This window comes from Primulina tabacum, chromosome 9 (assembly GCF_025594145.1).
Source record: "Primulina tabacum isolate GXHZ01 chromosome 9, ASM2559414v2, whole genome shotgun sequence".
NCBI lineage: Eukaryota > Viridiplantae > Streptophyta > Magnoliopsida > Lamiales > Gesneriaceae > Primulina > Primulina tabacum.
In genome coordinates, this window is record NC_134558.1 from 27,537,626 (window position 1) to 27,609,714 (window position 72,089).

The window sequence follows — 72,089 nt, forward strand, 5'->3', positions numbered from 1 at the left end:
CCCCGCTCATTCTCTTCTATCTCAGTTTAAAGGATCTATTGCTCTGATACCACTTGTTGTGGGGACCCGGACACTAATCATCTTTTTAATCATCTTTGGGATTTAATTATCAATTAAGATAAACAGGGTCTAAAAATTTTTCTTTTTAAAATGTAAGTACGGAACGTAATGGAATTTAACTAGTATACATCTCAGTATAAAAGTACAATAATGTACAACAATTAGTCAAACTAGTCTAAGGTTCAACTACTAAATTTCAAGTATTAAACCAAATCTACAATAAGTCCGGAAGCACCACTCTAAACTCGTCTTCTCTCATCATCTTCTTGACCCCGATCTTGTCCCACCTGTTGTCATGCACACATACAAAACAAGACAACAGCCGGATACTCCGGTGAGAATAAATCCCAGTATAAATAATGTATACATGCAGTTAACTGAATTAACATAAAAGCATGAATTATATCTTATCACATGTAGCATAATCAAACAACATGTATCAATACCAGTATGTAAATAAAACATGAATCGTAATCTACGAAACATAAATCAATGCGGATCTGTAAATCATATTCTAGTCTCAATATCTAAGACTCGACTCATCTCTCATTCTAATCTAGGGATCCCGGTGAATAAGAACGTAACAAGTCTCCCACCTACTACTACAAGTCGCGGTGGCGGTACGTTCTTATTTCTGGACTTTGGTCTAGCTGTATCGAATAATCTACAATAAGAACAATGTATGTATCTTAAGCATATCGATACATCAAACGTCCAGTGCCTTGGCGTATCTACCAAGACTAAGCCTAGTCTGACAATGTGCAATGGGTCAGTGACTATACTGTCAAAATCTAACCCCTCTGTCAGTGACTCTCACTCAATAGCTCTCTGCTTTCTACTTCTAATTCAATAGAATAAACATAATCATTAAAACACAAAGGTATAAAAACAATACCATACAAGTATGTGGTTTAGGGAAACTCGAGTAAAATATAACTCAATTCGATCTCCCAATTAACATCAATTTATACCTTTCTCTTCTCGGTCTGATGAAGACGAAGTCTTGTATTTCAATCTGTCCATACCGAGTCGGACAATGACGATCGCATAAATACAATATCAGTATATAACTCAGTTCAAAACCTGTTCTGATCAATACTCAAATCAAACACAATCTGATTAATGTCAATGACATAACAATATAATCTCAATCAATACTGAATCTGATCAATATCAATCAATTGGTGTTTCGACGGCATAATACTACAGTCTTGATAACTCCGTCAATCTCAACATCACAGATATAATATCAGAAGTCATAATCAGTATCAGTACAATTCATAATCTGAATAATAATACAACTCTGATATAGAATCTCAACTAAATCAACTCTGAAATTCATAATAATTGTATAACCAGTCTATTCTTTAATCTGACTTCAATTATACAATGCCTACTGTAGCATGAACATCATATCTGATTCATATTCAATTCTTACAATATCATAATTTCAAATCATGTCTAAACGTAACAAAACTTACGTCCAGTTGTAGCTTGCGTCGATAGGAACTCAGTACCGAAGTCGGATTTAAAATCGGACAGACGAATTTCTCACAAAAGGCGTAGGGATTTTCTTGCACATGTAAAAGGGCAAGTGGCATCCTTTCGCTCTGCATGATTCGCGCATATGCGCGCCCAAGTGCCGCGCATATGCGCCGAGAGCTCTGTCCGCATATTTATCAGCTCGCGCATATGCGCGTCCTCTACTTGCGCATATGCGCAAGACCTACTGTCTCGGCATTTCAATACTCGCGCATATGCGCGCTTCATCTCGTGCATGTGCGCCTAAGTCTCTGGAGGTGTCGCGCATATGCGCGCATTATCTCGCTCATGTGCGCCAATGTTTCTGGACGTGTCGCGCATATGCGCGCATTTCTTCGCGCATGTGCGTCATAGCTTCTGTAATCTTCACGCATGTGCGCCGATACCTGTCGCGCATGTGCGCGGGGGACTCTTCTTGTACTTCATGTCAAATCTTCTTTTGGTTCTCCCGGTCTGATCCGTTCCGTTCATAATCATCTTAATTAATAAATAAATCATTTCAAATTAATCTCAGATTACAGTAATAAAATCTCGGGCCTTACACCCATAGAGTGACCTTTTTAGTTGACAGACTTGTCCAAGTTTTCCTTGACCAAAATCATCCTACAGCTTCATGTAAATGGTTTCTTGGAGTTCACCATTTAAGAAAATAGTCTTAACATTCATTTGGCCCATTTCCATATCTAGTTGCGTAACAATTACCAAAACTATTATTATGGAAGTTTGTTTTACAACAGGTGAAAATGTTTCACCAAAGTCTATCCCTTCCCTTTGAGTGAACCTTTTTGGCAGCAACAGTTATTATACTTAACTTTATTCGAGGTAGAAACGGTTCATATTCATTTTGATTTTGAAAAACGTTCAATGGGCAAATGAAAAGAGTACTATAAAGATGCAAAGAAAAGTTTCTATCGACATAACATGATTTGACATACATTCGAAGCAATTTTTCAAGTTTGTATTTTTTGAAAATTTTCTAAGCACCCTTCACACTCATACCAACAAATGCTAAACGCCCGTCTCTTCAGAAAACATCATTCAAATCATTAAGGCTCAACTAGGGTTTCTGTCAACTATTCAACCATTTTCTGTCTAGACCGTTTCAGGAGTTGCTCGATAACTTGAATCTAATGATTCATTCTTTCAATATATTTTGTATTGTATTGGTTGTGATATTTGTTGTCTCACATTATAGGCAGTGGATAAGTCTTAAGATTGAAGCGAGTTGTTACAAAAATTTGCAAAACCAAAGTTTTCTAGTAAAATCCTTCCTAAGAGAAAGAAGGGTTGACTTAGGAGTTTGAATGTCCGAACATCCATAAAAATTCTTGTGTTTCATTTACTGCACTTATTTATTTTATTGTTTGTTTATATTTGAGTGTAAAAGTATCATAAAAACCCTCAGACCGTTTTCCATACTATTTGTGGTCCAACCGTTTTTAAGAATTAGGAAAATCGGTCTTATTTAAAGTGTTTATTCACTTCCTCTAAACACATCTTCGATCCTGACATAAACTAACAGCTTTTAATCATATCATTACAACAAAATTTGATTATGGCCTAAAAAAATTGATGTTTATAAATTTTTGTTTTAAATAACAAATCCACAAAAAATTAAAGAATTATTTATTGATCTAAATAAACAAAAAAACAAGGCGTGTTTGGCTGCTTTTTCTGTCCATAAAACTAGTCTCCAATTCTGGATCAGTACAAGTCGCTGACAAGGCGTTTGTGGCGGTTGTAATGCTTCTCCATCAACACCCTCGAAGCTCCTTCCACGCTACTATGCCATGTCTGCTCAAAGTAAGTAATTCGGACCCATTTCGAGGCCGGGGTTCAAAGAAATTTAATATATTAGATTCGTCTGGCCTTTGGTCAAAATTGAATTTGAAACAAATGTCAGATGAAAAGAACACGTACAAATTAATAATATGATCAAAAAACCAATTCAGACAACTGATCCGAGAAAAAAGAAAAGACCAATTCAGACAACATCAGACCAATAAAAGTACCAAAGAATATTCAGTTTTCATCACCAGACCAACACCGAAAAATAGAAGAGGTTCTCTTAAGCGCGAGAGTATATATGGATTTAACTCGATACCTTTTCGAGTGCAGCGACTATGGATTTGGTTTTGAGCTCCCTCAACCTCATCTTGCACTTACCCACGGCTCCGAATCGACGAAAGAAGGTCACTGGTTTCCGGGGAGGAAGAAGTGTGTTCCTCTGATCAGCTGGTGCTGAAGCAGTCGTGATGTTCTTTTTCAATCTTATAAGCTCCATCTTTTTACCCGAAACTTTGGGCTTTGGTAACGAACCCACCTCCGCGAACTTGGTGAGAAGTCGGTCCGAGGATGATTTCGGTACATGCTGGACTCTCCCGATGTTGGGATTCACGTTTTCCATACTAGATTGGTCTGGTTTTGGTTGAGAGTTCTGAAATGGTGATCTTTTGGAAAATGAACCGTTGTGTGTTGTTCATATATATTATATGGTTTGAATGAGGGAAGCACTGGAATATAGCCGTTGTTCATGAATACTAATGGGCTGTCTTGCTGTCTGGCCACCTGTTCTTGGAATTTTTTGCTAAATATTGCATTTTAACCCCTGATTTAAAAATATATTATTTTTTGGTTGTTCAACAATTTATGATTAATCACATTCACGGTGTGGTCGGAGTTATCAAGTTGATTCCAACAATCCAACTGGTGGAATCAATTTCCATCTTTAAAAAAATAATCAATGAACCAGTACTCGGTAGCAAGTTCAATGGTGGCTTGTTTATAAAACAAGACGAGTTTTTTCCAAAAAAACTACGAACGTACATTCAACTTAACAAAGCGGAGAGTCATGTTTTCTATGGGAAAATCTGGCATGATTTTTCTAAAAGAAAAATAACCCTAAACCGGTCGTCCATGCTAGCTCAAAAAATTTCATAGAAAAAAAATTGAGTTTATGCTAAACTTGTAGTAATATTCTTTCTATGTTTTAATATAAAATATTCAGTTAATTATCAAATTGTCACATAAATTTTTATTTTAAATTGAGATTATTATCAAAATTGTGTGTTGGTCTGTTGGGACTTTTAAATGAGCATTATCGGGCTCCAAAAGCCCAATTGAAGGATATATCCGGCCCGGCCCTTCCAAATGAAAATTTGCTTTTGTTGCTGAAGAAGATCTCCTACCCACTTTTCCTCCGCCAGCTTTCTGCTGTCAATTTCCACCGAAAACCAATTTAATGCAGTTTGCACGTTCTCACAACCCTAAACTAAAAACGCGTTTTCTGAGTGACCCATTAAAAAAAATTGCAACTTTTCTTTGTTGGCAAAGGTTTACTTTTCCCTATGTTTTCCTGTAGCAATCATATGGTTACTGTTATAAATCCATCGAATTATAAATGTAATAGGTTATCCAAGATTTTTATTATTTATCTTGTTATATTTTATTTAAAATTGTCAAACGGGAAGCTATCAGATTTAAAGATCGTTGAACACAAACTATGTGAAAGATGTGTATTTGGAAAACAAAAAAAAATGTTAGTTTGTCAAAAGACGGTAGAGAACTAAAAACAGCAAAATTGGAGCTGGTTCATATTGATGTATGGGGACAATCTCCTGTAATATCCCTTGGAGGCTCAAGATAATATATCACATTTATCGAAGATTTGAGACAGAAAGTTTGGGTTTATTTTCTGAAAACCAACTCTAATGTTTATAAGATCATTAAAAATGGAAAGTTATGATTGATAATGAGACAAACTTGAAAGTGAAGTACTTACGGTTTGATAATTGTGGATAATATGAAGATGACGAGTTCAAAAAATATTGTGCACAGAACGAGATCAAAATAGAGAAAACCATTCCTGGTACACGTCAACAGAATGATGTAGCTAAAAGGATGAACATGATTCTGAATGAACGTGCTAGTGGCATTAGATTACATTCTGGATTACCGAAATCATTCTGGAATGATGATGTTAACACTGTAGCATATATGATCAACAAAGGACCTTCGGTACCGCTTAAATGCAGAACACCTGAAGAGGTATAGAGCGGCAAAGAAATAAACATTTCTTTCTTGAAAGTGTTTGGTTGTTTATCATATGTTCATATTGATTCACCAAGTATAAAAAAAACTTGATCCAAAATCAAAGAAGTGTTTCTTTATTGATTATGAAGATAATGAGTTTGGTTATCGTTTCTGGGATAAACAAAACCAGAAAATCATGAGGAGCATAGATGTACTCTCCAATAACAAGTTCTTTACAAGGACATGTCAGACATTGGAGCTGGAGATGAATGTCCTGAAATCAAGAAGATTTAGGAAGTGCCATTGACAAATATTCCTTTAAATGAATCAAAAAGCATGCATTAGGAAGAAGAAGAAGATATTGTACAAGATGATGACCCACAAACTCCGGTAATTGAATTTAGATTATCTTCGAGAAAAATTAGAACACTTCAGAGATATTCTCTTGCACTTCACTATATTCTGCTGACAGACAAAAGTGAATGAGATACCTATAAAGAGACAATGAAAAATGATGACTCAACTAAGTGGGAGTTAGCCATGAAAGATGAGATGAATTCACTATCATCCAACCAGACGTGGAAGTTGACAGAACTTCCGCAAGACAAAAAGGAATTACATAACAAGTGGGTGTACCGACTAAAAGAACATGATGATAGCAAGCGGTACAATGCAAGAGTTGTTGTAAAAGGTTATCAACAAAAGGAAGGCATTGATTACATTGAGATTTTCTCTCCATTGATTAAGCTAACCACTATTAGAAAAGAAACTGTACTTGGATTAGTGGCAAAAAAAAATTTACATATGGAATAGTTAGATATAAAGACTGCATTTATTCATGTTGACCTAGATGAAGAAATTTAAATGATGCAGCCACAGGGCTTTGAAGTATGAGGAAAAGAGAAAATGGTGTGCAAACTTCAGAAAAACTCGTATGGTCTCAAACAAGATCCAAGACAATGGTACAAGAAGTTTGATGGATTCATGAGTAATAATAGTTTCCTGATGTGTCAGGCTGATCACTGTTGTTATGTAAAGAACTTTGATGGTTCTTATCATTTTAATGTTATATGTAGATGATATATTGGTAGCTCTGGAGGAGATTGATAACTCAAGAAAAAGTTATCAAAAAAAATTGTTATGAAGGATTTGGGTGCTGCAAAGCATATCATTGGAATGAGGATCTTAAGTGACCGAGTGAATGAAATCTTGAAGTTATCTTAAAAAGAGTACATGAAAAATTTGATTAGCAGATTTAAAATGGATGAAGCTTAACGTGTGAGTACTCTTTCGACTAGTCATTTTAAACTAACCAAAGCACAAATACCATCGTCGGAGCAGGAGCAGGCTTATGTGAACAAAGTTTCTTATGCTTCTGCTGTCGGAAGCCTCATTATGCAATGGTATGCACAACACCAGACATAGCACATGCAGTGGGAGTTGTGAGCAGGTTTATGAGCAATTCGGGAAAACAGCACCGGGAAGAAGTTAAATTTTGTGCTACATGAGACGCGAACAAGCTAGCTACTTCTTTGAACATATCTTCCTTTAGGTTCATTGTTTGGTCAAGAGCCATACTTCATTTTCTTTAATCTGCTTCGCTTTGTGATTCAGATCGTCAGTGATCTACTGGGATTTTTGTTAACTGGCCCTGAATAGCTTATGGCTCATCCACAACCTGCAAATGCAGAAAAAAAGACAGTACAAATTAACAAGACTACAAGAAGACCTCATGTACTGCTTGCCGCCTGTGGGAGGAGCGTGACAGCGGTGAAATTTGCTATTCTTTGCCAACAATTCCGTCTATGGGCAGAGATTAAAGCTGTTGTCACTCAGGCATCACTGTATTTTATGGACATGAAAGCATTTCCCAGGGACGTCCCTCTTTATACTGACGAGCATGAATGGTCCAACTGGAAGAAAAAAGACGATACTGTGCTACACATTGAGCTTCGTGAGTGGGCTGATATCATGGTAATCGCTCCTTTGTCTGCCAATACGCTTGCTAAGGTAAATGAATTTAATAGAACATGTGCTTCTAATTAACATTGATATTTCAAATATTGTTAGTATAGGATGCATAGAGTGACCGATCATATTCTAAAATTTATGTGTCACGGATCATGTGTTCTACCACATAGTTATGAGAAGTTCTCAAGTTGTAAGGTTTTTTTGTAGTGGCGACTTAACATAATAAGGTGCTCGACTTTTCTTTCACTTTGAGCCGATGAGTAACTATGTTCCTTATTGTGCATCGTGTTTCTAATAACATGCGCCAGCAGCATGTATCAGCAACCTGCACATTAAAATAAACATCTTAAAATCTAGTACAACTTATTATGCATTGTGCTACTGCCTTTAATTAGACATAATATGTAATCCACATGTGTAGATTGCTGGGGGATTGTGTGACAACTTGTTGACTAGCATTGTACGTGCGTGGGACTATACTAAGCCCATCTTTGTGGCCCCATCAATGAATGCTTCAATGTGGACACTCAGTATTACAGAGGAACAGCTCAAGTCAATTGATGAACTTGGAATTTCTTGTATCAGAGAGAATAATGGAGTAATGGCTGATATTCATAATATAAACTACACTGTAAGACTCTTTGTAGGAACACCAGAATTCACTAATTAGATAAGGTTCTGAGCAAAAAGCCATTACTCTGAAGAGTGACCCTGCAGCCCAAGTTACTCATCTTCATCTGTGGCTTGAGATTGATTGTTAGAGCTTAATGAGTGGAACTGTCTTAATGCCTGTAAATAGTTCTGGTCACGGTTTCGGACTTCATTTCATTTCAACATAAATAACATTGGCATTTTAAATGACATTTTGAGTGTGTGTGTGTGGATGAAAAGTCCCTTTTTTAAAAAAAAAAAATTAAGATAAACTGCTTAGGAAAAAAGTGTTCTCGAGTTGGGGCAAATCTAGGAATCTTGATGAGACAAGATTACTTTTAAAATGTTTTTGTAAAAGTGATTTTTTTAACCATATATAAAAGATTTTAAAAGTTGTTTTAATAATAAATTTGTTTTTGAAAAACTATTTTATAAAAACTTTTTTATAATTAAAAATAATCTAAAAAATATTTGGATAAGTATTCTATAAAAAAATTTTATCATATTTTTTTCTCTCATTTTTCTTGTTTGCAATTCATTTTACCGTGTTTTATATTTTAAAAACATAAAAAAAATACCTTTTAATTATTCTTTAAAAGAAAAACTTTAAAAAACATTTTCATAAACCTTTTACAAAAATTTTGTCCAAACACATAATTTAAGTTTTTTAATTATAAAATATTAAAATCGTTTGTGTCCACACAATAATGCCTCGTTGACCAATTAATTTTACACGACATAAGACTTTCTTTAATAAACTAAATAAAATTGACCAGATCTGCAACTCAAAATCTTCCCTTAAGAATACGGCTCTATTGTTAACAAAATGGAAATTACCATTTACTGCAACAAACATCGCCCGCTTCAGTTTAAACATTGAAAACACAATAATTATACAAAACAATCATATTTTCCTCTATACTTTTTCTACCAATTATTCGAGTATTTAATTTGCTTTTCCATGTTGCTACCACACTTTTTCTAAATTTTTAGTTCAAAATAAGCCAAACACAAAAATCCCTCCTTGGGGTTCTACTGGGAGGGCAACTTTCCACCGGCTTCAAAGTCCGACGCCATATAAAATACACGGTATGACACTAGCTAGCGCCATTAATTCGCTCTATAGATTGGTTATGCAAAGAAAATTAGCAGCAGTCTTGGCTATCATATGGTCAATCCGAATACAAAGATGCTGAGGAAATGTAAGTATCAGCAGAACTACTTAGAGCACAATCTACAAAATTTACAATATCATGTCAAACCACCAAAATATACCAGACTCTCTCTAACCAAACCCCGGCCTAAAATGTGCGATCAGACAAATAATACCCTTTCACGAAGTATATGTTATCCGCAGTTCAACTACCATAGAATCGTACACAAACATCTCAACCTACTTAATCTTGATTCCTAGTGCACACCTAAAAGCCAAATAATGAATTCTAAGTCTTTCTATAATCGTTACATGAATATGAGAGCTCTTGCTTGATGATTAATACAAGAACAAATCGTCTTCAACATTTGGTAAACTTCAGCAAGTGAATTCACCACCTTGGTAAAACATTAGTAGGTCCAAATAAAGCTCTGCATTGAAAGAGAAATGCAAACATAGTTAAGAACCAGAGAGAGGTAGATTAAGACTACAAATATAGGGTACCCTGTAGTCATGATGCCTAAAATTTTGAACTTCTATCTAGACTAATCCCCGAGTCACAAAATACACTCTAAATGTAGCCAGAGGTACATAGATCGAGATTCACTTTCTACACTATTTAGGCCTATGTACCATATAATATAATCAGATCGAGTAACTAAGTTACTTAAAGGGGCTTATCTAAGTTATATCAGACGAAGGATCTGCAAAAGCAGAAAGTTTCTTCATTGTTAATAGGAAAATGGCAGAATTTCAGGGCAACTGAGTTTCCGTGTGGGTTCAACGATTTAGCAAAGATAGCAGAGCGAATTGAACCACCTCATGTATAAATCAACATAAGAGGCCTTAAGAGCTCTCATTTGATCCCTAAACTGAAGCCCCATATCAGCAATGAATAAGATAAAACACAATGGGAAAATTAATAAAGTGACTCTGTACCTCAGCTAATTACAATAAGGTAAGCAAAGATAGCACAAATTCTCAACTGCAACATCTGATGACAAAACTTAAAGACCATACACCATTTTTCAGCCTGCCGCTTTCACAGCTCCTGTTTCATCTATCTTTAAGCTTTTGTGCTGTAAAATTCAACAGCAAAAATATAAGGCGAACTACAATAGAAATGACTTTTATTCTGCAACATGAGAAAAAACACCCAACAGAAAGGAGATCAGACTATTTGTCCTTTTGTTACCTTACTCTTCTTGTGCTTATGAATGTCATTCTCTTCGTCCCCTTCTTGCTTTCTCTTCTGAAATGAGAACGTGCATTCAGGCAGTAACCAGTTAAAGTCATTCACAAAGAAACAAAAAAAAAGCTTATAGAAAGGCCTGGATCAGCAAACTGCAAAGAATTCAACCAAGGTTTCTGCCACATAACAATAAATAAATTTCACTCCAAAAAATATGCATGTTACAGCCAAGTTTCTAAAGAACATTTTGCCTGAAAATCCAAAGCAGCTAGTCAAGAAAACAGTTTTTCTGACCTTCTCATGGTGTCTTTTTGAGTGATCATTGCCAGAATCATGATGGGCAGTTTTATCTTTTTTCTTCTCCTTGTCTTTATCTTTACTCCGATCTTTATGCCGATGTTTATGCTTCTTGTGCTCTTTATCTTTCTCCTTGTCTTTGTCCTTATGCTTTTTGTGCTTCTTCTCCTTGTCTTTAGGCTCATTTTTAGATTTACCAGGAATTGTAGGAGTACCTTTATCCGACTACAAAACATTACAAACAGACAGATTAGTTTTCCCAATACAAAATGCATATTAACAGAAGGTAAAATAAAAGGGATACAGTTAATGAGCTCAATTTTTTATTCAAGTCGGAAAAGCTAAAGGACCACAATCAAGCAGTCCAATAAAATTTTATAGCTGCAATGCTCATAAGTACTCACAGAAGAAAGATCAACACGAGTTGTGTCCCTTAGCAGAAAGGCTTCCCTAAGAACATCTAAGTCAAAAGGTTGTATTCGTGTCTTAGAATCCTTTGATGAAGATTCATCTTGAATGAGCTGGCCCAATTGCATCCCCTCCCCTTTTCTGATTTCTGTATCTCCAACCACGTTATGGAGGTAGTGACTATCTGAAATTGACACCGGAAGCGGCCTTTTGCAGAAGAAATCATAGTGTGGCAACAACTTGTAATGACTTACAAGATCCACAGCACCTGTGAGTTCTCTAGGCCCTAATTCAATGAATAGGTACACATGTTAATTAAATATATCAAAACATGATGATTTGAAACAATTTCAAATCTAAAATATATTGCTGAAGAATTCAGACTGCTTTCAATAATCCTTTTGTTGAAAAGAATATTAAAGCCATTAGAAAGATGCCACAACATAAGCATCTTTGGCTCAATGACTTTCAAGGAATTAGATATCGGAAAGCACTTGAAACTCTAGAAATAGAAAAAAAAGGCACATTTTCTGATTGTAAACAAGTATCACAGTTACTTCTTTATGATCTTAAAAATGATTCCATGCTGGGAAAGAAAATGAAACAATCATTTCCATCCGCAATACTTGGGTCTTATAAAGTTTAAACCACCCCCCGACCATGACTTTCATATACCGCCTCTCATTCTCAAAAAACAAACTTCCTACAAAAGAACATATTATTTATCACAAGCTCGCTCTACATGAATACCAAAAAGCATGTTGCCATAGATTTCATTCCTCTACAATTTGATAGGATCTCTCTGCAATTGATAGGGATAGGGTCTCAATTTTAAAATAAGAAATGTAAGGATTTTGATAAACTGACATCTAGGAATGACAATAAGATCGTAAACATTAACTTTGAGGCTCATATATTTATCAAATTCAACTAGCATCTATCCAACAAAGACTCCTCTTAATTTCAAATGACCTATGAATGAAAATTCAATTAATCATTTATTTGATATGAATTCCTGTAAACAGGTAATCGAGGAGAATGAACAAGAAAAAGTTCCAAACCAACTCACGTGATATAAGCATGTATATTCTTCAAGTCTTACCTCTTCCAAACTTGTTAAAATCAGGATCCATATATCAGTGTCTTATACGGTAGTAGCACATTACTGCCAGGGATTGTACTGGAAATAATAATAAAAACTGTTAAACCTAAGAACCTACTGCATCTCAATTTCTTTGCAATTGTACAAAGTAATGTCATGAAAGCAAAGAAAATCAAAGAAAAAAACATTAAAACTTAAGACCAATATCGTTAAGTTTCCGTTCCAGGTTAAGTTCCCATACTAACACGGGATTGACAATGACATTGTTTAGAGACATGTTCAGTTAAAGAACTATGACAAGGGAAAAAATGGATACTGTGTCAAAAAAGTGAAAACTAGAAGAATAATTAAAGTTGAAATAATGGATCCCAAAGAATAAAAATGCTAAACACTGGTACAAAATAAGATGGTTGTCAACATATAAAGAAATGGAAAAAGTATTAACCTGGCCATATGGTACAGTCACTAGCCTAGAAAATTTGGTTAGAATCAGTGGGAGTGGAATTAAAGTCAAATGGTTATAAAGCAAAAAAAAAAAAGGTTATAACAAATAGTGTGAAAATAAAAATGGTGGTCAAAGGATTACGTCGAGAAAAAGTGTTACGCACAAGCGCTTTTGTTTCCATATCTATTCTTTCTCATTTAGTTTGAAGAGGTGAGGGTTCCAATAATTATTTAGACAAATACGGTACTACATAAGCGTGTGTACACATGTGACACAAAGAATTATTAACATACCTCAACTCTTAAGGGGTACTTGCAAATTTCGATCTTACTCATGCACCACAACTGAAGAACCACCAACCACCTTGAGATATAAGAGATGAAAAGAGTCTGTTAATATAAGCACAGGTCATAAAAAGCCAATTCAATTATGCATATATCAAGTAGTTAAGCATGAAACGTGAAATGCTACTGCGCAGCCACCACAAAAAACTATAATTTGGAACTCATCATGATACCACAATTAGAATGATTAAAAAAATTGGCCGAGACAAATATGGTTTCCACAATGGCCATTTTAGTGGGGCCAGGGGCTGTGTACAGTTACACTTTCTCCTTCCCCTTTAATCAGATTTAGTAGTAAGGAGGGAAACGTGAAGTTTAAAGTTTAATAAGGTATCCTAATCCTTCACTTCGAAAACATATTTCCTCATCTTAATTTGCATGTCATGTAGGAAACTGGGTAGATATACAACCTAATCCCATGCTCGTAGCCCGAGATTTATTCAGTTCTTTACCTTTCCAATACTATTCTCATCACACAAATATTTACTTTCAATCAAATTCTTCCATTTTGATTTATTCAGTTCTTTACCTTTCCAGTACTATTCACATCACACAAATATTTACTTTCAATCAAAATCTTCAATTTTTTACTCTTATCTATTATTTGATAGGACTTATTTACTCAAAATAGTATGCTATGTAGCTCATTAAAGAAATCTTTTCCACCACTACTGGTTCTTCATGAAAAGTTTGAAGCTCATCAGGTCAACAGTACAATCTTTTTAGCCAAATAGCACCTATTTGTAAAAGATAGCTTGGGAGCTTTCATTTTAATCAATGGAAGCCACCAAATTTGTAATTAAATCTGTAGCTTTCAACCGCATCTATATATTAACCGTCTATTTGACCCATCCCCCAAACTAATTCCAAACAATTAGCAATTTAAATAATTTCCACAAACTAAATAAAATACCATGACGGATTCCACCTTATGCAGTTTAATAATTGGGGGGGAAATCCAAAACCAAATAAAAAATTTCACTTCGATGACATTGTTATCCATTAGTACAAGTTCAAAACATCACAATTGAAGACCTAAAACATTCAAAACTATATTTACTCAAAACGAGATTATCATCACAGAAATTCAACATACCAGAAACACACCTCAAGAATCTCTTGGCCTAGTCACTTTTTTGTTCAATTTCTTTAATAAACAAGTAAGGGTGAGCCTAAACCCGGCTTATTGGAAGTTTTTATTAAAAAAATATAAAAAAAAAAAAAACTAACCCAGGAACCGAAACCCTAATTCGAAACAGGGAAAACCCAAAGAAACAAGAAATGCAACACAAGCCCAACAGTGCAGGAAGATTACACTCCAAAATCACGAAAACACAAACCCAACACAACAAATCTTCAACGAATCAAGAAACGAGTAATCCCCGCATACCTCGGTCAATCAGAGACGAGAATTGGAGTATTTGGGAGAAGAATCCGACAATAATCGCCCCTGCACAAGGAATTCAACTGAAGTCTCAGGAAAAACGTGGGATTTAGCGAGTGATTGGTGCGGAAATTGGGACGGGATCTAGTCGGGGAAGGGGAGTTGGAGAGTCCCAACTGGGGTTCTTATACAAAAGAACACGTGGTGCCAACTGAACGGGTGTTGCTTCCTCGAGTCAATTTATTTCTTTTTCAGGAATTGGGATTTTAACAAGTTAATTGAAACAATATATATTCAATTATTATTTTTAAAAAAAATATTTCTTATATTTAAAATTTTATTTTTATTTATATATATAATTATTTGGTTTTAAATTTTTGTTAAAATTATTAATTAGTATTAGAGATTTTTTTAATTTATTTTTAAAAAAATTTATAAATATATTTATATTTGATTATATATGTTGTTTAGATTTTAAAGTTGATAAATATATTTTATTAATTATATATAAATTATATATATATAAGATTTTTATAATTTAAAATATTTTTTAAATATATTATATTATTATTTTATAAGATATAAGTGTTTTTCAATCCGACTGTCTGGTTGAATGGTCAGATCGATTGACCGATATTTATAAAGTAGGCTTGTTCAATCATCGATGCGATTACGAAAATATTGGTTTAAATATAAGATGCCAAGCTCATAATACTTTAATGCAATGTTTCAATTGGTATATATTAATAAGTTGATAATTTATTTATTTTCATTTTTACTTTGTCGTATTATTTATTCATCCTTGAATTTATTTATCGTACATCAATCAAATCATTAATTGTTTATATTATATCAATCAAATAATTAGATTTAAATTACAATATTAATTTTAATAAATAGAATTATTAATATTTTGTAATTATTGAAAAGACAAAATAACAATGTATCATCTTATCTCAAATTTAATCAATCAAATCAATTAAATAATTTTTTATTATATTAGATTATTTACCCCAACATTAATATCATATTTTTAACTTTTTAAACGGTGTCTAATAGTGATGGTAAAGTAGGTAATACCAATGTCTTTAGGGGTAAATATGTGTAGTTATTTATATCTATGGGAACTATATCCCTACTCAAACATAGCAAATACATTTTCACTACACAAAGACTAAAATGCAATTAAAAATAGGATTTTTCCTCGAGTTCTCCCTTCATAAAAATTATTACATGTGCCCCAAGTGTGTAATTACTTTATATGACAATTATTATGTTAAATAATTTTTTTGTGTAGGTTAGAATCTAAACTAATTAATAGATTAACATTGAATCAATTAATAATATCATATATATATATATATATATATATATCACATTTAAAAGTTTAAAACATTTTTTTGCCACATTAATGACCTATATGAGTATATATTTGTCCAATAAAAAATAAAACAAAAAAATGTGTCTATGGTTGATTTAAGTAAACCCTGACTACATATACGATTAGACCTGGCCAATGGTCATGGTAAACGGTCCGATTAATCGGGTCAATGGGTTTGACCCAAAACCGTGACCAGAAACATCTTAAGGCAGTTCGGTCATGGTTTACGGGTGTAAAACCCGTTGACCAGTCGGGTTGGATGTGTTTGACCTGGCTGGTCGATCAATTTTTGTTATATTTATTGATCAAGTGACCGTTGAAGATCTACTGCCACATGTGACCGTATTGATCAAGTGACCGTTGAAGATCTACTGCCACATGTGACCATATAACGATCTTTTTATTTAAAAAAATCGTTTGAAATCATTTGCCACGATTTTGTGGCTGTTGATCAATGACGTGGCCGTTGTGCAATGGTCGACCAGCTGGTCGGCCCAGATCGACAGGTGACCCGGCTGGTTGACCATTTCACAATTTGTTTATTTTTTTGTTCGAAATTTTTTATGTAAATCCCCTTCATATTTTTCACATAATTTTCTCTCAATCTCAAATTCTCGATTGTTTCTTGATTATCAAAATATTAAGTCTCAATTATTTGTTTATTGTCACTTGTTGATTTATTTTCATAATTACTTCAATTTCATTTTATACAAATGGTCGGATCCGGATCAAGTCGTAGGGGTGGCAAAGGAAAGGGAAAGGACATCACGCCACCCAGGTTTGAGCAGCGCGAGTTTCCTTCATTCAATGTCGATGAATATGATATTGATTTTTCCGATGATGGACATAAAGAACGTGAACAATAGGCTCAACAAAAAGTGGTATTGGAGGAGCTGAAAAACCTGAGTTGTGGATTTCTGAAATTGAATATCTCTTGGATTTGATCGAGTATCTGCATGAGCGTCGTCTGAAGTTAGCTATTCATCAGTTGAGGGACTGTGCTAAGATGTGGTGTTCTACTACTTTGATTACTCTAGATGCTCAAAGAATTGTTCCATTGGGATATCTTTAAGTTGAAGTTTCTGGAGACTTATTGTCATCCGTCATTCTATAGTTCTAAGACCTCCGAATTCCATATTCTGAAATAGGGAGATAATTCAGTTGAAGAAATATGTTGATACTTTTTATGTTATGTTGATGTATGCTCCTCATGTTGCTGCTAGTCAGGTAGTTGTTGTTGAAAGTTTTGTTGAAGGATTGAATGAACATTTTCATCATTTTGTCTATAATGGGAAACCAATGAATTTTTCTAAGGCACTGGAATTAGCTAAGAGAGCTGATGCTAGTTTGAAAAGAAGTGATAACTGAGTTTCTACTTAACACCATCAGTTTGGAAGCCAAAGTTTCAATCCATCTGGTTCTGCATCACTTTGCCCCAAAGTGAAGTAATTTAAGAAATCTGGTTCTAGCTCTTCAAGTTTTAAGAATCGTAGTTGACATCGTTATATTGGACATTTTTATGATCATTGTGGGGGTACACATTACAGTAATCATTGTGTTGGAGTACAGGGAGTTTGAAATATTTGTGGCAGACAAGGTCACTTTGTAGAGTTTGTCTCAACCACACATGAAAACAGTTTAAGCAATTGATGGAGTATGCAATAACATAATTTCAGCAACATCTCACTCTTCTCATAATTTTAGCATACCCTTGCATCAGTTCAAAGGTTGTGGTGGTCATCCACAGAATCAACCACTTGTTCATGTCTTTTCTTTGACTCAGGATGAAGCTCAGGCAGCTCCAGGTAATGTTATTACCCGTAAATGTACTTTATGTGGATTTACAACACGAGTACTATTTGATATTGAAGCATCTCATTCTTTTGTTTCTCATACATTTGTCGATTCGCATGATCTATGCACCACTAGCATGAATTCCAATTTATCTGTTGCTACTCCGATAAGAAAATGATTATCACTGATAATGTGGTGTTTAATGCAGTGTTGTTTCATGATGCTAATGTGTTGTATCTAAATCTCACAGTCCTACCCATTCATGATTTCGATTGTATTGTTGGTATGGATATTCTGACCGCTAATAGAACTACTATTGACTGTAATCGAGGAATAGTTCTTTTTTACCTAATCTTGCTCCTAAATGGAATTTATATGGCCATGGTTCTCAACCCAAAATTCCTTTGATCTCTTCTGATACGAATCTGATCAGACATGGCATGCTAATGGTGGGAAGGAGATTCGAGGAAGCATTGCATGGATTCATAAGCAATCAAGAGGAGCTTGCAAGCAAGGTTCCAAACATCAAAGGAGTCGTGATGCATATGAGTGAGCTTGAAGGCTATATGAATGCTATTAAGTGTGGAGCAATGTGGATGGACTAGCGCCACAAGGCTTGAATAGCGCCAAGGATCAAGCGCCGCAGCGCCTAGGCGCTACATAATTCGAAGTTGTAGCGCCTAGGCGCTACAGACAGGCGCCTAGGTGCTACATCTACCGTAGCGTCAGCGCCTAGGCGTTACTTGACCAGCGCTGCAGTGCAGATTTTAGATATGAAATCCTAGATTGAGATTTTGTTGTATTTATTTTATATAAACATTGTATACACGAATTATAGACGATTAACATTGACTTTTAATACAATTGATTGATTTTTCTCTCATATTCAAAGTTTGGCTTTGTATACACTTTTGTGTATTTCTCAAATCAAACTTATCAAAGTTTAACACTTTGTAGCATTTGTCGATTGTTCTTCACTCGGGTTGTCAAATACGAGTTCTTTGAAGGTTCATTTGTTGCTAGGATTTTCGTAGTTTAGAGGTGAATATCACAAACCGTTACTTGTTTCAGAAAGATCGAGAAAACACAACGTTCTTTGTTTCATCGAATCGAGGGCGTGACTCCATTTTTGAGCGCGATTGCTTTTCGTGATTGAAGAATCGCATCATATTCTATTGAAATGACTTGTTTGTTAGATTCGGTTAACGAAGTTATCTGGTCTATATTGTTGATCTTTCAAAATATGAGCGACATATATTTGATAATCCAATTGTCTGTGAATTTCCTAACGTATTTACGAAAAAAATTCTTGGCTTTCCACCAGAGCGAGAAGTCAAATTTAATATCGAATTGATGCTAGGAACTGAACCCATATCTCAACCAACGTACCTCTTAGCTCATATTGATTTGAAAGAATTGAAAGATCAATTACAAGAGTTGTTGAGTAAATGTTATATACATCCGAGTTCTTAACCTTGGGGTGTGCCTGTTTTATTTGTCAAGAAGAAAGATGGTTCGATGAGGACGTGCATTGACTACGACAATTAAATAAGTCTGTTGTTAAGAATAAATATCCATTTCTTAATATTGATGATTCAATCAATTGCAAGGTAATTTGGTATATTCTAATATTGATCTTCATTCCGAATACCACCAAGTACGAGTTAAACAAGAAGATGTTTCAAAAATAGCTTTTAGCACAAGATATGAGCATTTTGAATTTCTGGTTATGACTTTTTCGTTTGACCAATACTGCTGGTGTGTTCATGGACTTGATGAATCGTGTGTTTGAAAAATATCTTTATCGATTTGTGATATATTTCATTGACGATATTATTTTTTATTCAATAATTTTACGAATTCTTCAGAATAAGCAGTTGTATGTCAAGTTGTCCAAGTGTGAATTCTAGTTATATAGAATTGTCGTTTTAGGCCATGTTATCTTTTAGCATGGTATTTCTGTTGATTCAACTAAAGTGGAAGTAGTTTTGAACTGGGCAAGACCGATTAACGTTCCAGAAATTTGAAGTTCATAGGTTTAGTTGGTTATTACCATAGATTTATTGAAAATTTATCAGATATTGTTAAACATATTGCTCAATTGACTCGAAATAAATCAGATATTCATTTGGTATGATGAATGTCAAGTTTTGTTGAACTGAAGAAGAGATTTACTTCTGCACTAGTTCTCACCATTCCAAGTAATTCAGGAGGATTTGTTGTTTGCACGGATGCATCAAATCGAGGTTTTGGTTGTTTTATGATGCAATAAAACCGAGTTATAGCATATGGTCCTCGTCAATTGAAAACACATGAATCTAGATATTCATCCATGACTTGGAATTGGCTGCTATTGTCTTTGCACTCAATATTTGGAGACATTAACTCTTTGGCGAGCAATTTGTAATTTATTTAGATAATAAAAATTTGAAGTTTCTTTTCTCTCAATGAGATGTGAATATGATACAGAGGTTTCAGATGGATCTTTTAAAAGATTATGATAGTGAGATCCAATACCATCCAAGAAAAGTGAACATCATTGCTGATACTTTAAGTTGTAAAACTTCTGATATTAATTTATCCTCTATTCATGTTTCTCAGTGGCGTGAGGATATCTGCACTTCTGGTTTGGATTTTAAAATTCAAGGAAATGTTATTTGTGTGTCTCAGATTTCTATTGAACTAAAGTTGATTCAGATTGTCAAATCAGCTCAAAAAATCGGTGATCAAGTTCAGAAATCTTATGAGTTAGTGTCTCAAGAACATCAATCTAGATTCACAATTCATTCAGATGATTCTCTTTGTTTGAATGGAAGATTTGTTGTTCCTGATATTGCTTACTTTCATAAAACCAATGTTAAAGAAGCTCATTGTACTCGTTATAGTATCCACCATGGAGTAGGAAAATGTATCTTATTCTAAGACCTTAGTCTAGGTAGAAGAACATGAAAAGGATGTGACTAGAGTTTGTATCTTGTTGTATAGTTTGTCAGCAAGTCAAGGAAGAATGTATAAGACCAGGAAGATTGTTGCACAGTCTTGAAGTACCTCAGTGAAACTAGGAGCATGTGGCTATGAATTTTGTCACTCACTCGCCTCATACAACTCATCACTTCGATACCATTTTGGTAGTCGTCGATAGATTGTCTAAATCGGCTCATTTTATTCCGTATGAAAGAACTATATGTATAATAAAATGGCTTTGTACATAGTGAATGTAGTTAGACCACATGAAGTTCTAGTTGCAGTAATCTCAAATCGTGATCCTCGATTCAGTTCAAATGTTCGGACTAGTTTCCAAAAAGAAAAGGGTACACGACTGGCGATGAGTACCGTTTACCATCCTCAGATAGATGGTCAAATAGAGCGTACAATCCAGATACTCGAGGATTTACTTCGAGCCATAGCTATGGATTTCAAGGAAATTTGGCAGGAAGCTTTACCATTAATGGAAATTTTTTATAATAACAATTTTCAAGTGATTATTCGTATGGTTCCTTTCAAGGCTTTGTATGGTCGAAGATGTCGATCACCTCTATGTTAAGATGAGTTTGGTGAAAATCAATTGACTGGAACTGAGATTGTTCATGAAATGCACAACAAAATTCAGTTGATTCGTCATAGAATGAAAGCTGTCATAATCATCAAGCTTGTTATGTTAGTAAACATCGTCGACGTTGGAGTCAGTGCTGCTTTTCAACATTATGGGCTCTAGACATCGACCTTCTGGTCAATACTGTTTTGCCATCATTACGGGCTTTGGAAGTCGGCTTTTGGGTCGGTGCTGCTTTGCCATTATTACGGGCTTTGGGCGTTGGCTTTAGGGTCGGTGCTGCTCTACCAAACCTGGATCCTTGTATGCTTGATCAAGCGACTATGAATGTTAACTGAAGGAAATTTTCTGAGCCACATTTCATAAAATTTGTTTTTGAAGATTTTAATTTGAGGATATGAGGTTGAGGAAGTTTTTAAAAAAATGTTGATAATTTGACTGTTATGTTGGTTTATAAAAATATGATGTGAGGAAAAATATATTTTTATATGTTAAAGTCTGAGGAAAAATGTTTAATACATGTCTCATTTTATTATATGATACTTATTATTTCCGAAGATTTCTTGGGCATCTAGGCTCAATAATTTTCGTCAATGCATGTGAGGATAACTGAGTTGGTGCTGGTTGGCATGGACGAGCGGTTCATGGTGGAAGACATTTATCCGAGCTATTCTAGTATTTCAACATCTAAATTTGAATTTATGAATTTTTAAATTTTTGAAATAATGTTTTTAAGTGAAAGACTATTTTAATATGTGATGGAGATGTCAGATGGTTAACTTATTGGTGAATTGTTTTTATTATTTTAGATGATGACTTTGAATAATTTTATTTTATAGTTTATGAGGTTATTTTATATATTAAAGATTGTTGATTTTTAGTAGCTAGTTTGACTCAGCATTGTTCAAAAAAATTTGCGCGTATGTACTTTCTTAAAAAAAAAATCAGGGTGTTACCGCCTACAAGAACTGTAAGTTATGGTTAGTGTATAGTACAATCCATTCAATTCATATATCTCAATCGAATCTGTAATTATTGGTATATCAAGATTTGCAAATGAATTCGACAAAGATGTGATATATTTTTTAGCAATAATGGTGACATGGTATGTATAATTGAGAAAACACCTTTCCAAAATGCACATGTCTTAATCTGGCCAGAGATTCATGCACTATTAACTCATCATATCACATAGGATATCTTCACCGATAGGAAAATGGTGAATCTCTGACTACAATGTGTTGGCTCTTATGTATTTCGAAACTGCACACAACCTTGTCACCCGATGACCCTCATTGGAGTCGGTAAACAGATCAAAGTGCATGCTAGTATGTATAGTTTCTACATTGTCTTGGGTCAAATGACTAATGATATACAACCATAACCGCGGATTATTCTACTCAATAAGTGATAACAACATGGACAGTCCGAAGGAGGATTGTCAGTGCATCATCATGTGATCACACATATGTATTAATGGATATCTTCATGCCTTTACAATGAAACATGATATTTATATCACAGATGCTAGTTTCAATCTCAAGCAAATCATTATTTTAAACGGCTGATTCGACTAGGAACCTGTTTAGAATATACGATACATTTCCTAATAAGTATCGTGATCTTACGTTGAGAGACAGATCTCATCGTACCTTTTGCATATTCAAGGAGTTTATCTATATTATTTACATGAGTATACAGATAAAGTAAATATCATAATTGGATAAAATCGTAAAATATTATTAAAATAAAGGCTGTTTTTACATAAAAATCAATAAAACTCAAACCACAAGTTGGCTCATTGGACACCTACTCTAACGCAACCCACAAATGAACTCCAAGATACATGTATAGAAAAGGACTCATGGTGCATTGTTAGCAATATTGAGCCGAAGCAGAATCGGTTGGAATCATACTGACAAGATGATTAAATCCAATAACGAGGGATGTAAGGTAAATATTGTTTGTGATTAATATAGCTTGAGTAATTGTTGGGTTATTTTAGTGGTTATTTCCGATCCATTAACTCATAGGATTTAGTTTTATACGTGTTGGAACTTTATTTTGGTTATTTACGTTTTACCTTATCGTTATGTGTTCATGTATGGTGGAAGTCCTTTGCCTTTTTCTCCAAGCATGGTTGTTTTCATATGTGATATCGATGCTGAGAATGTTGTGAAACTTGGTCACATTTGAGCTTTAAGTTGCATCTTTAGCTTTAATAGTTAGATTATGTGTCTCAGTAGTGTCGGCAATTAATTTTTATGAGGGGGTTGGCAGTTGATTGGTGATTGGTGGTTGTCTTTATGACAGCCACGATACGCGTATGGAGGGAGCTCTATAAATAGAGCTCCTCTCCCCCTCATTCTATCATCCAAAAGTTCCTTCAGCTCTTCTCTTGAGCATCTCTTCTTCTTTGAGTGTATAATTCTATAATATTTGTGAGGTGTTTTGTTCTCCTGTATTAAGAGAGTGTGTGTTCTATTTGGAAACACAGTGAGTGAGTTGTCATCATAAAATATTATAGTGGAAATTTTTTCATCTTGCCCGTGTTTTTACCCTAATAATTTTTAGGGGTTTTCCGCGTAAATCTTGGTGTCGAGTTTATTATTTATTTTCGGGTTTTATTATCTCAAATTACGCACGTGGGACCAACAAATGGTATCAGAGCCTTGGTTTAAAATTTCTTAAAATTATGAGGATGCTTTGTGGTTGCAGCCTAGACTGACCTTCCACATCAGAAAAGTTTTTTTGAGATTTTTTTTATTAAAGCGAGATTATTTTGTCTAGTCTATTAAATTATTGTAGACATAATGGCGGGCAGGTACGAGATAGCAAAGTTCAACGGAAGTAATTTTATGCTGTGGAAAATAAAGATACAAGCAATTTTAAGAAAAGAGAATTGTTTGGAGGCTATTGGAGATATACCGATAGAAATTATGGACGATGGAAAGTGGAATGAGATGAATAATAATGTTGTTGCCAATTTACACTTGGCTATAGCAGACGAAGTATTGTCAAGTATCTCTGAGATAAAAACAGCAAAAGTTATCTGTGATACTCTGACAAAGATGTACGAGGTCAAGTCGCTACACAACATGATTTTCCTAAAGAGAAGGCTTTATACTCTTCGGATTATGGAATCCTCAGCGATGACCGACCATATCAATACACTAAACATCTATTTTCCCAACTCACTTCCATGGGGCATAAAATAGGGGAAAATGAACGTGTGGAGCTTCTACTTCAAAGTCTATCAGATTCATATGATCAACTTATCATCAACATAACCAACAATATTCTTATGGGCTTTCTAAAATTCGATGATGTCTTAACTGCGGTTCTCGGAGAAGAAAGTCGACGCAAGAATAAGGAAGACATGTTGGTAACTTCGAAGCAGGTAGAGGCTTTACCGATGATAAGAGGAAGATTTATAGACCGTGACTCCAGTGGGAGCCAAAGACGAGGTAGATCAAAGTCGAGAAGTAAAAAGAAAAATATTTACTGCTTTAAATGTGGCGGTAAAGGGAACTTACGAGTACAGAAAAAAGTTCTCAAGGAAATGTCGCCAGTACTTCAGGCAGTGGTGAAATATTATTCAACGAAGCAGCAACTGTTGCAGAAGGCAGATACAAATTTTGTGACACGTGGATTATGGATTCAGGAGCAACGTGGCACATGACGTCTCGAAGAAAATGGTTTGATCATTATGAACCAGTCTCAGGAGGATCTGTATCCATGGGAAATGATCATGCCTTGGAAATCGCTGGAGTCGGTACTATCAAAATTAAAATGTTTGATGGAACCATTCGCACCATACAGGAGGTACGACATGTGAAAGAACTGACGAAGAATCTTTTGTCCTTGGGGCAAGTGGATAATATCGGGTGCAAAACTCGTATAGAGAACGGGATCATGAAAATTGTGAAGGGTGCGCTTGTGGTTATGAACACACAAAGAAGCGGAACTAGCTGTTGCATCGATTGGTTCAGGAGAAGAATTAACAGTGTTATGGCATAGAAATCTCGGGCATATGTCAGAATGGGGGTTGAAAATTCTCTCAGAACGGAAGTTGCTGCCGGGTCTTACAAAGTGTCACTACCCTTTTGTGAGCATTATGTTACCAGTAAACAATACAGATTAAAGTTTGGCACTTCTACTGCCAGAAGCAAAAGTATACTGGAGCTGATTCATTCGGATGTTTGGCAAGCACCAGTTGTATCCCTAGGAGGAGCGAGATACTTTGTCTCGTTCATTGATGATTTCTCTAGGAGATGTTGGATGTATCCAATCAAAAAGAAATCAGATGTTTCCAAGTCTTCAAATATTTCAAAGCGTGGGTTGAACTTGATTCTAAAAAGAAAATCAAGTGTCTGAGGACTGACAATTGAGGATAATATACTAGTGACGAATTTGATGCTTATTGTCAACATGAGGGCATCAAAAGACAGTTTATGACGGCTTACACACCTCAACAGAATGGAGTGGCGGAGCGGATGAACAGGACCTTGTTGGATAAAACAAGAGCTATGTTGAAGACTGCAGGTCTAGACAAGTCATTTTGGGCCGAAACAGTCAAAACCGCTTGCTATATTATCAATCGTTCTCCTTCAGTGGCGATTGATCTGAAGACTTCGATGAAGATGTGGACTGGGAAGCCAACATATTATTTTCATTTGCATACATTTGAAAGTCCTGTGTATGTTCTGTACAATGAGCAAGAAAGATCGAAGTTGGATTCAAAATCCAGAAAATGTATCTTCTTGGATTATGCTGTGGAGTAAAGGGGTTTTGCTTATGGGATCCTACTGTTCACAAGCTTGTCATCAGCAGGAATGTTATCTTCGAGGAAGATAAAATAAAGTGAGACAAAGGCACATTGAATTCAGAAACTACTATATTTCAGGTGGAAAATAAGACGGATGAAGGTCAAGTTTCTTGTGAAGCAGTACCAGAGCACGAAAGACAAGAACATGTTGAGTCCGAGGTTTCCAATGTGAGGCAGTCAACTCGAGACAGAAGACCACCAGGTTGGCTTTTCAGATTATGTCACTGAAAGCAATATTTCATATTGTTTATTATCAGAGGATGGTGAGCCATCGAGTTTCCACGAGGCTACTCAAAGCTCAGATGTATCATTGTGGATGATAGCAATGCAAGAAGAATTGGAGACATTGGACAAGAATAAAACTTGGGATCTTGTTACACTACCAAGAGGAAGGAAAGCCATTGGAAACAGATGGGTCTATAAGATCAAGCGTGATGACAATAACCAAGTTGAGCGGTATCGTGCTAGATTGGTGGTAAAAGAGTATGCTCAGAAAGAAGACATTGACTTCAATGAGATATTTTCTCCTGTGGTTCGGCTTACAATAGTCAGAGTGGTGCTGGCATTGTGTGCGGTGTTTGACCTATATCTAAAACAACTAGATATAAAAACGGCATTTCTTAATGGAGATCTTGAAGAAGAAATCTATATGCTCCAGCCAAAAGGTTTTGCGGAAATAGGCAAAGAGAACTTGGTTTGCAGGTTGAAAAAATATATGTACGGTCTCAAACAGGCGCCGAGGTATTGGTACAAGAGATTTTATTCCTATATCATGAGCCTTGGATACAACAGACTGAGTGCAGACCCTTGTACGTATTTCAAGAGGTCTGGTGATGATTATATCATTTTGCTGTTATATGTGGACGACATGTTGGTAGCAGGCCCCAACAAAGATCAGGTCCAAGGATTGAAGGTACAATTGGCTAGGAAATTTGATATGAAGGACTTGGGACCAGCAAAAAAGATTCTAGGGATGCAAATTCACCGAGATAGAAGTAACAGAAAGATTTGGCTTTCGCAGAAAAATTATTTGAAAAAAGTCTTGCAACGCTTCAACATGCAAGATAGTAAGCCAACATCGACCCCTCTTCCTGTTAACTTCAAGTTATCCTCCGAGATGTGTCATAGCAGTGAAGCAGAGAGGATGTAGATGTCTCGAGTACCATATGCATCAGCAGTGGGAAGTTTGATGTACGCCATGATCTGTACAAGACCGGACATTGCTCAAGCAGTGGAGAGCAGTTAGTCGGTATATGGCGAATCCTGGATGAGGGCATTGGAGCACTCTCAAGAGGATCCTTAGATATATTAATGGTACCTCAAATGCTGCATTATGTTATGGAGGATCGGATTTTACACTCAGGGGCGATGTCGATTCAGATTATGCAGGTGATCCTGATAAGATGAAATCTACTACTGGTTATGTGTTTACACTTGCAAGGGGAGCAGTAAGATGGATTTCAAAACTGCAAACAGTTGTTGCGTTATCTACAACGGAGGTAGAATATATGACAGCTACTCAAGCTTGCAAGGAGGCAATATGGATTAAAAGGTTATTGGAGGAAATCGAGCACAAATAAGAGAAATTTTCTTTGTTTTTTTGACAATCAGAGTGCCTTGTACATTGTAAGGAATCCAGCTTTTCATTCCAGGACAAAACACATTGGAATCCAATTTCAATTTGTACGGGAAGTAGTAGAAGAAAGAAGTGTGGATATGCAGAAAATCCATACAAAAGACAACATAGCTGATTTTCTGACCAAGCCAGTGAACACTGATAAGTTTGATTGGTGTAGATCCTCAGGTGGTCTAGCAGAAACGTAAGCAGCAGGGAATGACGAGATTGAAAGGATGTGTGGATATGTGTTTGATTCTCAATCAAATCTCCAAATGGTAGAAATGTCGGCAATTAATTTTTATTGAGGGGATTGGCAGTTGATTGGTGATTGGTGGCTGTCTTTATGACAGCCACGATACGTGTATGAAGGGAGCTCTATAAATAGAGCTCCTCTCCCCCTCATTCTATCATCCCAAAGTTCCTTAAGCTCTTCTCTTGAGCATCTCTTCTTCTTTGAGTGTATAATTCTATGATATTTGTGAGGTGTTTTGTTCTCCTGTATTAAGAGAGTATGTGTTCTCTTTGGAAACACAGTGAGTGGGTTGTACACCATAAAATATTGTAGTGGAAATCTTTGAATCTTGCCCGTGATTTTTACCCTAATAATTTTTAGGGGTTTTCACGTAAATCTCGGTGCTCAGTTTATTATTTATTTTCGGATTTTATTATCTCAAATTATGCACATAGGACCAACAAGTAGAACTTATTGAATTTTGGTTGAGAAATATTTTTAGTGAGAAACTTGGCTTTTGTTTAGTGTTTTGTTTGATTCAAGTATGACACATATACTTGTGGATTTATTTTTGATATTTTTTAGAGTGACAATAATTTGCGTACAATGCAATTTAAAAAATATCATATTATAATGACTAGCGTAAAATTTTTGGACATAAACATTCAACCGGAGAACATGCAAAGAGTTTTACAGAAGTTATCCATGGTGTACTAAATATGGGTAAAACTGAGGTCGATGGGTACCGTTGAGGACAATATTAAACGAATCTCTATCTTACATCCAACTTCGACAGGTGCCACTACTAGTAAAAAATCACATTCCATGAAATGGAAGCACCAAATGCAAGGTGATGACATATTTGTGGAGACATTTAACAAGTTTACTAACATATTTGTGGGTTACGATACTTAGTTCCACTATATATATTTTGTGGTTGTTTTGATGTTTGCACTTTTATGTGTGCAATAATATGTCGATATGATTTGTCATGGTCTTCGTGTGTCTTTAATGCTATCTCAGATGAAGTTTATATGTGTTTGAATCTTGATGAGATGTATTGCTATGATATTTAAGAAAAAACTTATCAAGAAAATTTGAACAAGGGGTGACATAAAAAATATCCTAAAATTTATTTAAATATTAAATTTAGAAATTATTGAATGCATACATATTTTCTTCTTTATTTTAATTATTTTATCATTTTTTATTTCAGTATTCCAACCATCAATATAATATATGTGTGTCTCGATATTTAAAATGACAATTTAAGTTATCAACAAATTTGAACATTACCTTGGTTTAGAGATTATTAAATAAGACTTGTAATTTTGCATATTAGGTAAGGGTAATTTAGATATCACATTGCAATACATAAATTTAATCAATCTTGTTAAAATCCTACCAAACACAGTACATTTTATCATATAGCATAACTACTATTTTTTTATCATTTAAAAAATCCATTTTAAATTAAATTGTACATAAATAAAATGGCAATCTTAGATTTTAATATCTTGTGAAATGGATAATTTCTTCTGAAAGTATTGTTTTAGAAAAAGAACTAAGTTATTTAATGTTGGGTACAATAATTGTTCTTCTTGGAAGAGCGATTGAACCGTGGTGCTTGAACTGCTATGCGGTTTAAAAGATTTGAGTTACACCATTACCACCAGCTATAACTTTTGGTAAAACGGTAAGAATTCGGTCTAACAATTGGTATCAAAGCAAGGTCATGAGGTCAAGTCTTCCAAGAAGCATATTTCTATACTTCTTGGAGAGGGGGAAATGTTGGGTTAAGCGTACATGAGTGAAAGTAGTACTGAGATGAGTGACCTTCTGGTAAGTTCTCATGCGTCAAGCTACTGACGTTGTACCACTTGATTTAGTTGGCTAAATGGGCCGTAAAAGAGTGACATCAGATCTTAACAGATAATACTGTCTCTGCTGGGAAAAGGACCGACGGTAGGGAAATGGTAAGATTAATCTCTAAGGGATATGAGACAGCACCAGCAGAGAGACACGCACATCTTCAGACTCATAGGCCTAACAGCCGGACCCATTAGCACCCAAGTAGGTGCACTATGCGCTGCTATAAGTATAAAGAAATAAAGTTGCACTTTCGCTAACAACTATAACTTTTGGTAAAATGGCAAACGCTCGGTTCTACAATTGATATCAGAGACAATGTCACAGGTTCCATTCCCATTGATTGCAAGGAGTGCAATTATTGGGAGGGATATTATTGGGTACAATAATTGTCCTTGCTAGAAGAGAGATCGAACCGTGGTGCTTGAGCTGATCTGCGGTTTAAAAGATTTGAGTTTCACCATTACGAGTTATAACTTTTGGTAAAACGGTAAGCAATCGATCCTACATTAAACTTCTTAATAATTAATAATTTATGAAAATTTAAAAGTTTATTTATTTTGTTTGATGAAATACAATATAATAATCATAAAAACTCTTATGACATAATCTCACGAGTTAATTTTGTAAAATAAATCTTCAATCTAATCCAACCAATGAAAGTAATAATTATAATGTTTAAAGTAATATTTTTCGTTATAAAAATATCATTTTTTGTTAGTTACATTTTGAATAAATATTTTGTAATATATGCTGATTTGAGTGAAAATTATTATTTTTAATGTCAAAAGTTATTTTCTACTACACATATGAACCAGGTCTATCCTTCTAACAAGATAGAAATCCATAAAACCATTATGCAAAAGACATCTCATAATAATTAATTTACTCTCGGGACTGATAAGAAGTTAAATTTTAATAAAATCAATGAATATGAGAGCATGAAAAAGAAACAAAAGGGACAAAGAATCAAGGGTAAATTGCTCATAAATCCCTAAACCCAAACTCAACTTTACCCAAACTCCCTACACCTCAAAACCTTTCTTTAAACTCCCTAATACTTTAAAATGGACAAAAATACCCTTATTCCTATTTTAAGTTTAATTGATCCCCGCGCTTTCCCAAATGGTATCAGAGCCAAAGGATTGATTTATTTCAAACACAAATTTTATTTTTTAATAGTAACTAATTGTAAGAGAAGGAGAATTTCGAAAAAATTATGAATCCGAACTTAGGTTCGAGAAAAATAATTTACAAGAATTATTCCAATATTCTGGAATATACACAAGTTAATCTAACTATTGTTAGATATCAGAAGCAGAAAGGGAAGCAACAGCACCCTCAGGTAAACTCTCAGATAAACTTATGATTCAAGCAAATAAGTTTCTGGAGATAGTACCAGACTCCTCTAAGCTCTCTTTAGATCTTAGAGAGATCCAGAAAACAGTACAAAATTATGACAACATGCTATACTTTGTACCCCAACGAGTTGAAGAAATCCTTAAAACCCAGGAAGAAATTCTTGGAATATTAAAGGATATTCAAACAAGAATTCAGAAACTAAAACAACAATCAAGTTCTAGTAGAAGAACTTCAGGAAGTTGGTTACCACCATCATTTGGCACCGAACCTTTGTTACATCAACAAGGGAAGGCCAGAGTGGTGTAAAACCATTAATTGAAGAAGAAAAGATGATCAATCAATTTAAATCTGTCTCAGAAAAGAAATTTATCTGATGACAACTTTAGAAAGGATTGGTCTGGAGGATCTACAAGAGCTTGCGGAATCTTTCGCAAATCTCAAAGTGGTAGATCTAAATATGAACACAGCAGGAGGAGAAATACCTGCTATAACTCAAGAACCACCAAGGGAAAGTGTGGGATCTCAGAATGTAAACATGAGAGAATCTCAATCTGATTTCCATACTGGTGAAGAATCATACCCTGCGGGAACTAGGACAAGGAGAAATCAAATTCCCTTGCACCAAACACCCTACGGGAAGACTGTTTTAGATCCGATACATCCTTACTGGGTTATGCTTAACCTTGAAGTATTAGATTTCAAAAACAGAGAAGATCTCATAGATGACTGGACATCAGCTATGAGAATCGCAGCAGGAACACTTGATCTCAACAAAGAAGGATTCATTAAACTTTTAGAAATGAGTCTAATGGGATCAGTGAAAATTGCTTGGGACATGACTTCATTAGAAATGAAAGAGTCAGTCCTGGCTGGAGAATCTCTAAGCGAAATAGCCGGAAAAATGGCTACCCTATTTAAAGCACAATTTATAGGGGTAGATTATTTTAACAGTCAAGATACAGAGAAGAGAAAGAAATATACTCAAGCCCTGTATAGTCTTGAATTACACGATATATGTTTGGTAGATGAATACATTATGTTATTCACTAAATATCGATGGAATTCAGGAGTCGAGGAAGATATAGCTATGCAGCTTTTCTTCGCAAAGATGCCAAGTCCCTGGAGAGAAATGCTCATAAGGAAATACGTACCTGGAAATCCAGATATATTGGCAAGAAGAGCCTCTTTCCTTAAAGGAAAATTAGCAGAATGGTGTCACATGACAGCATTACAAAAGAATTACAAACGCTTAAGGGGTATCAACAAAAGAACTTATCTGTGTTGTAAAGAAAATGATCTTCCAACAATTATTGGAAGTAAACCACAGAAGCATAAGAGGAAAATTTTTAGGACTCATCCTTATGCTAGAAGTGGAAGAAGTTCTTGGAAGCCAAGAACTGTATGATCTAGACAAAAAGCCAGATCTTATAAATCTGGACAAAGAAGTGGACCATCAAGGAGTAGGATATCATCCCAAGCATCGAGTACATCTCGAAGCACTGGAAGAACACTCACGAAGAAAACTTTCAGAAGAGCTCACACTCGAGCCAATGAAAGTTTTAAGGATTGTAATTGCTGGACATGTGGAGCAAAAGGTCATATTTCGACCAATTGTCCAGAAAATGAAAAAAGAGGTATTCAACGCTTCGATCCTACCCCGGATATTGAAGAAGCAGTTTATTACCAAGATCTTATTCAAGTATACCGATTTGAGGACATTGCCTCAGATGAGAGTATATATGAAGAAGAAGAAGTTCTAAGTCAAGAAGGATCCGATGGAACAGAATCGGAATCTGACTGAGGACGAGGTGTTTCGACACGAAACACATGAAGATTTGTCTGGGTTTTTCAGTCAGACAACAATCTCTCATAATATGGTCCAAAGGATCATGAGAGAAAATCCTAGCCTACAGAGATATCAAGGATTCTCTGCAGGACAGGTAGAAAAGTTCTTAGGAAGTCTTGGCCTAAGGAACAGAAAGCATCATCTAATCTATAAAGTTTCTAGAAGGGAAATGGCAATCCCGATGGAACTTATAGGAAATAGAATGGAGATGCAGTTAATTCCTTCTGAAGAAATTAAGGAGGAATTACAAAAACTCAAGATAGAAGTAGCAAGAACTTTGTCCTGGATTCATATTGGAGCAATCCAGATTATGACACTACAAAAAAAAGTGTTTCTAGAAGTGGTTTTTGAGGAGCACTTCTAAAACCGCTCGTGCAAACTGAACAACAAAATCGGTTTTACTTAAACCGTTTCTATTTCCTTACTTTTAGGAGTGGTCTCATAACCGCTTTAGTTGCGCAATTTTTAGTACCGATTTGTATCAACCGCTGCTATAAATTGCTCTTATTGATTTAGCTATTAGGACCATTCTGGAAACTACTCTAATTGAATATTTTTAACAGCGGTTTAGTACCGATTTGTATCAATCGTTGCTATAAATTGCTCCTATTGATTTAGCTATTAGGACCATTCTGGAAACTACTCTAATTGAATATTTTTAACAGCGGTTTCACAAAACCGATGTTGTGGACCGCCCTTATAAGCTCTGTTTTTTTAGGATTGATTTGAAAATTGCACCTATTAAATACATTTAGTATTGGTCGTATAAATCGTTTCTATACATTGCTCTTATTGATATAACTATTAAGAGCATTCCGAAAATTGCTCATATTGAAGACATGTAACAGCGGTTTTCACATAACTTGTGTCATGGACCGCCCTTATAGCTCTGTTTTTTTAGGATTGATTTAAAAATTGCACCTATTAAATACATTTAGTATTGGTCGTATAAACCGTTTCTATACATTGCTCTTATTGATATAATTATTAAAAGCATTCCGGAAACTGCTCATATTGAAGATATCTAACCACGGTTTCACAGAACCGATGTCGTTGCCCGCTGTTATTGCTCTATTTTTTTAGGAATTGTACCTATTAAATACTTTTAGTATTGGTAGTATAAAACGCTTTTATAAATTGCTCTTATTGATATAACTTTTAGGAGCATTCCGGAAACTGCTCATATTGAAGACATGTAACAATGGTTTTCACAAAAACGTCGTCGTGGACCAGCTTTTATTGCTCTAGTTTTTAGGAGTGTTTCTAAAATATATATATATATTGAATACTTTTTAGCTTTTGTTTTATATACATATAGTGCAAACTGCTCTTGCTGATATAACTATTAGGAGAATTTTGTAAACTGCTCATATTATATATTTTTAGCATCGATTTTCTCAAACATGGTGATATGAACTGCTTTTGTAGCTCTATTTTATGATTAATTTGAAATTATACCTATTGAATATTTTTAGAACTTTTTTGTATAAATTGCTGCTACAAATTTCTCTTGTTAATATATATTACTATGAGCAGCATTCTGAAAAACTGCTCATACTGAATATATATTACTATGTATATACATTACATGTCAACGATACATAAAGAAACAAAATAAATAGGAAATATAACACAAAATAAAATTTAAAAAAAAACACACACAATCTCCTCAATGGGTGAGCTAAAAGCTCAATTTAATTGAAATAGTAGACCAGACCCAATTAAATCAGAAATTCTATTCGATTTAATCAATAGTTTGGTTATTTTTTTAAAAAAAAGTTATTGGTCAATTAGTTTATCAGTTTGGTATCTACTTTGAATTTAAAAAATCGGTTAAACTGAATGTAATTAAATCTTACAATTAAACTTTCCGTCCTCGCATTGGGTTACAAAAAGAGGCTTTGTTTGTATATGTTTTTGGTGTTTTCGGAGGTTTAATTTATTTTTAACGCGTTTTTGTTAAACATATCGGAAGTGACATATAGTGTACGATCGGACTCTTGCCACATGTCAATCACTTTATAGTAGACATCTGTCAATAATTACACTCGATAAAAATGCGGAATTTAAAGTTTTTGTCAATTTATCAAAAACTATGACTAATAGCCACGAATCTAACATTTTAAAATGCACTCATGGTCAAAACATCATGTTTTGATAACTGTTACTCAACAACGAATCTAACATTTTAAAATGCACTCATCGTTGAATTATTCGGGTTGCTATCGCTATCACATATCAAAATTTTTAGACTCTTATGATTCATAACTTTGGATACAGCAACGTACAATTGATCATGACTAAAAACAGAGTTCTTAAAAAAAAGTCCTACATGAGACAATGATTGCCCTGACTTTTGTTGATTATCATTGCATATGATACAATTAAAGAATACTGAACTGTCTTTGTTGAAATTTAAAAGGAAGCCTTAGATCAGAAGGTGTCAATGACATTCTTGGAATAAACAATTTATGACCTGCGTTACTTCCAGTAAGAATTTTTCCTTCCAAAACATGGTTTTCGAGCCTTGTCACGATCAATCTAGTGTCATTGGATAATCTAAGAGAATAATGTATGTTGGAGATAAAGTAATTTATTTAATTAAAAGAAATCATACCATTTGTAATATCATTTAACGTATATATTGATGTTGGAATCAGCATCTTGACTGAACCATGAAAACTAAATTGTTGAGATACGCTGACTCTCAAATCCATATTTTCTGTTTAAATATTTACAACAAAAATAATTAAAATAAATGGAACTAATTCTAAGAAAAACATTTATAATGATAACTCAAAGATAAATGTATTCAAGTATAAAAAAATAGTAATTGTTATTTAATATAAATTTATTTAAGATGATTATTAACAATAGCCTACTAACAACTCCATAATCAATTTTTGCCTTGAAGTAATTTAACTAACAAAATTTTCATGTTGAATATGTCAAATTTCATACATATATTTTAATTCTAAATATGTTAATTAACAATTTTTCCTTGTTTATATTATTTTGCATGAATAAAAAAAAATAAAAATGCTAGTTTATATTAAATTGACATACGATTATTTTTTAATCATCTATAATAATTCGAGAATTCTTGGTCTAAGATTAAAGTTAATATATTGAAGAGAAAATTGATTTTATACTATCATTGAAATAAATATATTAGATCTCAAAAATAAAATCAAATTAAAAATTAGTTCATCTAAAATATAGATGAAATTTTTTAATTATAATAACCTTACATCTATATATATGTGTCATTAATTTTAAATTAATAAAATAATTTCAGCGGAGTACAATTTTTGAAACATGTTTCAAATTTTCAGAATTCATATTGAAATTTTGAATAACAATTTGAATTTGATTTATAATTACCAGAATGAAATTTAATTTCTAGATTTGAAATTTGAAATGTAATTTAAATTGGTTTGTAATTCTTAGAAGAGATTCAATTTTCAAGCAGTTATACACACATACATTAATATACAGTCTAATAATGAATTAAATATATTTAGACATTTATAATAATATATATTACCACATTTTTCATTTATTTCTTTTTTTTAGAATGTCATTTAGGCGGGAACTTACTAAATGTAGCAACAACTCTGTTTATATATATATATATATATATATATATATATATATATATTGTTGAAAACCAGACTCTAAATTCTGGAGTTTGACAAGCTGATCAACCAACTGGTACGCGCGATTATATTCAGCAACTGGACTTAACAACTGAAATCAGCTGATCTAATAAAAAAACTGATCAGTTGATACATTCAGCCGTATGCTTTTAAACTGATCAACCAACTGATACGCGCGATTATATTCAGCAACTGGACTTAACAACTGAAATCAGCTGATCTAATAAAGAAAACTGATCAGTTGATACATTCAGCCGTATGCTTTTAAGCTAAGCATCCTTCAACTGAACATGTCTCGGAAAAGAACACTCAACCGAAAAAGAAACATAGAAGACTGCAACTGAATATGAAACGCCTCACTTCAATCAATACAGCTTAGAACAACGCATTACGGCTAAAGCAGTTAAGACGCCGCATTACAATAAATGAAGCAAACAAAAATGAAGTGGCAATCAACGGATACAAAGATTCAAATATATCTCAAGTTACCGTTGGAAGGGAAGCTTATAAATATGACAGAAGAACAACTAAAAAAAAAGAAGAGATCACTCTATTCAAAGCTTGTTGTTACTCTGCCAAAATCTTAGCTCACTCTTACTTGATTTATTCGTAGCAGTCAAGGCTACAATTTGAGCTCACTAGCACTTTGTAATAATCGTTAAATTCGATAGTGCTAAGATCAGTTACGCACTGAGAACATTTTGTGATACTAAGAGTTTCAGCTTTTGGCAGTGATAAGTCCAAACTGAAGTGGGTCAGTACAAATCTTGTATTCGATCAAAGTCTTTTAGTGGAAATCCTATCCTTGAGATAGAAGGGGTGACGTAGGAGTAATTGAAATCTCCGAACATCCAGAAACAATCCTTGTGTATTTTATTTTCGTATTCTATCTTTCAGTCAGTTACTTTCCGCAACTACTTTAGTTTAACTGATTGTAATTGACCAACAAGATTCCGAGAATCAGTTTTTCACCAAACTGAACTTAAAATTCGAAAATATCAGTTTTAATTGAGAGTGTTTATTCAACCCCCATTCTAAACACTCTTGATACGTTAATCGATCCTATCATATATATGTAATAAATTTATATTTTTTAGATCTTTTGTTTTATTTACTATATTTTATAAAATTAATAAGATATAAAATTTAGTAATATTATCTTTAATATCTATAAAATAGATATTAAATATCATCATCCAGATTATATTTAGTATCTATTTTATAGATATTAAAGATAATATTACTAAAATTTATATCTTATTAATTTTATAAAATATAGTAAATAAAACAAAAGATATATATATTATAAAATAGTAAATAAAACAAAAGATATATATATATGTAAATTAATAAGATATAAATTTTAGTAATATTATCATATCTATAAAATAGATATTAAATATAATCTGGATGATGATAAATAAAAAATTGAATCTTAAATTTGTAAGTGAATATAATAAATAGAAATGTTTTTTGTTGGAACTTGCATGAATTTTTCTGTGAAGAAAAAGAGTGGGGATTACGGATAAAAGAACGAGCATATATCTCTAGCAAACATGAAGATATGAAAAAGATAATATTACTAAAATTTATCAATAAGTTTTTTCAATACCTGTGAAATTGATCATCCCATTTGAGGCCAAGTGATCGGTGATATATCGATTTAGGGATCCATTTTGTATCTAGTATAAATTTAGAACAACTTTATTAATAATAACATTTGATAAAAATGTTTAAGTACTCAAAAATCATATATCAGTATTATATCTGAATTCAAATATCATATATTAGTAAGTACTGTATTTTTAATATTTTGTATTAATTTTCATCCGAAAATACAAATGTGTAATCAATATTAGTATTTGATATATATGTTTTTTGAGTATTTTGAGTACTCAAAAAACATATATTAATATCAGATCTGAAAAAATTAGTACTCAAATATCATATATTATTACTGTATTTTTAATGTTTTGTGTCGAATTTTATCTAAGAAAATAAATGTGGACGTAGAGAGTGCAAACATATTTTGTTGTAGATCAAATAGTTTAAATAAATAATTTTTTTGACAATGACTAACAGGAATTTTTTGTTTAGATTTAGAGAGTGCATAGTAATTTACTCTTAACTATTCAATTCAAATTGATTAATCAATTAAAAAGACTATTTATCTACTTAATTAAAAATATGACAATTAGCAATGACCAAGTGTGAGAGATTTGAAGGACTGAGTCAAATTACGTGTACTACAGAAAACAAATATTTTATGAAAATGATATAGTAAATCTATAAAAATCATTACTCAATATATAATCTGAAATTTTTGTAAGTTGATTAGATAATGATGTTGGTTTCTTTGATTTTTTTTATTTAACAGTATATTCAATTTCACAAATGTCAAAATTTTGGCGGTAGATCTTATAACATTTACCACCAAAATTTTCATTTAACCAATTGAATTATATTAAATAGGAAAATTTGTGCACACTTTCTTTGACAAAATATTTGACATTTTTAAAAATATTCGTTCGGGAGAAATATGTGAATGTAATAGCTCAAATCCTACTATAAATAATTTCAGTTGACTAAAAATCAATTGATTTTTTTTTATTTCCTTCTTGCTTGTCTTGATTCTTGTTCCACCGTCAAAATAATAAAAATATATATATTTAAATTACAAAAATCTCTCCACAAAAAGTTCCCTACTTTTTAAAAATTGTGGTGATAAAGATAATTCACCAAAGTTTCTCCAATTAAAAAAATTCTGAAAAGATAAACATCCATTTAAAATTTTAAAACACCTTAATCTGAAACATTTCCCTCCATATTAAAGTTTAAAGTGTGATAATATGAAAAGATAAACATCCAACTCTTTTATCAAATTCTCTCCTTCTTTCATCATTCACTTTTTCTACGCAAGATTGCTTTTTCTTTTGGCATTTGGAGGTAATTTATTTTCTTGTATGTGATTACTTCTTGCACTATCAAAATTGTAAAACCTTCCTTACATGGTTGTACGGTTTTCTTGAATCTTGATCAATTGAGAATTTTTAGATTAATGTAATTTGTTTCATACTTGGTTCGTCACGTGTATTTAGACACATGGGATTCTCAGTCAGATCCAATTTTTTAGAACGATCGAAGGCTATACAAATTTTCTTCTCCTTGAAATTTGAGTACGGTTTGCGGTGGGAGGATTGTATAGGAACTCTTGCATGGTGTTTGCATTGAATGTTTTTTTTATTAATTGAACCTCGATTTTGTTGGCAGTGTACCCCAATATTTGTTTTCTTTTCTTTTCCATCTAGAAATTAAGGTGACATGCCTCAGTTCTTGTTTCATACTTGGTTTTATAAATTTTTGTGTAAATATTTCATTTCTGAAAAATAAATATCAGTGAAATCAATTGCACTCAATTTTCGAGTGTCCTTCGGTGTGTGCGGTATGTGCATCTCCAAAGAAGTTTTTAATATAAAAAATTACCATTTTGTTAATTATATACATTTAATATTTATTTTGTGCGATTTTTTTCATTATTTTTCAGGTTTGATATTAAATATGACAAATAAAAGAATGCGAAAGTTGCTTCAGAATATAAGTGGACGATAGAGATGATACGGGTAATAGAGGACACGAAGATGAGCCCGACTCACAAATCACTTCATCAAATCCATTATTAGACCCACAAAACAATGCAACACAAATCAATACCATGGAGTCAAGACAAAACGAAGAGCATAATCGAGGAGGTTAAAAATATTTTTTCAGTATAAATTGTTGATTATGTTTATCACTTGAAAAAAATTTTGCATATTTTTTTAGGTCACAACGAGATCACACATTCATCCCAAAGCCCACGAAAGAAACGTGGGAAAACTATTATGAAGGATGTTCATTCTTTAGCACCCGGTGACCGTTTAGTAGCAACATTTAATGAAAGAGGTCAACCTTATGGAGAAATGCAGCCGACGCTTGCCAATTTTGTGGGCACCATTGCTCGTAATGGAAATGTTTTGCCCCTTGATTTTTCAGATTGGAGAAAAATGCCTAAGCGTTGCTTGGATGATGCATGGGAACGTTTAACAGTAAGTTGATAAATATTTTAATTCGTACTTAATTCAAAACATTATTATAACTTTTTCAATGTTCACAGGCAAGTTTTGATATCCTCGATCAACATAGAGCTAGTGTGATGCAGATGATGGGAGTTTCATGGAGGCGATGGAAGACCCAAGTTAAAGCTACTTCTTATGATCCAAATATTCCATTAAGGGAACTTGTGTCAATTCGCCCCATTCCCCATGACCTTACGCCAGAAGTATGGCAAACTTTGTGTCATTACTGGAAGTCTAATGAGGTTGTTCTTATTTTGATTGATTTATATATATATTTTTTTGTTATGGATAAATTTGATATAATTATATTTTTCCAGAGCACTTCAAGAATAAATCGAGAAAAAGGGAGTAAAAAAAGAGGGATACATGCACAAGGACGGACAAATATTGCATCTTTGGAATATAAGTTTGTAAGTATTAGATCATAAAATATCTTCACGAATATTTTCATACTATTGATTTATTATATTACATGTTTTTTTGTGTGTGTACTTTTGGCATGTATGGATTAGATATAAGGGAGCTATTGTTGAACATATGTGATTTAGGTAGTAAATTTTTTTAAGACATTTTCCATGCTTAGTATTTGAAAATATAATCAAGATTTTATTGTTGTGATGATATCATTCAATATAGATGAGTCTTGGGCTAATATAACTTTTGCATATTTAATCAAAAATTTTTTTTTTTCTATGTTTAGTTTCAAGAAAATGACAGAAAACCAACTCGTATTGAAATATTACATTTGAGTCGACAAAGTAAAAAGAAAGGAGGAGCTCTTGTTGATGATGAAGCAATACGAGTTGAGGTTATAATTGTTTCAACGCTTTGAAATAGCTTCTCAATATTTTTTATTTTATTGAAAAATTTTTTTTGTTAGGATTTACTAAATGATACGGTGCAGCGTCATCTCCAAGACAAGCCCGAAGGAACACAACCAACAGAAGTGCATGAGGATGCATTTCGGTTATTGTCTATTTACAATTTTATTTTGTTTTTAAAATATAATTATACATTGTACGATACTAATTATTTGTATATTTTCAGTGAAATATTTGGACTAGAGCATTCTGGTCGGGTTCGATGTCTAGGAGCCGGTGCATTGCCTAGCCAAGTTTGGCTAGAAGAAATGGAGCGGGTGAGACAGATACATGAACATCAACTCCAAAATTTTACAAGAGTCATTCAAAGTATGATAACTGGAAGTGCTGGAGGATCTCGTGGGCCAGAATTATTACCAACACACGTAGCCACATATTGAATAATAATGAATTGATTCTAGAGTACTTATATAAATGCATAGTATTAATTTAATTTTTTTTCTAGATGGCAGCTATCATGGCAGATATTATGCAGCAACAGACAAAAACTCCACAAAATGCACATGAAAGTCGCAGATCTCCATCAATGTCAGAGTCGAATAGTGATTAGAAGAAATTTGAAAAACATTTTTATTTTATCCATTGAATTTGAAATATTTTGGGTTATTTTATATTAGAAATTGGAAGTATTATTGATATTTTGTGTGGATAATAGTGTTTTTTATTAATTAATGATAACATTCATTTTGTGGATTGAAATATTAAATATGAATTTTTTTATTGTTTATTTGATGAATATTTATTTATCTATTTTTTTTGTTTGATGAATTGTTTGCGAAATAATGTATATTTGTTTTAAATAAAATACAGTAAAAGAGTAAATTATTGTTAAATTGGATTTGGGAGCAATTCCAAATAATTTTATTAAAATCATTTTAAAATATCGGCTCAAACATTGCTTCTATATCTTTTGTTTTACGAACGATTTGAAAACTACTCTCATATCGACAATGTATAGGAACGGAGGAAAACCATTCTTATTGCCAACTGTGTCCAAAGCGGTTTGACACCGGTCCTATATTTCTTGCTCCTGTATCGATGCCATATAGGAGTGATTTGCAACCGCTCTTAAAGTTGTGATATGCACGACGTGTATGATCGGTGTCAAACCGCTCTTCAGTTGCCACCATCAATGGCGGTTGCAAAGCACTCTTATATTGATGGCGTGTAGGAACGGTGAATGACCGTTCTTACACCTCACTCTTTTTAGAATGCTTTGAAGGGGCTCCTAAATGCAGAGCTACGGGAGCGGTCCAAAACCGTTGTAATATTCACACTATGTACAATTGGTTTCAAACCGCTCTTTAATTGGCAACATCGATAGCGGTTGTAAATCGCTCTTATATCCATGGCATGTAGGAGCGGTGTAAGACCGTTCTTACACTTCACGCCTTTTAGAACACTTTGAAACGGTTCCTAAATACACAAATACAAAAACGGTTCGAAACTGTTGTAAATATGTGATGGGTACGAGCATTATCAAACCGCACCTAAAATAAACAATAGAAGCGGTTCTTCAACTTGTACCACCGGTTGAAAAAACCGCTTCCATAAGATATAAGGTCATCAATAAGAGGAGCGATTTTGCAACCGGTGGTAAAAGTGCTGGAGCGGGTAAAAACCGATCTTAAAATTGAAAAAAACCGCTTCTGTAAGATTCACCTATTAATATTGCTATATGCGATAAAAGAATGGGGAATCTACAAGATTCAGTACTGGGAACAATCTCAGGAAATCTCTGTGCAGGAAAGATTGTAGGAGTAATCTATCCAAGGATAGCCTACAACTTGGCAGATCGAGATTTCAGCCGAGCCTTGACATTGCATCAGAATTTCAAGGAAAAAAGGTTGATGAAAGAAGGTAATAGGCCATATTCTATTACTTATCAAATTTCATATGCTCTATCTAATACACATCATTCTGAATTGTTTATTAGAAATGAGTTTATTGAAATTCCTGAGATATTCGGAAAAGTTGCTCAGGCAATTTATCCAGAAAGAGTCGAGTTTCCTTTAATACAGGAAACAGATATCCAAATACAAGACAAACCGATTCTACAAAGGAATCAAAGTCTTAGATTGAAATCTAGAAGACTATCTTTTCAAGGAGATAGAATTACAAGTTACAGATGGGGAAAAACGCCTGTCATAGAAACCCAACAAGAGCTAAAAAGTTTTTCTACAATAGAAAAACTTCGATGCCCAGAAGGGTGGAAGGAAGTCGAAATAGTATTACTAAACAAAAGAATCAATTTCCTTGTAATTCAATATACTATTTGGAACAACCTATGATAGGAACTTACCAAGGACATATTAATATCGGAGAATTGGAAGTTCATATTCAAGGAATTCCAGGGAAAGAATCAAATCGACTGATTCTTGGACTAGAGTTTCTCGAGGAACACAAACCCTGGAAACGTCTAGAGTATGGAATGGAGTTTATGGTAGATGATAAGATGTGGAAAATCCAATGACCACAAGTCCATTTTCCATATACATTCCAGTAGGAATGTTGTATGAACAATATAAGGCAGAATACTTTGCTGCTTATATTGATTCAGGTGCTGGAATCTATACAGCAAAAAGGGGTATTTTTCCAAATAATTTGGAAGAAGAGTTACCAAAGATTGCTGGAAGAGATTTTTCCAGAAGAATCTTAATCTTAAGTAAAGGGATTAAGATGACAGAAATCATGATTGGCGGTGCTGGACAAACACCTTGGTACAAGGTAAAGACACCACCAATTTATTTTCATGATACAGGAGCTGACATATTGTTAGGAAATAATTTCCTACAGATGTTCAAGTCCTATACTCAAGAAAATGAGACTAGAAGATTAGTGTTCACAACACCATGTGATCACAAAATCATAGTCCAGAGACTAAGACAGGCATTTCACAGAAAATTGCCAATCCAGTTTCGCAGCAAGCGTGGTGATTCGGGACAACTTCTGAATCCAAAAATGAAGGATTCTAGGCGGTTTGGAGAAACAATGCTCCATTTAAGAGTAGATCAAGTACTCCAACCAGAAGATATAAAATGCTTTAAGATAACTTTACAAACAAATGAAGTAGAGTTTGAATCTAATGTATCATTGGAAAATGTCAAGAAAAGGATCAAAGAAAATTACAACGAAGATCCCTTGGCATGGTGGGACAGAAATCAACTCAAAGCTTGCCTTAAGATTAAGGAAGGCAAAGAGTATGAATTTGTCCGTTGCAAGCCTATCCCAATGAATATCATTGATCAAAAGGATATGCAGATTATAATCAAGGAAGATTTGGACCTTGGTTTAATCAAAGCAGGTATGTCACCATATAGTAGTCCAGGTTTCCTGGTAAGAAATCATGGTGAGATAAAAAGAGGTAAACCCAGATTAGTTATTAATTATCAAGAAATTAATAAAATTCTGGAGTTTGATGGGTATTTTATACCAAGCCGAGAACATCTAATTAGTTGCATACGCAATGCAAAGATATTCTCTAAATTTGATTGTAAGTCCGGATTTTATCAGATTCGGATGGAGGAAGGAAGCAAGAAATTCACAGCTTTCTCCACACCTCAAGAACATTATATTTGGGAAGTGTTACCAATGGGATTGGCTAATTCACCCCAGATATTTCAAAGGAAAATGGATAATCTTTTTAAAGATTATTTTAAGTTTATGTTTGTTTACATTGATGATGTTTTAATAGCATCTAAAGATATGAATGAACATGTTAAGCATTTGGAGATTTTCTCTAATGTTTGCAAGAAAGAAGGACTTGTTTTATCTGAAAAGAAAGCAGTCATTGCTACAAGAAAGATTGAATTCCTCGGAATTGAAATCGATGAGTCAGGAATAATTCTGCAAGAACACATAGTGGAAAAGGTGCAGAATTTTTAGAAAATCTCAAAGACAAGAAGCAACTTCAAAGTTTCTTAGGAGTTGTTAACTTTGCTGGGATGTTTATCAAAAACCTAGCAAAACACAGGAAGGTGTTCAGTCCATTATTGAAAAAAGATGCAAAATTTATATGGACAAAAGAACACACAGAAGGACTTATACATTTAAAGAAGGTTGGTAAAAATCTTTCAAAAATGGCTATTCCTCAAGACGAAGATGATCTGGTATTGTATACCGATGCCAGTGATCATTGGTGGGCAGGAGTTCTTACTAAGCTCACCCCAGATGGAGAACAACCATGCAGATACTTTAGTGGGTTATTCTCAGATGCAGAAGCCATTAAATGGCATATCAACGAAAAAAAATTTTATGCAGTAAAAAGGGCTTTTGAAAAATGGCCATTATTTTTACTTGCAAAGAAATTTACTTTGAAGGTTGACAATACACAGGTAAAAGCTTTCTTAAGGAACAAAATTGAGTCTAAACCTGAGAAGGCCAGATTATTAAGATGGCAGGCACTATGTCAGAATTATATTTTTGATATTGTGATAATAAAATCTCATGAAAATATTCTTGAAGATTTTTTAACAAGAGATGGACAGCATTGACATTGATGCTATTATCAAGATGCAGAGGCATTTGAGGGAACACCTTGAAATGCTTCAAACCGAGTTCAACAAGTTGGCCGTTAACGCAAAAGTTGCGGGAAGGCTACAACAAGCTGATAAAAGAATTGTCTCTGATCGAATTACAGGTTGTTTACAGGCATATACTCAGTTATGGTCTGTAATGCAAAGGCCTATCCTCCAAGGCATTGAGAAACCATTGGTTTCCCAAATGGAGAGTTTTCGAGTACAGGACTCTATACCTGTAGTGGGGGATTCAAATACCCCTTGCACAAGTGTTAAGTCGGGATCATTACCAGATGAGTCGGCTGAAACAAAAATTGAGACTCCTGATCCTTATCTTGAGTCTTCAAGTCAACCCTTCACCTCGGGGATTGAAGAGGGAGAGATCAACCTTAGGCCTCGTATTGACAAAGGCAAATCTAAGGTTGGTACTAACAAAGCAACAATTTCTCCATTTCAGGTTTATCAACAGAATTGGGAGAAATTAAAGAGAAGAATTGGCATTAACCCAGCTACCAACAGGGTTGATGTTTCAGGAAAATATCCCAGGGTATGGATGAAACCAAATTCATATCCAAAGGAGGTTAAAGCATGGTATGAATTCGAGGCTCTTGCCTCAGTTTATACTACATCACCTAGCTTTCCGAAAATCTTAGGTCTACCAAAGTGGATCCAGGAAGCTGTTCACGAAACTTGGGCAAATAATGATTATTTGTCCAGAGGAGATGTTTTGGAGCTATACTTCTTTAGTGCAGCACCAGAACCAGCAGGAAAAGGCTCCCATGAAGTCTTTCATTTCATTAAGTTAAGGAGGCCGGATACAAATGTTCAAAAATTTATCAAGGAACCTCCGACAGAAGAAACACCCCTGGTTGCTTCAATTTCTGAAGATGATATGTCTACCAGAAGAGCTTGGGGTCTATGGGTCTGTCTCACTGAGATGGACAAAGTCAAGTTTCCGTTCAAATTTTATAATCATTCAGTGAACGGATAATTCCTGTTAAATACCATGACAGGAAAAACAACAAGTTTTGCAGAAGATTTATTCGAGAAAAAGAGATTTTTTGTGGAACAGCAAGCTGCCGGCTAGTAAAGAAACTCGCCGAAAATTCTGTAACATGGCACATATAGGAAGATGGTCAGAAAACATCTGCCTTGAATGCCAAAACTAGAAGGAACCTGAATTCGGTAAAGGATTCAAACCGAGATCTGATCGGAAAACACTTTACCAACACAAATACAAGTGGGGATGGACCACCTTCACGTTTTTCTCGAGGACAACGAAAACCAAAGATTCCTCGACAAAATTAAGGGTGTACATGTGATCAGCCCATTAGCAAAAAGAAAACCCACTATGTGAGTGGAAGGACAAGGACCACCAATAATAGGTGGTAGATGACACGAAAACCACTAATAATGAGTGGTAAAAGACAAAAGGACATTAGATACAATATCTTTAAAAAGAGGAATCCAATGAATAAAAGCTAAACAACTGGTCCCGAAATTTTCATCTATAAATAAAGACAGATGAGAACCAGTAAACCACACCAGACTTAAACCAAAACTGGAAACAAAAGGAAATGTATTTTTCATATCTCAAAGTTTTCAGAAGAAGGATTAAGGCAACAAGAAAAGAGCTGAAAAATTCCAAAGATTATTATAAACGGCTCAAAGAAAGAGGAAGGGAGATACAAGCTGATCTGATCCAGATGCATATAAAATATTTATGCAGGCAGATAAAAATTCAAGAAATGACTATTTCTAGATTAATGATATAGAAGAAGACAAATCAAGAAAGGTGGAGGGACCATCCCAATGGACCACTCAACCATCATCTCAATGGACCACTCAACCACTACATGGTCCATGTGCAAGCTGTAAAGTCTTATGAAGATTTGAAGTCCGAGTTTCAAATCCGAAGGAGCCTTCTATAAATAAAGAAGCAGAAGGAAGATGAAGGCATCGATCAACCTCTTTATTTTTCTTCAAATCATTTGTAATAATTTTCTTTCAAGTATATGTGTGTAGTGAGTTCAGCTACTATTAGTATCTAAACAAGTTTCTCCTCCTCTACAGGAGGTTACTATGTATTAATAAAATGTTGGTGTTTGAATAAAGAGATCTTTGCTCTTAGCCCCTCTCATGTATTATTTTCAAAATTTTATCTTCTACTGTACACTCTAAGGTAGGAAACGAATTAGAGTTGTGCCAAGTACTGCTGAAGGAATCTACGTCGGTAACCATCGGTTGCGATCGCGTGATTGGGCTGTGAGGAGCAGTCTGTAAAATACGGTGGATATAACCCGGTGGTACTCCGGTCAAAAAGGTAAAAATTTAATTTATTTTACGGAAGCATGATGGACCATTATTTACATAAGAAAAACCAATTATTCAAAATATAGATATAAGGGTAAATTTGGAAATTTAAAAGAAATGGGGAGTTGGAACAAAGTTTTAGTGGGGTAGAGAGTAAAGAGAAAGTTAAGAATGGGTATAGGGATTTTTTGACAAATTCCCCAAGAATCAATCAAAAATAAAATCAATGTAAATATTTTTCGGAAATGAAATCTAAAAAAATAGGGAAAACGTTTGTTTTTTTGTAAGAGTTTTATGTTTGATTTTTTAGAAACACAAGATTTTTAATTTAATTTAATTAATTTAAATATATAAGTTTTTCATATATTTTAATTTTTACAGAGATTGTTGATGCTATTTATCGATAAAATATTATAATATTCGAGTTTTATTTCATAAAAAAAATCGAAGAATAAAATAATAATGGAAAAATTAAATGTGGCTCGAACGAGCGTATGAAAAGCCAAAACAAGTTCAAATCCTGACGGCTCTTCTGAAGTGTCTTGACTAATTCAAAAAGCTCTTTCATTCGAACTCGACTACTCCAAACTTTACATCCATCAAATTCTTGAACTGAAAATTGATCTCTCAGCAATGTCGCAAGCGGAAGAAGTCTCCTACAGGTAATTTCCATTGCGACTTTTCAATACCCATCTTCGTTTTGCAATATTCTTGTTTAAAAATTTCTGGGTCTCTGGGTCTGTTTGATTTGTGTGAATGCAATTCTGGGACATCTTTTTTGATGCTTGTTTACTGTTGAAATTAAGCGATTTTGTTTGGAATTGTTCATCGTGAGATTTTATGTATTGTGGGCTTTCAGTTGTTGTCGATTTGTGGTCGTGGGCTTTGAGAAAATATATCTCTTTGCTCTTTTTATTCTTCTCCTTTGTCTTACTTTATCTGTGTAATTAGATTCTGAGACTTTTATTTCTTAGTTGGGTCGCTAATTATTGGTCTGCCGATGAAATGCCCGATGCTATAATGGGAATTATGACTTGGAATCTGGTCAATTGTGACTCATTTATTCCAGCATTCTTGATCAAGAATGCACCAGTGAACAGGATTTTAGGTAGAAGTAAAGAGTATCTATGCATAATTTGATGATGAAAGTAATAAGAATTATAATCTAATGATTAAAATGCCGTAAAAATAACAAATTAATAAGTAAATAAAGGTAACCGATCTTCACGAAAAGCATTGATTTTGTTTTGAATATTTAGGAGCATATCAAATACTTAGTTCTTCGGGGAGGGAGGGGGCGAGTTGAAATTCTCAATCAATCACGCTATGCCGAGTTTGCTGAAAAATGATATGCGTCATGGTATATTCTAGAAATTATATGTGGATTTAAATAATGTTAAATGTATAGCTTATGTATTGATTGCAAAGTGTGAATTTGACCAGGATTGTTGGTCCCAGTCCTTCATAGAAATGTATAAAGTTAATGGTTATTGTTTTCATGGTATACAACTTACTGAAATCCAATCATAAATAACACCTCATGTTGATATTGATTTAATTATGACCATCATGTGGCACGTTCAGTGTGTCCTACTGTGTGTTTTCTTGTTGTTTATAATTTGTCGTCTTGCTTCTTTCTACTTGACCCAATCAATAAAATTTGGAAGAAAAAATACCCGAAAACTGGAAAGGACAAAAGATCATTGAATTGGACTATATATATATGGAAAACATTTCTAGAGAAAAACTTAATCCATTTTGGATTTTTGATCTGTCGCCATTCTTTTTCCTTCCTTTCTTTTGGTCGAGGGTGTGGGGTTATAAGGATTTTACCATCAATTTTCTTGACAGCTTTACTAATTACAGATATAAAATTTTTCCCTGTTTTAACAAAGCGTATTTACATGCACGTGTGGTTAGCATTTAACTTCCATTGAAAAGTTTCTTTCTTTTTCACGATCTTTTCAGTTGTGGGGCTTGTGGATATCCCCTCAACCTGACATCATCCAATCGTGCAACTTCTAGCATATCCTCCAAATACAGGAAATCAATCAACAAAGGTTTTGTCTCCTTTCTTTCCATTGATGTCAGCCGATTTACTCAAGTTGATGAAGTGAACTGTCTTCCAATATGTTGGGGTCATTACCGTTCAAAAACAAAATTTCTTTGTCGCAAATGTGGAGTTCTCATTGGTTATGGATACTGTGACTCAACTGCACTTTGTGGTCTTGAATCCCCTACTTCTTCTAGTGCATCTTACAAGAAAATCATGGTAAAGATTCGAGCTTTACAACCTTCGGAGGACCTCTAGTCCATCGATATGAAGATTGGCATGGTAATTTTATCTACAATAATTTCTCGACTCCATGATCTACGGTACAACTTGCAGATATTTGTACCTAAATGGTGGTTTTGGAATAGCCATGGACTTCCATTTTTGTAAGGTTGTCCTTCTTTAAGGTAATTAGTGATGACCATCTTGCAATATAATAACTCCTATTTTCTGTTGATTTCTTACTGTTTTTGAGATTACTGCTGTCTTTTGTTGCCTTTTGATTGACATGAATGCGACAATGCAGTATACAATAATCATTTTTTTGTTGTTGTGATATTTGTTTCCAACTGCGTGTTAAAAGTCATTTGTCTGCATAATTTTTTTCCTGTTTCTAGTCAATGTAATTTTGGAACTCGATTGCTCTGCTTAATGTATATGTGTTTCTATGTAAGAACACCATAATAGCTTAACTAGTTACTGATCTATGAATCCTTGGAATTTTTAGACGTCAACTTGTTCATCCCCTTTTATAGCTTTGGGGTTAAAATACAATTAGTCTTTGCTAGCTGGTGATTTTTTGACCATGCGATGTTTTTAAACCGTTTCATTTTCCGTGTTTCGTAATATTGTTCATCACTTCAAATTAATTTTACAGTCCATATGTGTGTTGGTATTTATCAAATCCCTTGAAGTATGAATCATATCTGTCATGTATCTACTCATTTTTTGTCATCCTATCTTGTTTGCTGAATTGGCAATTTGTTCGATTGTTGGATTATTTTGACTCATCATGCATCACATTATGCTGCACAATGTTCTGATTTCATTTTTTTTCATTTGCAATGGTGACAATATTTTATTTGAAGGTCTTTGTAGCTGAAATTACTGTAACACGCGTTCGGATCAGAAGAATAAGAAATTAGTTCCACGGTTGAGTTTTATACTTTTAGAGCCTTATCAGCAATACAAACGGCTTCTTGAACTTCCGCAGTCAGAAGATTTCAAATACGGGATATGTATATGGACGGAGGGGTGATTGAACAAAGGAGTATTCATGTGGTCACAGTCAATCCAAAAGGTTAAATCTTGGGAGCACCTGCTATATTTTCTCCTGTTTTTAATAGTTTTTCTTGAAGATCAGAATGAAAAGACACGACGTCGAACCTTTTTTGCTAATATTACCAGCGGTACGACTTACTATGTATACACACAACTGTATAAAGTAGCCTCTGGGAAACATAGTTTGCTCTGATTCAACAAAGCATCTCATTTATCTTCCACGTTTTATTTGGTTTATGCCTTTTTGGTCAACTTTTAATTTTGAGAAATAACCTTCCCTAGATTATTGAATACGTTTGGGTCTTCACGTTCAATAATCAATGAAGCAAGTCAGATTCGACTCCAAAAATATAATGAAGGTTCAGATTAAGTATGAAGTATCTGTATTTTTTTTTATATTGGAGCTCTGTCTTAAAACCTGTGTTGTCTGCATGGATTAGTTCTATTGATGTTGAGAATTGTTGGAAAATGTATTATGTTTGCAATCAAATTTGACTGAAATAACCGGTGGACATTCATAATAAAAAATAATATTCTTAGCATAAAAAGTAATATTTTTTCATGGATGACCCAAATAAGATATCCGTCTGACAAATATGATCCGTAAGACCATCTCATATAAGTTTTTGTCTTATTGATGTTGAGAATTGTTGGAAAATGTATTATGTTTGCAATCAAATTTGACTGAATAACTAGTGGGTAACTTTAGTTAATTTCAGAAGTAATTTGGATAATTAGAAAGAAAAAAAAACAATTTAGTACACGAACTTTTCATAAAATAGTAAATTGGTACATGCACTTTTGTTAATGACCTAATTGATACATATGATTGGATTCCATTCAATTTACAGTGTAATTTAATCAAATTATTTATTATGCTCTTTATCACAAAAAATAACTTATTTATATTTTATTTCAAATTGATATAATATGTACAATATATAAATAATTTTAAATAACTACATTTATAAAATATTTTTTAATTTAATACGACTTTTATTCGTAGATAATTTACAAATTTCATTATATATTTTCGAAAAATATTACATTATGTTTTGAAGCTTAAGGTGCAGTCCAGAGAAGTGTGGAAACTTAGAGAAAGATCTAGATAATTCTAGGGACTCATTTGTCGTGTAAAAGACAAATATAAGGAGTTTTAGAAACATTAAATATACAGAATAGTGTGGAGTATTCTAGATATTTGTTCTCGACAACTACTTACTAGAAAGATCTAGATAATGTAGATGACTTGTATATATAGATGTAAAGTTCATTTGTAAAAGTTCATTTGTAAATCACTCACCAATATCGTACTTTATATCACTACAAATTTTCCGAATTCCTTGTGCTTACTCATTCAATTAACCACCCAAAATTATTATCTAAGGTTGCTTTACTTGTATTCGCAGAGGCGGAGTCAAGGGACAAAGGCCGCACGTGAGCTTAGTAAGAGTCTGCGACGAAGGGTGGGGCAACACTTTAGGCTGCCTGGGTTGTATCCCAGGTGACAAATTTTTTTTGGAATTTTAATATATTAATTTTAGCTCAATTTGTCAATAGCCCGGTAGGCTAATTTTAAAAATAAAAAGAGTCCAACTCAATTAATATTTGTTTTGTTTTTTTTTAAAATATTTTGATATGTAATTCAGAACTACGGAGAAAATTGTTTTAGCATTTCTTTAAGAAAGAAAAAGAAATGTTCAAACCGTGAGAATTTAGAAGATGTTTGTTGAAACCGCCACATATTCATGTTTACCAGATTCAAAAGATTTCTTTTATTTTTTAAAATAAAAAATTATATTTAAAATTTAATGATAAATTAATTGAATCGAGTACAATCTGACACATATTCTTATTAATCCGGCACAGATTGTATCGGATTGTTATAGATTTATAAATAACACCAAATTACTATATTTTTATATATATATTTTCTTTTTATATTATTTTAAGAAAAAAGCCTCTATATATATATAATCAGTGCTCATTTGATAGATACAAACATTTAAATTATTATTTATTTTTAATAATAATTAAAATCATTATATTTTATTATAATAAATAATTATTTTATTTCAATTGTTTTAGTTCATAATTATCAATTTTGAATTACGTAAAGTAAAGATGATGGTTATTGTTTTCATATGGTATACAATTTCATGAAATCCAATCTCACACAACATTGATATAACAATGTGGTACGTTTAATGTGTTCAGCTGTGTATTTTTTTCTTTTTAATAAATTTCATTCTCACTTATTTCTACTTGCCCCAATCAATAATCTTTGGTAGAAAAAAATACCCGAAAACTAGGAAAGGACAAAAGAACATTGAGTTGGACTATATATATATATCTATATCTATATATGCCTGTAAGTCTGGATGGAAGACAATGTTTTTCAATTGTGAAATTGGCCAAACTAGCTCTCCATCCATATGTGTAAAAAACTAGACATTATATTAATATTTTTGTAACTATATTTATATGATAAAGACATACATGGTAAAGCACCATCGTCCTTTTAAATAAAATTATGGTTTTTCAATTATTGACCATGTCAAATCGGTTGATACATAATGAACAATTATGATTAAGGAATTTAATAATTAATAAGGAACCTTAGTTTATGATTTTTCCATTTTAGCAAAAAAAAAAAAGTTTACAAATTTATTTATAATATAAATGTAATAATAATACTTTTTAAAATGATATAAATGTATACAAATTACAAAGAAATTGAAGAGTTTATTGATAAATCTCAAGTTTCTAGTAGTATTTTTTAAAATAATAATATATAAATAAAATATATTATCCGAAGTTCACAAAAATATCATTGATAATTTTCCGGCTTATTTTTCTTTTGAAAAAATCAATGATGATATCTATTCTATGCAAAAATATATATATATATATACTAGAGTCTAATAATATATAGATAAATATTATTAAAGTGTTTTAAAAAATGACACAAATTAGTCAAAAAAGAGTAGGAACAAGTTATTCCCACAAATAATTCTTAATATAACATTATCATTAATAAATTGGAAATTATGTTGGTACAACAAGAATCATCAGTTGTGCAATTAATATATACAAATTAGAATTTAAGTGAGAAGGAAAAAGTCTAAAATTAATTTTCAATATATTTTTATGTTAAAATTCTAAATTTCTAACATTGTGATACCTTTGAATTTGTATAAGGAAGAAGATAATTTTATTTATTTATATTTGTAAAACAATTAAGATATGATAATTATATTACTTAAATTAATATGATATAATAAATTATAAAATGCGAAAAAATTAGAACAATATGAACTTTCATCGTCATCATTCATCTGGCACGTCTCAAATATTTTCCCATGATAATTCCGATTAATAATTAACAAAAATTTATTATTTGTCAGGATCGAGATATGAAAGTTAGATAGGGGTAAATAAATTGTCTTCCAATATTTTTGATTGTGTTAACAATGTTGAAACTTTCTTCTTGTCAATAGAGTTTTCAGGAAGTCTATCAGTATCAATTGTGCGGAATAAGACTTACTTTTTATGCATGCAAGTTATCAAATTTCTTATGTATTTTAATAAATTTATTTTATTGCATTTATTAAATATGGTAGACATGTTTACATATTTAAAATATGTTTCTACTAGAATGAATAAAAAGTATGTTTTTAAAGGTTATTCGAGACACGATCGAGGAACGGAGATCGATGACTATATAAGAGAAAATATTTTATTAAATAATTATTTTTAATTGTTTAATGTGTGATGTATTTAAAATGAAATTTTTGAAAATGAGGTGTTTTGAGGTGTTTTTACACGCCGAGTCATATTTTTAAACGGTATTCGATTTTCGACGAAAATATGAACATTTTGAGAACTCGGCTAGTATTTTCACAAACTTTCCTAAACCAAATATTTTTAATATTAAATATGAGGCTTAATGAGCCTATTATACTAGGCTGGTGGGCCTAAGCTTATACCATGAGTTTAATTAAAAATAAAATCTAGCAAACCCTCCCCAAATCCCATAGAAACACACGCCTCTCACCCTTAATCAAACAAGGACTTTTCTTCATTAGCCACACCACACGCCACACACCTCACATCTCTAGGGAAGGTCACGGTTTTGGGAGAAAATTCAGCAAGGGCCTCCTCTCTGCCATCGTTTCTCGCATTGTCAATTTGTTTTCGAGCGTAATATACATAAAGACACGCCTTAATCTCTTATTTCTCATCCATCACACCATATTATATGTTTGATGCATGTTTGCATGAAAAATAGGTTACTCTTTGGTTTATTTTTGTTTTCATGCCATGGCTTGCCTAAAACTCATGTTTTTATGTTCTAAAAGTTGTGTTAATGATGCATAAAGGGGCTGCCATCATAGGGCTATGGGAAGGGATGTTTTTTCACATATTTAAGGGAACTTAAGTATGTGTTTAAAGGCTGGACAAAATAGGAAATGAATAAAAACGAAAATAGACTACTTAAGGGACTCTTCGACTAGGAGTCTTCGAGGGTCACCGCTACTAGCTGCTGATAGGGTGTGTCCAGAAGACATAAAGGGGCTGTAGGGTGGTTCAAGAGGGGCTGCATGATGCTAGCTGTGAAGGGCTGATGGCTCGAACTAAAAACGGTTATGCATGAGTTAGGGTTCGGATAAGAGGGCAGCTTGCTTCGTAGGTGCGTGCGGCCACGAGCTGCTGTTAGGGGCACGTTCAAGGGTCCTAAGAGAGGCTATTCCAGAACCTAGGCTGATCGCATGAGGGCTGGAGTAAAGGCTAGGGAGGAACCGCACATGAGGAGGAGGCGCGCTTGGCTTGAAGATTACTTTCTGTATCAATATCTAAGAACAATATTCCTATAAATTCTAGCTAATACTCGTAAATGAGTATAATATTATCTAACAGTTTATATATAAAGCATGAATAAGAATCTCAATTGTGTATTACATTTGTGTCCTTTGATATTTTTAGATTCCAATATTGCCCATTGATCATTGATATTCCACCCTTGGGTTTTCGAATAATTTGGATTCATTAATTAATAATAATAATTATTATTATAAATTCATTTATGCATTCATTGAAAGAGATGATAAACATTTGAGTATACCGTTGATTAATTGTATGTTGACGGGAGTCGAAGGAGTGTACATGTTTTATTATTTATATTGTGCATGTATTCATTAATGTCTTCCAAGTTACTAATTATATATATAATTTTTATGAAAAAGTAAAAATTTATGGTAAAAAGTAAAAATTTCAAACTCTCAAAATTATAAAACTACACACTTTATAATATTTTTCTCTCAACTCAATTGTGAATTTCTTTACAAATGGTGAGGCTATTTATAGAATTTCTTTGATAATAATCCAAAAAATAAAATACATCATTACCTACATCATCACACACAAATTTCTAATTTTTACAACTCTTATTTTCAACATTCAAATATTCAACTATTACTTTTTCAACATTCAAATCTTTTATTTTCAACACTCCCCCTTGTGAGGATGATCATGATACGATGATGTCTTCATTACGTGTTTTTGTACTGCCTCGTTAAAATCTTACTAGGAAAACCCATTGGGATAAAAACTATAGTAAGGGAAAAAGAGTGCAGTCACGTAAACTCCCCCTCATGTTGACACGAACAATTCTTCACAAATTTCGTAGATTGCGCATCCCAATATTATATATGTGCTTTCTGAATATTGTCGTAGGAAGTGCCTTTGTGAAGAGATCTGATGAGTTTTCACTTGATTGAATTTGACGAACATCAATATATTTATTCTTCTCAAGCTTCTTGGTGAATGCGAAGAACTTAGGAAGAATATGTTTAGTTCTGTCGCTTTTTATGTAACCTTCTTTTATTTGAGCAACACATGCAGCATTATCTTCATATAGTATCACTGGCTTCTCGTCGAATGATAATCCGCATGAGATTTGGATATGTTGGGTCATGGATTTTAACCACACACATTCACGGCTTGCTTCATGTAGTGCAATAATCTCGGCATGATTTGATGAAGTTGTTACGAGTGTTTGTTTCTGTGAACGCCAAGAAATTGCAGTGCCTCCACGAGTAAATACATATCCAGTTTGAGAACGTGCATTGTGTGGATAAGATAAGTATCCAGCATCGGCATAACCAATTATACTTGGATTAACATCTTTTGAATACCAAAGTCCCAAGTCTGTCGTTCCTCGTAGATAACGGAATATATGTTTAATTCCGTTACATTGTCTCTTTGTTAGATATGTGCTAAATCTTGCCAATAAATTTACGGCAAAAGATATATCAGGCCTTGTACAATTTGTAAGATACATAAGAGCACCGATAGCGCTTAGATATGGTACTTCTGGACCAAGAATATCTTCATCATCTTCACATGGACGAAATGGATCCTTTTCTATGTTTAATGATCTAACAACCATTGGAGTACTTAAAAGATTTGATTTATCCATATTAAAATGTTTAAGGATCTTTTCTGTATAATTTGTCTGGTGAACAAATATTCCACATTCTTTTTGTTCAATTTGTAAACTCAGACAATACTTGGTTTTTCCAAGATCCTTCATTTCAAATTCTTCCTTCAAGTATGACACAACTTCTTGAATTTCCTTATTCGTTCCAATGATGTTTAAATCATCAACATATACAGCAATAATTACGCATCCGGATGTTGTTTTCTTGATAAAAACACAAGGGCATATTGAATTATTTACATATCTCTTTTTCATCAAGTGATCACTTAGCCGATTATACCACATTCGGCCGAATTGTTTTAACCCATATAATGATCTTTGTAATTTCACAGAATAACATTCTCTGGGTTTTGAACTTTGTGCTTCAGGCATCTTAAATCTTTCAGGGATTTTCATATATCTTACTATAAGTGATCCATATAAGTAAGCTGTAACAACATCCATAAGACGCATTTCTAAATTTTCAGATACCGCCAAGCTAATCAAATACCGAAACGTAATTGCATCTATCACGGGAGAATACGTTTCTTCATAATCAATTCCAGGCATTTGAGAAAAACCTTGTGCAACAAGTCGAGCTTTATATCTTATTATTTCATTTTTCTCATTTCTCTTTCGAATAAAAACACATTTGTATCCAACAGGTTTTACACCTTCAGGTGTAATGACTATAGGTTCGAAAATATTACGTTTATTTAGCGAATCTAATTCAACCTGGATGGCATCTTTCCATTTTATCCAATCCTGCCGATTTTTACATTCACCAAAAAATTTTGGTTCATGATCTTCATTATCATTTATGATGTCGATTGCCACATTATAAGAAAATATATCATCAATTTCTTTATATCTTTTCAGTTTCATATTTTTCCAGTATTAATATAATTGATAGAGATTTCACGATTCTCGTCAGTTTTTGGTTTTGACAGAACATTTTCATCATCATGTGTTTCTTCAGAAACATTTTTCTCTATTTTGTGATCATCATGTGTTTCTTTAGGAACATCATTCTTTATTTTGTGATCATCGTGTTTCTCTATAAATTTTTTTTTTCGAGGATTTTTATCCTTGGAACCGACTGGCCTTCCACGCTTCACGCGTTTAATGACATCGTGAGTATCTTCAATTTGTTTCTTCGGAATTTCAATTCGAGCAGGGGCATTTGCAGCATGTATATATGATTTAGTCACCCCTTTTGTGTCTGCAAATGCATCTGGTATTTGATTTGCTATTCTTTGCAAGTGCACAATTTGCTGTACATCTTTTTCACATTGTTTTGTTCTTGGATCCAGATGTAACAATGATGATACATACCATGTAATTTCTTTTCGGTATGTTTCTGTTCTCCCCCTAACATTGGAAGATTTTATCATTAAAATGACAATCAGCAAAACGTGCTGTGAACACGTCGCCTGTCTGAGGTTCAAGATATCGAATGATTGATGGACTATCATAACCGATATAAATTCCCATATTTCTTTGAGGTCCCATTTTCTTTCGTTACGATGGTGCAATAGGCACATACACCATACATCCAAAAATTCTCAGATGAGAAATTTTTGGTTCTTTACCAAATGCAAGTTGCAATGGGGAGTATTTATGATATGCACTTGGTCTGATGCGAATTAATGAAGCAGCATATAAAATTGCATCTCCCCATATAGAAATAGGGAGCTTTGTTTTCATAATAATTGGTCTAGCAATCATTTGCAGACGTTTAATCAATGATTCAGCCAATCCATTCTGTGTATGTACATGAGCAACAGGATACTCAACAATGATTCCCATAGACATACAATAATCATTGCAAGTCTGGGAAGTAAATTCACCAGCATTATCAAGTATAATTTTCTTGATTGTATAATCAGGAAATTGATTCCCCAATTTTATTATTTGAGCAAGTAATCTTGCAAATGCAACATTTCGAGTTGACAATAAACATACATGTGACCATCTGCTGGAGGCATCAATCAATACCATAAAGTATCTGAATGGTCCACATGGTGGATGGATTGGTCCACAAATATCACCCTGAATACGTTCAAGAAACATTGGTGATTCAGTTTGGATTTTGGCTGGTGATGGTCTTATAATAAGTTTTCCAAGAGAACATACTTTACATTGAAACTTATTATTCTGAATGATCTTCTGGTCTTTCAGCGGATGACTATGTGTATTTTCTATAATTCTTCGCATCATTGTTGAACCAGGATGTCCTAATCGATCATGCCAATTGGTTAATATTGAAGAATTATCAACTACCATGTTTGATTCAATGAGACTTATATGTGTATAATGCAATCCAGTAGGGAGCATTGGTAGCTTTTCAATCACATATTTCTTTCCTGATTTATATGTGATAAGACACATATATTTCTCATTCCCTTCATTCATTGTTTGAGTATCATACCCATGGGAATATATATCATTAAAACTCAACAAATTTCTTTTCGATTGTGGTGAATATAAAACATCATTGATCAAAAATTTTGTACCATTAGGTAACAAAAATTGTGCTTTACCACGTCCTTTAATCAAGTCTACAAGACCTGATATTGTATTCACAATTGTTTTTGTTCGTTTTAGTTCCAAGAAATATCTTTTACATCGGAGGATAGTGTGCGTTGTACCACTATCGGGTATGCAAACTTCAGCTTTGTTCATAGCATTTTCCATGTTTGAACTTCAAAAAAAATATCCAATGAAATAAAATTACTGACAATACATTTATAAAAATAAAATATAATACAATACATATGTAAAAAATATAGCACACGATAAAACATTATCATACGGATACATAAAATATTTTACATATTTATTCCACCAGCAAATTGATCATTGTCTGAAAAATCAATCAGAAAATCTCCGGCATCAAAATGAGTTGAATCACTCAAAGGTTCACTCTGTTCAGTGAAGTTGGTCTCCTTTTCTTTCCCCTTTATTGATTCTTTATAAAGTTTACAAAGGTGCTCATGGGCTCGACAAATACGGGACCAATGTCCTGGAGTACCACATCTAAAACAAGAACTTTCAAATCTTTTGGAGTGATTCTCATTAACACTCATATTCTCATGATACCTTTTCAGTGGATGATTTGGGACGCTCTTTTGAGATGAGTTATAGAAGTAACTATCTCGATTATTTTCAAAACCACGGCCTCGTCCACGACCACGACCACTTCCACGTCTACGTCCACATCCACGACCACGACCTCGATTTCGTCATCGACCAAAATCTTGTCTATAACTTTGATTTTGGTTTCCAGATTTAAATTCATTTTTGTTTACGACATTTACTTCAGGAAATGCCGTTGAACCAGTGGGTCGTGCCTAATGATTTCTCATTAACAGCTCATTATTCTTTTCCATCACAAGGAGACAAGCGATAAGTTCATAATATCTCGAAAATCCACGCACTCTATATTGTTGTTGTAGAGTTATATTCGATGCGTGAAAAGTGGAAAATGTTTTTTCAAGCATTTCCAATTCAATAATCTCGTGCCCACAGAATTTCAATTGCGAGATTATTCTATACATCGCCGAGTTGTAATCACTGACTTTTTTAAAATCTTGAAATCTCAACTGTATTCCATTCATCCCGGGTGGTCGAAAGTATAACTTCCCTTATATGTTCGAATCTTTCTTTTAATCCCTTCCACAAAGCCATGTGATCTTTTTCAATTAGATATTCACATTTCAATCCCTCGTCGAGATGTCGACGCAAAAATATCATGGCTTTTGCCTTTTCTTGTGATGTCGATATGCCATTTTCTTTTATGGTCTCACTTAGACCCAATGACTCAAGATGCATTTCTACATCGAGAGTCCATGGCATATAATTTTTCCCCGTAATATCAAGAGCAATGAATTCGAGCTTTGCCAAGTTTGACATGGTGGTACTAAAAAAATTACGATGCATTTTATTAGTTAATGAATATTGCAATACAAAGTAATGGATAAACAACAAGTACAAGCATTCGTAAAAATAAAAAAAACACAGGAGGATGATATTCTCCGATAAATACAAGACTCGTGAGTATGATAACCAAAATAATTAAAAATAACCTTGAGAAAGCCATCTTCTTTTTTCTTCGAAAATTTGATGAAAAATAATTGTTTAGAGAAGAATAGAAAGTTGGACTGATTGAATGTGTTTGTGTGATCATATTTATAGGACAAAAACTAGCCGTTTTGTTACCGTTTATGACCGTTGGTGTACAAAAAAATAAATGTATGTATTTGTATAATTTTATGGTAATAATATGATGTATATAATATTAGTCATGTTTAAATAATTATGTATATCATATCACATTATTATAATGAGGTGTCATAAGTTATTTTGTTTAAAAACTTTATAGGCTTTTATACTTGTCGTATCCCTTACCGGAAGTGTGGGATGTCGTCTTAACATCCTCACAGGATTTATAACAAGTTTTTGAAAAATTTATTTTTATTATATAATAACATTATATTATATATTAAATATATATACAATAAATAAACAGTAAAAGAAATATTATTACTTTTGTTACCTTTTTCTTCTGTTTTGGAGCTTGGAAAAATATGGAGGACCTTTAGAGTTTCGTGCTGATAACGTGTTATGAAAAAGTAAAAATTTATGGTAAAAAGTAAAAATTTCAAACTCTCAAAATTATCAAACTACACACTTTATAATATTTTTTTCTCAACTCAATTGTGAATTTCTTCACAAATGGTGAGGCTATTTATAGAATTTCTTTGATAATAATCCAAAAAATAAATTAAATCATCACCTACATCCATCACACACAAATTTCTAATTTTTACAACTTTATTTTCAACATTCAAATATTCAACTATTACTTTTTCAACATTCAAATCTTTTATTTTCAACAATAACATTGTGTTCTTAGATTTATTTTATATCAATTTTAGTTCTATGGATTGATATGAAGAAGTCAAAACAACTTGACTCCAGGTACAAAACCAATTTCTATTTTAAAATATTTTTTTAAAAAAGATTTTATTCAATTTTTAAGATTTATTTATTCATCCAATCAATCTAATAATTTTATGTCCCCACATAACTTTCTTAATTTTTTGTTTTTATTTTAAAGGGATTCCAAACAACTCTCTTAGACTGACTGTACAAGTCAAAAATTGGAATTCCGTAAAGATTATGGTTATTGTTTTCATATGGTATACAATTTCATGAAATCCAATCTCACACAACATTGATCTAATAATGACATAATGTGGTACGTTTAATGTGTTCAGCTGCGTATTTTTTTCTTGTTAATAAATTTCATTCTCACTTATTTCTACTTGCCCCAATCAATAATCTTTGGTAGAAAAAAATACCCGAAAACTGGAAAGGACAAAAGAACATTGAGTTGGACTATATATATCTATATCTATATACTTGTAAGTGTGGATGGAGGGTAATGTTTTTCAATTGTGAATTGGCCAAACTAGCTCTCTATCCATATGTGTAAAAAACTAGACATTATATTAATATTTTTGTAACTATATTTATGTGCTAGAGATATACATGGTAAAACATCATCGTCCCTTTAAATAGAATTATGGTTTTTCAATTATTGACCATGTCAAATATGTTGATACATAATGAGCAATTATAATTAAGGAATTTAATAATTAATAAGGAACCTTAATTTATGATTTTTTTTTCCATTTTAGCAAAAAAAAAAAGTTTACAAATTTATTTATAATATAAATGTAAATAATGATAATTTTTAAAATGATATAAATGTATACAAATTACAAAGAAATTGAAGAGTTTATTTGTAAAATCTCAAGTTTTTAGTAGTATTTTTTAAAATAATAATATATAAATAAAATATATTATCCGAAGTTCACAAAAATATCATTGATAATTTTCTGGCTTATTTTTCTTTTAACCTAAGTTGTTTACTGGGGGGCTGCTGTGGTTGCTTTTGAGCAACATGGTAGATCTCCCGAGTAGTTTTGTAGCACCATGCGGAAGTTTTCCGCTGATGGAGCTCATGGTTGAGGTTGAATTGTTTGATTTTGGTTCGTCAGAATCTTCCAGCTAGTTATATTTATATATTTTGGGTTCGGGTCAGTTTTGTGTCATGTTTTATTATCTGGGGAGATGCCCTATGTATCTGTATGTTTATTTGGATGATTGTTGCTTATTTGAATTTGATTTCCGTTGTTTGGAAGCCTTGCAGTCTTATTTGAACTACTGCCTGTGATATTTATGACTTGTGCTTGGCCGACACTTGCATGTGTTTGTTTACGATTACCGCAATGTCGTACTTGAGTCATTTTCTTTTTACAGGAATTTTAAATTTTTGATATGTCCTATTTACGCGTAGGTCATGCTGAAATTTTGTTCGAAACCTGGAGAGACGCGTACTCCACAACCAGGTGTGGGGAGTTCTGTGAGTTCCATGAGATATAATGAAAGCTGTGATTGCAAGACCCAAAAAAGATAAGCTCATGGGTGTCACGTCCCGAGATCGGGGTTAGTCGACACCGGCATTATTCAACAATCACATAATTGCTAAACAACAAGCCTCGCAGTACAGTATAAACCAAAATCAGTTTATATCATAAATACCATAAAAATGGAGTCATCCTTACAATAGTAACTCTGAAAAAGATAAAAATCTGCGGAAGCGTTTACAACTTGAATTAAAACTCACAAGAACATATTCTTAATTAAAATTCTTCATGCGTCCATTATCAGTCCAAAAACTGATGTCTGATTCTTTTTTCTCTATTTCTTCTTCTGATTTATCTGGGAGGGTAGAGTAAGGGGTGAGTATTTTGGGAAATACTCAGCAAGTGGGGGCCGTTCGAGCACAACATAACAAAATGCATAAAAATTTGAAACACACACCTTTCATAACATGACTCATACCACGTGCACATCATTAACCAGACACTGAGATTCATCTACTTTCAATGGTTTACTGATATCAGTCTCTAATTTTTACTCCTCTAAGAAAGCGAGGCCGTATAGAGGTTATGTCCCCCACAACGTAAGGGTACGTCATGGTTGGGATTCCCACCCATATCGAGTTGAATTCTCACTGTGTTAAAACATTTACTCATGCCAAAAATCGTAACCAGAAGGGGGTAGAAGAAGAATTTGCACTCGACCGAATTTTCAAAAAAACGAAAATACATGCACCGAAAATTCAATAATATAAAACAAGCCCACTTACCTTAATCCTTGAAGAAAAACAAGAAGAATTCGAAAATCATAGCAGAATCATGTAACCGACACTTCGAAAACGCAGCAGCAGCACCATCGCCCGAAAAATCAGCAGTCTTGAAAAATTCATTGCGCATTATTGAACTGTTGGATCGGGCTCAAAATTTCACAGTACGTTCAAAATTGCGTCAAATACATTATGAACGGCGGAGATTGAGTTTGGAAGTCGTTTTAGCCTGTTTATGGACGACAAACCGTAGGTATACTATTTCCCGCCTAGAATCGGAGCAATTTTCTTGCGAAGGCTATAAAAAAAAAACTAACCGTTGGATTTGACCAAAATGTGAATATGTTATTCGCAACATATGGAAGAACATTCTGAACGGTGGATATCTGATTCCGAGTAACTAAGCGAGAGAAACGAATTTCTGAACATGGACAGAATTTTGATGACTCGTGCAGAATTTTTGGATAGGAATTTCGAAAATTGGAGAACAAAAACTCGAAAATTTGATGTGTAAATGAGGTGTAAATTCTGAATGAAAGCTTCTCCTATTTATAGGAAGATGGCTGCTATTCTGATCGTGTATTATCCTTGCGTTTTAACTTTTGAATCAAACTTTAAATCTATGATAATTATCAATCTTTTATCCGTGATCTTGAATAATATTTTGAAATCTAAATATCCATCCCTTGGATATTTCAAAATTTAGGGATCATATTATCCTCTTCTTAATCTTTATCCAGGTATATCAAATCTTAGATCTTTATCTGTGTTGCGTGTTTTCTTGATTGCTCGCAAGCGCACGATATCAAGTTATAGTAAAATTTAAGTAGAGTACGAGTGTCGATCCCACGAGGAGTGTAAACTAAAATTATATCAATGCTTGTAATTAAAATAGTCTCAACTTTATTTAGAAAAATTAAAAGAGATTTGGTTTACTTAAACGAATTAATTGAAAACAAATAAATAATCAAATCATCGAGTTAAGAAATAACAATGAGAGAAAATATCTAGAGAAATGATTTCACCAAGTTTCCACGATAATTATTTCCAGTTAAATTTATATTCATGAATTTCAATTATTTAATGACCAAGAACACTTAATTATTTTATTCCTCCTTTCTCAAGTGACGAATAAATTGTATCAATCAAACTTCGATTCAATTATTCCTAATAAAATCTAAGTTTCATTGATAAGTGCAAATGATGTTCTTACCTAAGCCTCGCTAAATTTATACGCCTTCCGAACGATATAAACATTCAACGATGTGTTTCTAATGATCTATAATCCTAGTCCTTCTCCCGAGTTGTATAATTAATCAGACAACAGACAATTTATGGCCAGTTAATTTCAGTAAAAATAAACACAGAGAAACACGATTAAACATAAAATGGAATTCAATCATATAAAATAATCACGTCAAATTATCGCATCCACAAAGCTACACCATTCTCTAGACTGCAGAATTAGTTCATGAGGAAATCTAAATAAAAACACCGCATGTTAAAAGAATTAGACATCGCTACACAAGAAATGAAATGAGTAAAAGATTAGAAGGCAAATCAGAAGTTGCGTCTCTGTCCCCAGAATCGTCGTTCTTCGTCTTCGTGATCAATCTTCAGACTCCAGATCTTCGTCTCATGCGTGCTTTCGCTCTCTCGTGTGTTTTTCTCCCAAAAACGGCTCTGTCGTATGTTTCTTCGCCTAGCGCGGCTGAATTTCTCGTATCATTCTTTCCCAAGGTGGCTAATCCCCTTATTTTGACCTAAAACGCGGTTTTTTTTATAAGATTCTGGTACGCAGTGCGCGTGGTTGCGCGAGAAATGGCGCGGCCGCGTACGCGCCTCTGTCTATCTTCTGGCATTTCAGCGCACGCGGGTGCGCATGAAGTGGCGCGGCCGCGCGCAACTCTTTGGTCGATGTCTTGCATGTATGCGCATGCGGCTGCGCGTGAAGTGGCGCGGCCGCGCGCGCACCTTTGTCCGATGGTGTGCCCTTCTTGGTGTGTTATCTTGCATCTTTGCACTATTTTCCTCAACTCCTGTAGTGACAACAAAAACGAACAAAAACCGCATAATTCCGTTCGAAACTAACATAATTCAAAATGGATTCTTATATAAATTAATTGCAAATCTTGCACTTATCAAACCCCCCAGACTTGAACTTTTGCTAGTCCCGAGCAAAATAAAATAAAAGCAAATAATCAAGGAAAAATTAACGCTAACGACTATAGTCATGGATATGCAAAAGGTGATACTGACCTCCGACTTATCTAATTTCATGTAATTCACGATTTTCCAAGGAGTCACGTGTGTGTGTGATATGTCAATGTTCATTTACCCCATCGAATGCTCAAATAAATTTACAACACCCACTAGCCTTATAAACTCAAGATATCTTCAGTTCAGTTCGACCCACATTTCATTAAAATACAAATTCACATTCACAGATCACCTAGGACTTTATCGGTGATTAATTGGTTCAATAAATATTCAACACAAGTATGCCAAAAATGAAATCACATAATGAGATGCTTGCATGCAAATGATTAAAGTCTATAATCGTTAACCATGTTTATCAGGTATCCATAAGCTTGACTTGAACAACTTTTCTCCACTAGTATATTGGATAAATGTGACAAGGTTAATAGGTCTTATAGGCTTGTAATGTTAGGCTACGGCTCATAGCTACAATAAAGGTATGAAGATCAAAATTTGAGAGAAATATTTGAACTTCATCAATTTCACTCATTTACATTCTCTTTTCATTCACCGGCCACTTATTGTTTTCTTCTCATTCATATCCTTCATCTCCCATATATTTTCTTTTTCACCACTTTTGATTCACATTTTTTTATTGTTTTTCTTCTTTTTGTCTCTTTTCAACTCCTTTTAGCACATTTAACTTTTTCTTTTCTTTTCAAGGAGTATTTGAATCATTACAACACTCATGAACTTATTTCTCTCAAAATTAGGTAGGACAATAAGTGTATAAGCTTCATTAGGTAGTCGTTGTGGGATGTAGAATAGATACAAGTGGGGGCTAATTGTATGTCATTGACATACACCACTTGATTTTTAGTAGGCTCAAAATGGGACACTAGGGATATTTCATGTTCATTTGGTAGGCTTGAAGGCTCAAAACGGCTCCAAAGATCACCTAAATCATTCCTATATCACATATTATCCGTATTTCGCCTCGAAAAGTGCTCAACCAAGTTCTAGATTACCGTCAATCCATTAGTCATCTCATACAAACTAATCACATGCATTTTTTCAACAAACAATGATATATGAGGTAGGTACAAAAAGAAATTTTAAGCATTTCAATCAACTCGAAGCTCAAAGGGTTACAATTGACAGTACACAAAGAACACAGGCCCAAAGATATTGCAAAAAATTGCCTAGATCATTTCTATGTTTGCAAAAGTGTCCATCAATGTCATGCAAGAATTACTACGAATCAGATCTCCATCATCTATTTAGCATCACAGGCATGCAACTCGTCTCTAAGCATCAATAGTATCAATAAACATGACAGTGCAAAATAATTGTGACTCCCAATTTATCATGAACACATATACACTTCAGGACCATAATTTCATTTTCATCATCGGCCAGACATTTCACTTATCCATGACTCTTCCTGACAATTCTAACAAACAGTAAATAAAAAAATAAAAAAAAAAACTCGACTAGACTCCTACTAAATACGAAACTGTGCAAAAAAAAAAATGAATTAACAACTCAAACAATCAATACTCAAAGCAATTTGACCCCCCCAAACTTGCAGTATGCATTGTCCTCAATGTATAATTTAGAAGATAAACGTGACAACACATACTTCTAGCACGAGTGTTAGAACTCGTCGCTCAAATTTTCGTCCGCAGCATCTTCATCACCCTCGTCCATGGGCTGCGGCGGTGGTTCTGGTGGTGGGTACTATGGTGGCCAGTCTGGTGGTGGTGGAAAGGGAGCATCCTCAGGTACACTAGGTGGAAAGCGATGGGCGAGCACCGATGTGAAGTCCATCATATAAGACATAAAAGTATGAGTAGTGTGTCGGTGTTCGGCCAACTCTTGGCGCTGAGCCCGCATATCATGTTCCATTCAGAACACCCTGTCTCGCAAACTGACTCTAGGGATTGATGGTGGTGGCGGAATTTGGCGTTCTCTGGCCCTTTGGTTGTAATCTGCCTGAGCATCTTGTCGTTCTAACTCTCGTCCTCCGTGCAAGCGGTCTGCAGTATATACCGTGATTGGGCCCTTGGCTTTCAGAACTTGTTCATCTGCGCCCATTGGTACACCAGCATGAAGACATAAAGCAGTGATAGTGTGTGGACAAGGGAGGCTGACGATCATGAGCCCCGTACCAGCACGCATAATGAAACTATTAATTATCTTCCCAAGATCCACTATCTTTCCAGTCATGATGACGTAAATCAATGCCACTTTGTCTTTGGTAATTTCTGTCTGATGAGAAGATGGCATGATTCGTGATATGATGAATGAGGCCCAGCTTCGTGGGTCACGGCGTAATTCAGATTTCTTTAGAGTGACTGGGGAGCCTTGATTCAAATGCCACTCTGCACCCTCGATACACAATTCCCTGATAATAGCATCATAATCTACAGTGCCAGTAATAAAATCAGTATACTCGTCGTTTTCATAACCCGGAAGATTGTAGATAGCATTAATGGTTGCCGAATCAAAAATACCAGTTTTCCTCGCACCAAAACTCTGTAGTCCTCATGTTTAATTATCAAATTGGCATAAAATTCACGGACTACAGAAATAACTGCGTCTGGCGGTGACTGGGCTATATCCAACCACCCCCTTTGCTCAACTTCCTTAATTATCTCACGGTCAGGGTAGGTCAGATCTAGCCCTCTTTCTTTGATAATAGACCTAGATAAGGTGGCCTCATAAATTCTGAAGGCTTTCTTTTTCCAAAATTTATTGGCATCATAGGAATGAGAAGAGAAAGCCACATCCTTCGATCTCTTTCTAGACGGCATAATTACTCCACAATATCCAAACTTATAACAACAATTATAGCACAATACCGGCACCAACAATTGTATGATTGCTAGAAGTTAACTCAAACAACGACAAACTAGAATAATCGGAACCTTGAGTGTAGAAAATTAACCATAGATGACATTCGGCGGCAGTAGGCGGCGGCTAGTTGACGGCGGCGGCGGCGGAGGCTTGGTGAATTTGGGTGGTGTGATGGTGGGGAGATGATGTCTTGAGGTGGTGGAGTGTTTTGAGGATGGAGGTTTGTGATTTGGGTGAATTTGGCATTGGTGGAGGGGATGGAGTGTTTGTGTTGGAGAGGATTTGTAAGGGAGGAGAGTAGGGTTTGTGAAGGAGATGATTTTTTGGAGAGGAGAGTGTTGGGGAGGCGGTGGATTTGTGGGATGGAGGAGTTTTGATCGAAAATTCGTGAGGTAGGTTATAAATAGGGGCCTGAACGCGGCGCGCGCGGTCGCGCAATGCGCGCCACTTCATGCGCGACCGCGCGCACCATTCTATCTTCTGACAATAATTGAGCGCGCATGGTCGCGCGTAAAGTGGCGCGGCCGCGCGCGTACCTCCGGTCTCCTTCGATGATCAGCACGCGCGGTTGCGCAAAATGTGGCTCGGCCGCGCGCGTACTTCTGCTTCGATGGCTACTGACTCTGAGCACGCTGCTGCGCGTGATGTCGCGCGGCCGCGCGCAAGCTTTTGTCCTCACACCTGCAAAAATAAAACAATTGAATCAATATTTGAATAATGAAAATTAAAATTAACAAATGTAAGATTAAAATGAAATAACATAAACAAAACGAATGCATTGTGGGTTGCCTCCCACACAGCGCTTGGTTTAACGCCATCAGCCCGACTGTCACTAGTTTATTCAAGGTGGGTCGTGAGAAATTTTGGATGCCTTGATTTCCACCCTTTGACCTTCAACTTCCATGGTCAATTTTCCTCGTTTCACGTTAATGATGGCTCCAACAGTAGCCAATAATGGTCGTCATAGGATGACGTGAACGTTCTGACTGTTCTCCATGTTAAGTACCACGAACTCTGCTAGAACCTTCAATTTATCGATCTGAAGTTCAACATCATCCACAATACCCAACGGTGTCCTGACTGATTTATCTGCCATTTGTAAGCTCAGTCATGTGGGCTTAATCCCAGCTTCTCGTAGAGAGAACTTGGCATTATATTCACACTCGCTCCTGAGTCACATATAGTTTTTTCCACCAATTTACCCCCTATTTCACATGGTACAACAAATTCCCCTGGATCTTGCAGCTTTTGGGGGAAGATTTCTTTGTGTTCCTTCTAGAAATTCACCTTCCACCTGATCTGCAAACTCATTATTAGTGTGTAGGTTCTTGAGATCTTCAAGACCTTTTTTCTTTTGAAATTCAGCTTGTAATTGTAAAAATCTCTGGGGGTAGGGAAGTAAAGAAATATCGATGCATTGATTTAAATCATACCTCTCATATTTCTTA

The 72,089-nt window shown here is 33.9% G+C and overlaps 5 protein-coding genes and 1 long non-coding RNA gene across 9 annotated transcripts; 4 read left to right on the forward strand and 2 right to left on the reverse strand.

Annotated features, from left to right (window-relative positions):
- Window positions 1-3,214: 3,214 nt before the first annotated feature.
- Window positions 3,215-4,058, reverse strand: LOC142556492 (uncharacterized). Its single transcript, XR_012822637.1, has 2 exons — window positions 3,707-4,058; window positions 3,215-3,396 (listed from the first exon to the last, which is right to left on the reverse strand). It is a non-coding gene; the product is annotated as an uncharacterized LOC142556492 (long non-coding RNA).
- A 3,092-nt stretch (window positions 4,059-7,150) lies between these two features.
- On the forward strand, window positions 7,151-8,444 carry LOC142556488 (phosphopantothenoylcysteine decarboxylase HAL3a-like). Its single transcript, XM_075667941.1, has 2 exons — window positions 7,151-7,644; window positions 8,027-8,444. The coding sequence occupies exons 1-2, from the start codon at window positions 7,297-7,299 to the stop codon at window positions 8,273-8,275; spliced, it is 597 nt and encodes a 198-aa protein (XP_075524056.1). The 5' UTR covers window positions 7,151-7,296; the 3' UTR covers window positions 8,276-8,444.
- A 1,005-nt stretch (window positions 8,445-9,449) lies between these two features.
- LOC142555075 (mediator of RNA polymerase II transcription subunit 19a-like) lies at window positions 9,450-14,821 on the reverse strand. Of its 2 annotated transcripts, none has more exons than XM_075665735.1 (8): window positions 14,588-14,821; window positions 13,147-13,216; window positions 12,409-12,486; window positions 11,303-11,592; window positions 10,896-11,123; window positions 10,605-10,661; window positions 10,349-10,488; window positions 9,450-9,840 (listed from the first exon to the last, which is right to left on the reverse strand). In XM_075665735.1, the coding sequence occupies exons 3-7, from the start codon at window positions 12,437-12,439 to the stop codon at window positions 10,438-10,440; spliced, it is 657 nt and encodes a 218-aa protein (XP_075521850.1). In that variant the 5' UTR covers window positions 12,440-12,486; window positions 13,147-13,216; window positions 14,588-14,821; the 3' UTR covers window positions 9,450-9,840; window positions 10,349-10,437. The 2 variants fall into 2 exon arrangements, with proteins under 2 accessions (XP_075521850.1, XP_075521851.1); XM_075665736.1 differs by having other exon boundaries at window positions 13,147-13,242.
- A 5,395-nt stretch (window positions 14,822-20,216) lies between these two features.
- On the forward strand, window positions 20,217-21,647 carry LOC142504348 (uncharacterized). Its single transcript, XM_075617227.1, has 2 exons — window positions 20,217-20,664; window positions 21,472-21,647. Exons 1-2 carry the CDS (start codon window positions 20,217-20,219, stop codon window positions 21,645-21,647), a joined length of 624 nt encoding a protein of 207 aa, XP_075473342.1.
- Window positions 21,648-40,397: 18,750 nt separating this feature from the next.
- On the forward strand, window positions 40,398-41,948 carry LOC142504350 (uncharacterized). Its single transcript, XM_075617228.1, has 7 exons — window positions 40,398-40,472; window positions 40,546-40,808; window positions 40,877-41,080; window positions 41,156-41,248; window positions 41,539-41,646; window positions 41,719-41,804; window positions 41,903-41,948. Exons 1-7 carry the CDS (start codon window positions 40,436-40,438, stop codon window positions 41,946-41,948), a joined length of 837 nt encoding a protein of 278 aa, XP_075473343.1. The 5' UTR covers window positions 40,398-40,435.
- A 7,126-nt stretch (window positions 41,949-49,074) lies between these two features.
- LOC142555076 (uncharacterized protein At4g08330, chloroplastic-like) lies at window positions 49,075-52,158 on the forward strand. 3 transcript variants are annotated; one of them, XM_075665738.1, is made up of 4 exons: window positions 49,075-49,211; window positions 50,518-50,821; window positions 50,939-51,009; window positions 51,691-52,149. In XM_075665738.1, the coding sequence occupies exons 1-3, from the start codon at window positions 49,183-49,185 to the stop codon at window positions 50,990-50,992; spliced, it is 387 nt and encodes a 128-aa protein (XP_075521853.1). In that variant the 5' UTR covers window positions 49,075-49,182; the 3' UTR covers window positions 50,993-51,009; window positions 51,691-52,149. The 3 variants fall into 3 exon arrangements, 2 of the variants coding, with proteins under 2 accessions (XP_075521853.1, XP_075521852.1); XR_012822320.1 differs by having other exon boundaries at window positions 50,518-51,009; window positions 51,691-52,145; XM_075665737.1 differs by having other exon boundaries at window positions 50,939-52,158.
- The last annotated feature ends 19,931 nt before the right edge of the window (window positions 52,159-72,089 follow it).

Excerpts from the sequence above, each read along its gene's own strand:
- LOC142556488 (XM_075667941.1), top strand. The coding sequence starts at position 7,297 with ATGGCTCATCCACAACCTGCAAATGCAGAAAAAAAGACAGTACAAATT. Across the intron at positions 7,645-8,026 it reads CTGCCAATACGCTTGCTAAG|ATTGCTGGGGGATTGTGTGA; the intron begins GTAAATGAATTT and ends CCACATGTGTAG.
- LOC142555075 (XM_075665735.1), bottom strand. The coding sequence starts at position 12,439 with ATGGATCCTGATTTTAACAAGTTTGGAAGAG. Across the intron at positions 11,124-11,302 it reads CTCGTGTTGATCTTTCTTCT|TCGGATAAAGGTACTCCTAC; the intron begins GTGAGTACTTAT and ends AATGTTTTGTAG. Across the intron at positions 10,662-10,895 it reads CAAAAAGACACCATGAGAAG|AAGAGAAAGCAAGAAGGGGA; the intron begins GTCAGAAAAACT and ends TTCTCATTTCAG.
- LOC142504348 (XM_075617227.1), top strand. The coding sequence starts at position 20,217 with ATGATACAGAGGTTTCAGATGGATCTTTTAAAAGATTATGATAGTGAG. Across the intron at positions 20,665-21,471 it reads CCACCATGGAGTAGGAAAAT|ACATCGACCTTCTGGTCAAT; the intron begins GTATCTTATTCT and ends TATGGGCTCTAG.
- LOC142504350 (XM_075617228.1), top strand. The coding sequence starts at position 40,436 with ATGGAGTCAAGACAAAACGAAGAGCATAATCGAGGAG. Across the intron at positions 41,647-41,718 it reads ATGAAGCAATACGAGTTGAG|GATTTACTAAATGATACGGT; the intron begins GTTATAATTGTT and ends TTTTTTTGTTAG. Across the intron at positions 41,805-41,902 it reads GTGCATGAGGATGCATTTCG|AGCATTCTGGTCGGGTTCGA; the intron begins GTTATTGTCTAT and ends TATTTGGACTAG.
- LOC142555076 (XM_075665737.1), top strand. The coding sequence starts at position 49,183 with ATGTCGCAAGCGGAAGAAGTCTCCTACAG. Across the intron at positions 49,212-50,517 it reads GCGGAAGAAGTCTCCTACAG|TTGTGGGGCTTGTGGATATC; the intron begins GTAATTTCCATT and ends CGATCTTTTCAG. Across the intron at positions 50,822-50,938 it reads CATCTTACAAGAAAATCATG|ATATTTGTACCTAAATGGTG; the intron begins GTAAAGATTCGA and ends TACAACTTGCAG.